This window comes from Papaver somniferum, chromosome 11, assembly GCF_003573695.1.
Source record: "Papaver somniferum cultivar HN1 chromosome 11, ASM357369v1, whole genome shotgun sequence".
Lineage (NCBI taxonomy): Eukaryota > Viridiplantae > Streptophyta > Magnoliopsida > Ranunculales > Papaveraceae > Papaver > Papaver somniferum.
The window spans coordinates 14,799,580-14,871,668 of NC_039368.1; the positions used below are offsets into that span (position 1 = coordinate 14,799,580).

The 72,089-nt window shown below is 37.2% G+C and overlaps 5 protein-coding genes, 1 long non-coding RNA gene and 1 pseudogene across 6 annotated transcripts; 4 read left to right on the forward strand and 3 right to left on the reverse strand.

Annotated features, from left to right (window-relative positions):
* The first annotated feature begins 5,664 nt into the window (after nt 1-5,664).
* Nucleotides 5,665-36,677, forward strand: LOC113322427 (annotated as a pseudogene).
* LOC113322428 lies at nt 7,070-8,537 on the forward strand. The gene is made up of 4 exons (XM_026570506.1): nt 7,070-7,336; nt 7,657-7,743; nt 7,953-8,165; nt 8,258-8,537. The coding sequence occupies exons 2-4, from the start codon at nt 7,728-7,730 to the stop codon at nt 8,443-8,445; spliced, it is 417 nt and encodes a 138-aa protein (XP_026426291.1). The 5' UTR covers nt 7,070-7,336; nt 7,657-7,727; the 3' UTR covers nt 8,446-8,537.
* LOC113322429 lies at nt 29,108-30,480 on the reverse strand. Its single transcript, XM_026570507.1, has 4 exons — nt 30,407-30,480; nt 30,159-30,261; nt 29,971-30,060; nt 29,108-29,457 (listed from the first exon to the last, which is right to left on the reverse strand). Exons 2-4 carry the CDS (start codon nt 30,248-30,250, stop codon nt 29,295-29,297), a joined length of 345 nt encoding a protein of 114 aa, XP_026426292.1. The 5' UTR covers nt 30,251-30,261; nt 30,407-30,480; the 3' UTR covers nt 29,108-29,294.
* A 4,379-nt stretch (nt 36,678-41,056) lies between the features above and the next one.
* LOC113322430 lies at nt 41,057-41,752 on the forward strand. Its single transcript, XR_003347137.1, has 2 exons — nt 41,057-41,281; nt 41,480-41,752. It is a non-coding gene; the product is annotated as an uncharacterized LOC113322430 (long non-coding RNA).
* Nucleotides 41,753-53,184: 11,432 nt separating this feature from the next.
* LOC113322424 (cationic peroxidase 1-like) lies at nt 53,185-54,734 on the forward strand. The gene is made up of 4 exons (XM_026570504.1): nt 53,185-53,475; nt 53,587-53,778; nt 53,901-54,066; nt 54,225-54,734. Exons 1-4 carry the CDS (start codon nt 53,236-53,238, stop codon nt 54,605-54,607), a joined length of 981 nt encoding a protein of 326 aa, XP_026426289.1. The 5' UTR covers nt 53,185-53,235; the 3' UTR covers nt 54,608-54,734.
* A 267-nt stretch (nt 54,735-55,001) lies between these two features.
* Nucleotides 55,002-57,822, reverse strand: LOC113324163. Its single transcript, XM_026572490.1, has 4 exons — nt 56,850-57,822; nt 56,639-56,708; nt 55,965-56,519; nt 55,002-55,269 (listed from the first exon to the last, which is right to left on the reverse strand). The coding sequence occupies exons 1-4, from the start codon at nt 57,820-57,822 to the stop codon at nt 55,002-55,004; spliced, it is 1,866 nt and encodes a 621-aa protein (XP_026428275.1).
* Nucleotides 57,823-57,843: 21 nt separating this feature from the next.
* On the reverse strand, nt 57,844-58,464 carry LOC113324164. Its single transcript, XM_026572492.1, has one exon. It carries the CDS (start codon nt 58,462-58,464, stop codon nt 57,844-57,846), a length of 621 nt encoding a protein of 206 aa, XP_026428277.1.
* Between the last annotated feature and the right edge of the window lie 13,625 nt (nt 58,465-72,089).

Here is a 72,089-nt window from a genome sequence, read left to right on the forward strand (position 1 = left end):
AGCGCGACTCAAACCCGACGAGATGCTAGAAGTGGATAAAATGACACGAGCACGTTTTCCACCTTCTAGGATTCTTAGCAAATTGAAGGCGGACAACAAGAATAACAAGTCGACTATGCAAACTATCTACAATGCAAGACAAAAGATTAGAATACTCAATTTGCAAGGTAGGATGGTGATGCAACAAGTAATGTGGTTAGGGGTGAAGAATAACTACGCTTGCCAAAAGAAGTTGGATGACTTCGGTCAAGTCACACACCTTTTCCTTGCCCACCAGGAATGCGCCCAATTGGCTCTAACTTCCCACAAGTTATTATATTGGATTGCACGTACAAGACTAATAAATATGAGATGTCGTTGATGAACATTGTGGGGAATACTTCGACAAAGGCACCGTTCACCGTGGCTTTTTGTTTCATGAAAAACGAGAAGAAAGAGAGTTATGTTTGGGGGTTAGAACAATTGAAGTTAATCTTCCGGGAGGGTTTTCTTTCTAAAGTGTTCGTTTCCGATCAAGATTCATCGTTGATGTATGCTATTAAGAAGGTATTTCTGGATGCATTCAATTTTCTTTGTACGTTTCACATATGGTGCAATGTGAGGAAAAAATGTCAACCGATAATTCAACCACTTAAGTTGAAAGAATTAGAGAATATTGCTAAGCTACCGTTGGAGACACGAGTAAAGAAAAAGAAGGAATTCTTGAAAGCATATGAACATAATGAGATGTTGTGGGCTTCTTTCCAAGGTGAATGGGAAGCTTTGATATGGTCAATCACCGAGGATGTCTATGAAGAAAAATTTAAAATGCTTATTAAGGATTGGAAGACCGCCTACCCCGATGTCATTACTTACTTGGTCAAAGATGTGTTGGAACCTAATAAAGAAAGGTTCGTGAGTTGTTTCACAAATCGGCACAAACACTTCGACAACCAAGCCACAAGTATGATAGAGTCGGCTCATTATCAGTTGAAGAAGAACCTTTTTGGTTGTGTTGACACTTTTGTCACGGTTTTTGATGCAATTGATGAATATTTCAAAAGTGATGTTGTGAGAATTAAAACCGCGTTCGAGCATGACCTTATGTTTAGACACAAGAATTATGGTGCTAATTGGCTATGGGAATTAACTTATAGAGTCTCCCATCTATGCATCGACTTGTTGATGAAAGAAGTGGATTTGATTAAAACATTAGGCGCCACCTTGGAGGAAGAGTGTGTTTGTACAATGAAGAAATCTATGGGACTTCCATGCCGCCATGACCTACTTCGGTACAAGGATGGTATCATACCATTTGAGGATATTGATCATTTTTGGAAACAATTAAGCTTCGATCCTCTCCCAACTGAAGACGATGAGGATGATTTAGAGATATGGGACACGACAAATGGGAAAAAATTGGCGGAGATGTATAGGAATATGTCCCGACCTCAAAAGATATTCCTATGGGACAACATGATGCCGGTCATGTATCCTTTCACCCAAGAAAATATTTTGGAACCGGAGAAGAGTGACCCGAAAGGTAGGAAGAGTAAGAAAATGAATAATTTTCAAACTATACAAGACAACAAGGAACTATTGGCTAATAAAAGGAGTCCATCACTGCAAGCCGAACCTTGAAACTTTAAAAAACCAGAATTACTTTGCTAGGTTCGGCTTGTAGTATATTTCTGAAGAAAGCCGAACCTTTCATGATTCATGAACACAAGAATTATTATATCATTCCAAATAGACTTTTCAAATTCATCGAAATTGTGGATTACATCCCTGCTACATAGTAGGCTTGCAATTAATTTCTAATATCCTAAACGGGTAATGAGAAACCTTCTAAGAATGTGGTAGTGATCTTTGTATTTGAAATTCTTTCCCTTCCATCGTCGCCATTCCTATAGAGCTCGAACTTCAATCTCAGAGTTTGTTTCACCTTTGAGTCGATATCGACTCACAATCCGAACTAAATCTATGAAGTCTGTGACTTTTTTCTTAATACTTATAATTCGGCAAAACAAGGACGCACTATCCCGGTTGTGAGGACTACCTGTTTCCGTGTTGAAGTCTTCATGAATTCTAACCAAGTAGTACATACTCATAAGACCATTTACTCGTCGTTCTTCACCCTTCTTTGGATAGTATGTTACATAATTAGTGCAAAGAGATAAATCTTCTTCTAGAGTAAACTTAGGAGTTGGGGGTGCCATTTGTTGAGCATATGTGGTTAAGAATATGAAAAAACATGTAGGTATATATAGAATATAGTTTTACAACGGCTATATCTTTCAAAAAAAGAGACGTTCCTAGATTTTCGTGAAAAAAAGTACAGGTTCGGCTTATAGAAATTTTAGAACATAAGCCGAACCTATATAAGTAACGGCTATTTTCTTAAAAAAATTGAAAATTTTTACAGATTCGGCTCACCATATTGGTGAGATTTAAGCCGAACTATATACTGGATTACACCAATAATGATTTTTAAGGCTCGGCTTATAACTCAAATTATAGAAAAAGCCAAACCTGAAGGACAAATGATTCGGCGCGTAACTAACATTAGAGGATAAGCCGAACTCTATACATTCGGCGCATAACTGTTAAGCTATTCATTAAAACATGAAATTGAAGGTGTCCATAACCCAATCCAAGCACCATTAAAAACAAAGTTGAGCACCTAAAAGCAAAGGTGTTTGCAACACCATAAAAGTGTACTTAAAACTTAAGAAAAACATTAAAAGGAAGTTGGAAACATAAAAGGGAATTTAACCACGACCCCTCTTCTTAGTGGTAGGCCTTTGTTCGGGTTCCTAGGGTCCTTGTCCTTTATTGATGATTGCATCCCACTTGTTGATGAGGTATTTTTGTTCTTCCACGGTCATTGGTGTTTTGCAACCAAGTTTGGCCTTCATTTTTTTCAACATCTCCCTACCCGCGGCATTGGTCCTGACACAAGTATGAAAGTTATAAGACTAATTCGGTGCAAGTATGAATCATGTCTTGAAATTTTTATTAGCTTACACAGAGAGTGGATCGGCTCATACCACAAAACAATTATAAGCCGATCCTATATATTCGGCTCACAACCGATACCGTCGAATAAGCTGAATCCATGATTATGAACTCAAACATGTATTCGGCGCAACATGATATCATATAAATAAGCCGATCCTATACACTTGTAAAATTTATGAAATTTTAACAATGATATTCGGCGCAACCCTAATACTATAGAATAAGCCGAATCTAGACTTATGAATTGAAACATTTATTCGGCGCAAAACTAATACAAGCATACAAGCCGATCCTAAGCACATGCAAAAATTCTGAAATTCAAACAACATTTATTCGGCACAAAACTAATACAACCATACAAGTCGATCCTAAGCACATGCAAAAATTCTGAAATTCAAACAACATTTATTCGGCACAAAACTAATACTACCATACAAGCCGATCCTACGCACATGCAAAATTTATGAAATTCACAAAACATATTCGGCACAAAACTAACACCATCGAATAAACCGATTCTAAATATAAGTCTCTGTGTCACTAAGTTCGGCTCAAAATGGATTTCAGATCTGCGCCGAGCCGTTCATATGCACTTTCAGGGTTCAGTTCCAAGAACAGCTCAGCGCACATCTAACATTTGTTTTACACCGAACCATACCCTGTAACCGCCGCAGAACACATGATTTTGACGAATTAAATCGACCAAAACAATCAAAAACATCAAATATGAGATGGGTTTATAGAACTAACCTTCTTATTCTCATTTCCGGAATTGGTTCTTCTTCAATCTCTTCTTTCGGTTGATTTTGTGGTTGATTTTGAGTTTGTTTTTCACTCTCTAAATCTTCTTCTTCATCAATAGGTTGTTCAATCGATCGATTTGAACGAGATACTGCCTTACGACGACCCATTATATAGATGAGTTTAATCGTCGATTAAAGTTTCACGAATCGACAATTAAATTTCCGCGATGAAAAAAAAAAGGAAGGGTGAATGAGTTCGGCTGTGGAGAGGAAGAAGAAGAAGGTGAATGAAACTGATTTTAGGTGTAGTTGATTATAGATTTTGTATTAGGGTTAGCGACAGATTAGTAGTAATTTAAAGGATTTAAGTACATATAGGTAATTGAACCACCCCATAGGATACCCCTTATAAGGTCACCCAAGTTAGGACTAGTGCTTTGTATGCCTAAGAAGATTTTGGGATGCCCAAAATCAGGGTTCTAAATTCTATACCAAAGCCCACCTTTAGCACAGTCGCACTGATATGCATTAGAGACTTGGAGCGTTTCCAATATACTTTGGCTTGAAATAAAATAATATCCTGACCCAACAAATCTGCTATCACTTGGACTTTTTTTTTCTTTTGCAGCTAATCAAAGAGTAAGACAGGGTGAAATTGGAGTTTAGTTTGACCGGAACGCTACCTGCAACAATTTGCGGACGACAACTAACCAGAGCAAAGATCTTCCAAATCATAAACATGGCCTCCATTTTCTTCACGGCCGACAAATCCCAAGTGGAAACTTAGTTAAGTAAATAAATACGGCTGATTTGTATGACTAATAGCTATAATTTTTTAACTACGTTGGAAAGCATCTATTGTGGATCAGGTGCATGTATCAGAATATTGCTATATACGTCCCCTGTAGGCCGGCTGTCTGTCCTATCCTGTTTTTTATATACAGTTTATTTCAGCGTTTCAACGAAAAACATTTGGTGTTCATAATTTTTGTCATGTACTGTGACTGTTTATGAAAAGACATCTACAGAGGTTGGGAATTGTTACAAGTCAAAGGGCCAAGCAATACATTTGTTTAACTAACGAGGGCTATAAGCACTATCTGAAATTACTTCATCATAAGTTTGAAAAACTTCACCAGACAATTAGACGAAAACGTATGCATCACCAAAAGGTTGTGAATGTCATTAAAGAACATTTCAGTGTAACATAGCAGGCATAGATAGCGCGTAGGATCGCAATATATATACTTAGCTAGCTGCTCAATCATATGCATGACTAGGAAAATGTACGCGATATAATTGCCGCCTATAGCCACTTTAAAGAGACGAACAAGCCAAATATTCTAATATAAGTGGTTATCATTTTGATCAATACGTTACCTCGGTTATAAAGTACAATGTTAATGTTTTTCACCAACCAACCAACAAACGGCTTCTTTAGATTGAACTTTAAGAAACACATTTGACATACAACTTTTTAGCTTTTTGGTAACTTTCCCTGACATATTAGGACTTAACCAGTTAGACTTAGTTCCTTTACGATTGATGTTGAAGAAGATCAAAAGGTAAGTTTCAGATCAGGTAAAGAGAGATATCATTGCGTAAGTGAGAAAGAGCTGGAGATGGAGGCGAGATGAGACATAAAACACCGATATTATTGACTTCAACAAATACCATGCATATATGCCCATGATGTACATGATTATCAGACATATATAGGCTTACCTGCCCTCATATGAAATGCGATTTGCTAACTAAACAAATTAAACTACATAATTTGACTTTGAATATATATATTTATATATTCATACACAATTTTTGAGAAGTACCTGTGAAGATACACGTACACATGCGGCATTGCTGAAGTTCTATAAATAGGAATCAATTAGGCATAAGCTAACACATCGAGTTACTAGTTCTTCTATACTCAATCAGAATCTAGCTAGTTCATAATCTCTCAATTGTTATTAACCATGGCTTCCTATTCTTCATCTTCTTCTTGGCCATTCTTTTTTTTTGTTCTAGTATCATCATTGTGCATGTTTGGCATGCACATCAGTACAACATCAGCTCAGTTGTCTTCCACTTTTTATGCAACTAGTTGCCCTAACCTCCTCCCTACCATCCAAGCTGCAGTAGTAAATGCAGTGTCAAACGAACCTAGAATGGGAGCTTCTCTATTACGTCTTCATTTTCATGACTGTTTCGTTAATGCAAGTGAACTACAACAAACACTCCGTACTAATTTCAAATAGCTAGTAAGCATATGCTTCCATATATATGGTACTAATTGTTGCTTGAAATTGATTACAGGGTTGTGATGCTTCCATTCTGCTGGATGATACATCAAGCTTTACTGGAGAAAAGACAGCAGGGCCAAATGCAAATTCAGTAAGAGGTTTTGATGTCATTGACACCATAAAAACTCAAGTTGAGGCACTCTGAGCCAAAAGTGTTTCTTGTGCTGACATTCTTGCCGTTGCGGCTCGAGATTCTGTTGCTGCCATAAGTCAATTTATATTTATTAACCATTTTGTTCCTGTTCTTTTGACTTTTACCTAAATATTTTAAATATTTTTTTTAGTAATTACGCAAACATGTATATGAAAAAAGATGGCTCAATTCTTAAAAATGTCACTCTTGGAAATGTGTTTCCAAAAGTGCCGCTCTAAACCCAAATTTACCAAAAGTGTCACTATATGATATTTCTGTCCCTGATATTAGAGGACCCTTAATTGTTTAATATTATTTTCAACTTTCAAAACTTAAAGTAAGTGTTTTTTCGTGTGGTTTTCAGTGCAAAGGTCCTGATGAAAAGGTCAGGACACTTTACTAGACTCTAACATATTTTTAAAAAATCTTATGTTTTGAAATGAAAATTTGGAAATCACATTTTTTTAATGGTATTTAAGTGTTTAGGGTCCCTAGGAGGGTCTGGATTCCGGACAGGACCTTTTTGGACCCACTCTAGTTTTCTAATAGAAAAAAATATTAAAATAAGATAATTTTTGTTAATATTTTGTTGTCAAGTTCCAGGACCCTTTAATTGGACCCTATACTGGATTCTTGGATTATTAATAAAATAATCTTGTTAATGGAATTAAATAAGATTTGAAAGTTCTGGACCCTTGGAAGTAGGTCAGGACCTTAGTTTAAGGACCTTTTAACTTGACCACTTAGGCGTCATGTAGGCGCCATGTAGATGACAAGTAGAACGAACGAGGTGAGGACCTTTTCTACCAGGGTCAAGACCTTATAATTATAAGTCGCGACCCTACGCTGAAGACCTTTCTCAACTCGACCACGTAGGTGCCATGTAGGTGACAACGGGAATGAACGAAGTGATAACATTTTTACTAAGGTCAAGACCATCTAAGCCGGGACCCTACCGTTTGACGGGACCCTAACGCTTCACCTTCCTTACACCCCCGTTACACCCCTCTTTTCCTTACATAACCCACCCAAGTTCATTCTTTTTTTTTAGCGGTTCATCTTCTTCTTCTTCCTTTTTTCATCTTTTTTTCTTTTTCATGGAAGCTACTACGCGATGAAAGCAAATCATCCAACTGAGATAGAGAAGGAATGATCTATAGGTGAGCTTAACTTTAAGCTCTTTCAAATTCGATATTAAATTTGGGTTAATTTCAATTTCAAACTCAAAGTTAGGGTTCTTAAATATGTGTTGGGGATTCGAATCCATGTTTATTTATATAGTTTACAGTGAAATGAGGTATGGGTTATCTTTAATTTTGTGTTTTGGTTACTTAATTTATGTAGGGTTCATGATACAGGATGATCTTATAACTGATAGTATGTTATGTTTTGTGAAATGCAGTTGCTAATTTGTCGTCGCCATAATGATAAGCAAAGTTGTTCTCATCCACTAACTGATAGTATGTTTTGTGAAATGCAGTTGCTTTTAGAACCCTAAATTGTCGTCGCCATAATGATAAGCAAAGTTCTTCTCATCCACTGCAATGGTGAATGCATGCACAAAAAGGTAATGATGACTACAAAGGTATGACACATCTTGCGGGGGTACCTGATAAGTACACTTTTGAGGATGTGAAGAAGAGAGCAATGGATATTTTAGGTTTCGTGCGCAAACCTTGTTTTGTTGTGTATGGCCTCATAGATGTCCCGGGAACCTCATTTAAGCAAAGGATTAAGATTTTTGGTGAATAAATGTTGATTTTTTATGTTGGCCAGACATGTGGAGTCCCAAGCTTTTACACAATCAAATATGGAGAAGAAGTAAAAGTAGATATTCCTCCCTGACTCCCAAAACAACTACTGGAGATTACAGCGGATCCAAGATGCTTCCCCACACTCCCTTGACCCCTCTTAACAATCTCACGTCGTGTTCCAGTGAGGATTATCAGTCCAAGAATGAAACCATCAAGGGATATGGTGGTTTTAAAGGTACGTTTATTTGTCCCTCTTGTTATTGTACTTTTGTATTATGTTTTTCCTGACCAAATAATCACACTAATGTTGAATGTTTTATTTTTCAGCGAGTACTAGTGGTCCAAAGGCTAGGAGATGTCTTCAACCAGTAATAACTCCATCATCCAAGAAACTCCGATGTCTTCATGATGCGACAACAACTCCAGCGCCGGTTCTGGATATTCCTAAACCCCCGAAGGATATGAAGTACAATGATCTATGTGTGGGTAACACTTTCAAAAGAAAGGGGAGCTGAAACTTATACTTACAATAGCCAAAGTAGAAATAAATTTTGAGTACAAAGCTTTTAAATCCGACAGCCAGAGGTTTATTGCCAAATGCAAAGACAAGACATGCGAGTGGCGTCTGCGAGCAGTTCCCTTAGATTCTTGTGGGTGGTGGAAACTCACAGTTGCAAACGATGTGCATACTTGTGAAAGCAACAAAAGGACTGACCGTGAATTAAGAACCAAAGCGGCCGCTACTGGAATTGCAGAGCTTTTCAAGCACAAATTCAAAGAACTAGATGCGGCATTTACGCCCAAACAACTGTTTAAGGACATAAAAAGGGATTATGGAGTGGTTATAAATTACCGGCAGGGATACAACGCTTGCAAGCGTGGTATTGAGCTGATCAAAGGTAGCCCTGATGAATCGTACCAACACCTCGTTGGTTATAGTCACATGCTTGGTGCTCGTAACAAGGGTACTGTTACCGAGATTGTAACTAATTCGGATGATTCTTTTCTATATTATTTTTTTGCTTTTGGAGTATGTATTGAAGGATTCAAAAACTGTTTCAGAACCGCATTTGTGGTTGATGGTACACATCTTACAGGGCCACGCCAAGGAGTTCTACTGTCAGCCGTTGGAATGGATCCCGGTGAGTCGATCTATCCTATTGATTTTGTTGTTGTTGATTCATAGAATAATGAATCTTGGGAATGGTTTATGAGAAAGTTAGTCGGAGTACTTGGCGATAAGTATGCTATGAATGAAGATGTTGTTGTGGCAACAGACAGGCACCCATCGATCGGTAAAGCCATAAGGTTGGCGTTTCCTTGTGCTAATCAAGTATACTGCATCCACCATCTTTTTGGTATTTAACAAGACTTTATATACTATAAACACACGAGTTTTGTGTTTAAATAGATTTGATGTTAGTTATCTGAATGGATACAACGTTAACCTTGATTTGTGTTTAGTATAACTTATCAGACTGTATGTATTTATGTGTGCGTATCTAGATAGAGTTATGAAGTCAATGAAAATAGCATCATATTGCATATAATGTCCCAGCGGAGGTGGCAGAACAAGTTTTGTAGCATCAATAGCATCATATTGCATATATGTACAGTCCAAACAAGTTTTGTTGTCCACCCTGTTGTATGATACATTTAAGACATATATATATATATATATATATATATATATATATATATGCATGCTTCATGTTGTACTTATAGGTCAATCCTGTAATGTTTGACCTTGCAGAAAATATCAAACAGACCTACCACAACGCCACGGCTTCGGTGGCATTTACAAGAGCTGGAAAAGCGTTTAGAAATGATGAGTATGAACTTGCTATGAGAGACCTAGGTTTAGTGAGCCCTGCTGCTTTAAAATCTGTAGTGAATCTTGGACCGGAAATGTGGGCCAAGGTGAAGGCTAGAACAGGTCGTTTTACTCTCATGACTACAAACGCCTGTGAAACTTTCAATTCAAGAATAGCTGATGTTAAAGGTCTTCCAATCTGTCATTTAGTCGATTACATTCGCAGGTTCCTTATGGAATGGTTCTGCGAACGTAGACAACTAGCTCGTGATCGGCAAGATCCTTTGAGTCAACATGCACGGTATATAATCAAAGAACGGTGGGTTGTGGCAAAAAGGTTTGTGGCTTGCCATGTCGATGGGGACGAATATGAAGTGGACGAGGGTGACTATGAAGAGCAGCACACCGTCTATCTTGACCGAAGGTCTTGCACGTGCAAAGTGTTTGACTATCAGCATCTTCCGTGTCCCCACGTACTTGCAGTGTGTGAGACATATAAGATAAAAGAAGAAGGCCTTTGTGGGGAATATTATAAAACATCGGTTTGGAGATCTATGTATGAACCTAAAATATATGGTGTGTTGAGCCCAGAAACTTGGGATGTCCCAGCGGAGGTGTCAGAGCGGGTGGTGCTTCCTCCAAAAACTACATCGGAAGTTGGTTGTCGGAGCATCAAGAGGAAAAGGTCTGCCATTGAAAAACCTAGAAAGAAAAGAGCTTGTTCAAGGTGTCACCAGACAAGGCATTATGCTAACAGCAAACGTTGTCCCAAGGCTTAGAACTGGAGTGATTTGGTTGCTGACATTGCTTACCTTGTTATGTTTGTTTGAAATAGTTTAGGCGGCATCATTAGTAGAGTGGATTTAGTCATATTTTCATCCTCAGGGTAAATTAGTTTTTCTCAGACTTAATATTAAACCTTAAATTTCAGAAATTAGGTCTTTTGTAATTGAATTTTGGAATTACCCTTTGAAAAGGAATTCCTTAGTTATCTTATGTTTATTAATTGTAAGTTCTACTGGCATGTTTCATGTGAACTGATTACAAGAATCAAAAATAATTTACTACCATGTTGTTTTAGTGATTGGTAGCTAGGTGATGCACTCTTTTAAACGTGCTAATGTTCATTTACTTTTCTTATTGAAACAACGAAAATTATATAGCCATAACTAGGAAAACTTAGAAGTAAAAACAGTTCCATCGTACCTAATAAAAAGGACTTCAAATATAAAATAAACTAATCAGACATTATCTTAGACCATTCTTCATCACTTTTCTTTTCAAGTTCTGCGTTCTTGTGCCTTCGGATATCGCTCTTCATTGCACCATTCATCAGCTCAAAAAGCGCAAGATCTTGAAACAAACTTTGTCCAAAATTCTCTTCCTTGATCCATACGCCGCTGCCATGATAAGGAATGATACATGACTCCGGTACTGAGATCCTTAACCTGTTGCATTCTTCACGTAACTGGCGATCCTCCTTTACTAACTCAAACCACTCCTTACAGAATTGGCTACCGTTTTTTGTTGTGTAGAAATTAGTTACTACACGCTTAGCAATAGGTTTTTTAGAGTCAACAAACTCATCACCATTCGACGCAACACCATTCCTCCCATATATGGTAGTATATTGATTTCTTGTTCGGGCAGTTGAATTAAGTGAGGTTACGTCAGACTGTTGAGAAGATCCTGCCATTGTTTTCAGATGATTTGAGATAAATACTTGTAAACAAATGTACCTAATAACAGTGATTTTCTTTACCCTAGAGATTATTAAGCACAAACGAATCTGAATGATGTCCATTTATACTTATGTTGGCAAACATGTAGAATTTAATGCCAACTAAATATAGCTGGCGCCTCTCATGTTCACCTCTCATGTGTAACTGAAAAGAAAAAAGCAAGCTGTTTTTGACTAATTACAATTAGTCAAAAAGTTTTTTTTTTGTTTCTTTTTTTCACGTTTCCCAATTAGTCTTTTGTTGGCAGCTTACGGGTTGTGTTACCTTTCAAAAACAAAAGAGATAAGGAAGAAAAAAAAGCAAATTTAAAGCTTGTCCCATTATTGGGTAATGTTTACACACATTGAAAACATTCCCTTCGAATCCTCTCATATGTACCTGAAAAGTGAAAACCAATTTCTTTTCATCACATTAGCCACATCACCTCCATGCCATAAGGGGACAAACCGTTACCTCTATCACTATTAAAAATTGTGCATAAAAATGGTCCAATAAGGGACAAATTATTGTGGCGGCCTGTAGTTTACTTTAAGACAAAGCAGGTGGGGGTGTGGGAGTTGGGAAGTAAATGCTTATTCAAATTTCAAAGCAAATGGGTGATTCATTTAACATAACAAAGAAAAAAAATTATAAACAAAAGGAAAATCAAACAACTTAGATATGAGTGAGGTAGGAAGATGCTTTCTCAGTCTACAATTATATACATACATATATATATATATGACATCCAACCCTTAGGAGTGATTCCTTACAATTTAAACTACCCACTTCGATCACATGGGTTCAAGATCAGAGAGCAAATCATGTTTGGAAAAATGTTTTTCTAAAATTCCTTCAAAAAGAAGACGTCAAAGCAACCAAAAAACCAACAACCTACCAAAACCAGCGGATGAGGGTTCTTCAAGTATGTCTTTAACAAATCTGGATACTTCTGCCAATGGAGTTATGTCCTATGAGGAATGTATGACGCGATTGAAGAAGGTCGTAGATTAAGAAAGGAAACAGTTGAGTTGGGTCTTCCAGTTACGCCGTTGCCACCTCTTGGAGATCTATTACACCATACATACAATGATCTGGTCAAATGTGTTAATTCTATAAGAGCTGAGAATAACGCAATTAATAGGAGATTGATTAATCGGAAGAAGTATTCTGCTCTACATGGGACTAATATGTAACTGGAGTGGTAGTAAAATCAATCATTTTCTCTTTCAGTATTATGGTAAAAAAAATTTATTTAGAGCAATATGTATGAGTGGTAATTTAGTATACCTTTTATCTTCTGTTCAGTTACCTGGTAGTAACTGAAGTTGTTGTGCAAGTGCAATGCAGCAGGATAGTACTTCAGAGTATAAATTTACGAACAATATCGCAGTTCTCCATTGCTACTTTGTTGCTCTCCCTTTGTATTCAGCGAGCTTCATACTGCACAGCTGACGACAAACAAAACCATCATCTTAGGTTTGATCCAGAACAAAACTATCAAAATACATCCCGAATCAGACGAACATACATTTTCATAAAATATAGAAAGGTATTTATCTACCATAATTCAACTTCTTCAACATAGTTTTCTAAGAAAACTAATGCATACATAATGTTCAAAATGTTACCATCTCAAAGGGGGTCAAACACCCATCAAAATTATATTTAGATATCCCTTTGTTAGCAGAAAAACCATAGTATCTTTTCTATAATTCATATATTGGTCAACGCGTAACTATATGCTGGGCACTCAACAATCATCACACAATAAGTATATATAGCAATAAGGTATATATACTTCCAATAAGGAAGTATATACATATGCAGGTCTAACAGGAAACTGGCCACTAGTTAGTAGTTACAAAGTTTATTCCAACAAGGTAACAACTTCCATATCAATTTATCAAAAACAACAAACAAACAAAAAATATATATCATCAACACCAATCCACAACTTCCATATCAATTTCTCAGCTTCAGTTGAAGTCCTTACATTTACTAGCTTCAAATTGGAGTCCTTCAATTTCTTCTCAGCTTCAGTTGGGCGTGTTTCCATGTTCCTAACTTAGTTCTCTATTCATCTTCACATTCATTTTCTTTTTCATTTCTTTCTTTAGGTTCTCAACCTGCAAAATCAACAACAATAAAAAAAAATCACACCAATACATAACTTTCATATCAAATTAAAGTTCAAGTCATTCAATTTAAGTAACTAACCTAAAAACAAACCGATAAATCCCATATTAAAACCTAACTCCATGCATCTGCATAAAAATACCAAAAACAAAAAAAATTGGTTAAAATCAACAAGCCAAACCTAACATCAGTATTATACAAAAGGTAGAAATCACCTAAATCGAATAAAATCAAGTATACCCGATACGAACTGCGACTAAAGATGTTGAGATCTACCTGTAGAAGATCTGAACTGCAACTTAAGTTGTTCAATCTACCGGAAACCAACCAGAAAAAAATAATTGTTATACCCCCGTTAAGAAATCGACCAGTAAAAAATCAAGAAGATAAAAAAAAATTGATAAAAACCCTAATTGTACCTGCTGATTTTGTAAAATCAAACATAACTGCTGCACAATTGAAAGATGTTGAAGGTTAATAATCATAATGAATTTTAATGAGGTTTTGTCATATAGGGCTTAAATGGTTGGTAATGGTGGAGTTCAAAGAGAGGAGGAGATATTTTGGCTGGTTTGGTTCTCGTTTGCAAATGAACTGATGAAGAGAGAGGGGATACATCAGGTAAAAGTGATAATTAGGGTTATGGTTTGCTTATATTGGTGGCAACGGTTGTAATTACTGTGAATCTTTAGGGAAAATTCGCGACATTTAGGGTTTCTCCCTAAATCGATGGCCAATAACCATCTATTGTGTCTCATATGGATTAAGAATCCAATGGTTCACATAAACCTATTTTGTTCATACAGATCATGAAGTTTGTGTTTCTTTGCTAAATTGTGTTTCTTTGCTAAACTCAATTCGTGTTTTCGGGGTATTAACAACCTTCATTATGACCAAGTATATTAATAAATGTCGTGTATATTTTAGTCCACGTCTAGATATGGATCATATTTCATATTGTCAGATTTCGAATTAATAGAGATGAAATATATCATATTTCAACATCTCGGGTTCAAAGTTTACTAGAGTTAAAACAGAGGTTCTCATTTCGGTGAACTGAATATGAAATCTATCGGATTTCGACATCTCGGGTTCAAAGATTACTAGAGTTAGACACGAGGTTCTCGTTCGGATGAACCGAGGATGGATTATATCAGTTCTTATCATCCCGGTTTCGTATATTACACGAGTGAGACTGGAGTATATCACTCGGATGAACTGAGGATGGATCATATGAGTTCTTATCATCCCGGTTTCGTATATTACATGAGTTACACCCGAGTCTCTCACTCGGATGAACTGAGGATGGATTATACGTATCTACGGACCTTATCATTTGTGCTTGAGTGTTAGCAATCTACCCTAACGTCGCAGCACTCTCCCGAACATCTCCAGTCGAGCGGTTGCCACCATCTCCATCATTGTTAGAAGCCATGAAACAAGGATCAAACCTTTCTATGAATCCAATTGACGCAGCGGTAACGATAAGAAATAACCTTGAATCCACAAGGTGTGTTTTGAATCCACAAAACACTGTTCTGAATCCTGCACACAAGGTATAATCTCAAGAGATTTGTGTTTTGAATCCACAAGAACAACAAATAGAACACTTGAAAATACACAAACAGAAAACTAGTTCCTTTTAAAATAATAATCATCAATAACGTTTTACAAATCAGTATCCTAAGATTAAATACTAGTAGGTAGTTATAGGAAGTTAACACACACATTAGACACACAAGATAAGAAACTGAAACTAGAAACTGAAAATAACTATTAGATATTTTCTGAAAGTTGTAACTGTCAGGTGTGACTATCCTTGTTCTGCATCAGTCTCTCACTCGGATGAACTGAGGATGGATTATACGAGTTCTTATCGTCCGGGGTTCTTATATTCTTGAAAATACACAAACAAAAATCCATTTATCCTCCCATATATTGACTTTCATTCCATCACCCATTTCCTAAATATTGTTTTGTTCAACTAAAATTATTCCTTTGTAGATACATTTCCACATCCAAGAGCTAGAGGAAGGGATTTTATCTCTAAAAGCAGAGTTTCTATGTGTTCCATTTTTTTTTACTATGCTTTCAAACAGTTTTATTTTGGTTTTATCTATAAATAGAGGTGTTCCTAGATAAGAATATTTCAGGGCTCACTAGAACAGAAGGTGAAATTAGGGATTCAAGAGAATCCCCCCAAAAAGGCGAAGAGAAAAATAGTCTTCTTGCAATAGAGATATTATTATCAGATAAAGATGGGGAATCAGTATTTGGTACCGGGTCTGGAGAGTCCGACCCGGATCCGACTTCAAGAGTAGTCATGGGACCCGCATAAGCTTGGTTTTGTGTTTTTTTTTTTTTTGAAAAGACCACCAGGGAAGGGATAGAAAGCCACAATTAATTTTGGCAAATCAAGACAGAACTAGGTTGCATGCAAAACATATCATTCTGCCGCACGTCCTAGGTTAATTAAGACTGAGAGACTAGGAAGAGGTAGAGGAAACTCAGACAGCAAAAGAAGGAGACAAATCAGCAAAAAAAGATTATAGGATCCTGAGATGATCTCTCTCGGGATAGAGATAGAGACGAACTAAGCATGTTGAAAAGAAAAAGAGATTATAGGATATGCATGATGAAAATATGATTTACTATTCGGAAATGATTCGCAGAATTACTAACTAGGTTCTGTTGTATATTTTTACTACCTATGTATTATATATTGTTTTTAAACTTTAGTGGATTTTTATACACATTTTTGCTACATGTGTATTCTTAGTTTTTAAATTTCAAGTCACCCAAACCAGTGATCTTTAGCTGACACTGATTTAAAATTTTTCGTGTGGTTGTAGTAATAGTGGTAAGGGGTATCGTTCAAACTCGAACTTGTGAAGGTAACTTTTTTTTGTAGATTTAAATAAATAAAATTATATGCACAATATTAACAAAATATGGGAGAGAATTTTTACTGGGGATCAGGATTCCACCATCCACCAAAATTTATGTGATTCAATAACAATTCTTTTCATGCAATTCTAGACAATATAACTCCAATCAAAGGAAATTGTGATTCTAATCATTGCCTAAATTAGATTTTGAAAACATCCATTGTTAATCGCGAGCATGAAGTATCAAAAGCAATTTACTAAGCATACTCCATCAAGAGAAAACACAATTGATTAATAAAAATCATTTACTCTATATTTATTCGGTGCAATTAATCATAAAAGAGTTGCATAAATAAATTTTACCACATAACTTTTGAAAGAACGGCTTCCTCCGTCACCCCTGGGATTGGATTTAGCTACTCATGATGAAAAACCTCTCAAAATGATTCATTGATGCTCAAAAGTTGTTTACAATCAAGAGAAAATGTAAATATAATCGGGTTTGCAACGCATATAAACGTTACACACTGCTGTTACAAGAGCGACAGAAATGAAAAGCTGTTCCCTGGTTGAATCGACCCACAGCTGAGTGTCGCAGACGCTTGCAAAGAACGACTGCTGATGCAAGTCTGTTCTTCCCGTTCTTCCTCTCTCGCACCAGCAGAAACTTTCTCTCTGTATGTTTTTGTTCTTTGATTCTCTCGACTCCAAACTCTCCCCCAAAACTCTCCAACCCTTCTATGAGTCTCGTAACCTCTTTATATAGCCAACAAGGGATGAAAATATCCCGTCATAACTCTGAATCCTCTCGGTTGAATGCAAGAATATTTTATCTTTACTCTCACAGGAATCACCGAGATTTCCTTGTATATATTCTAAACATAGAATCCAACGTCGCAGTGAATATATTCTCAAATAACTTCCATATATCCGAACCAATCACCAGAGATATTCCCGGTCCCTGTTGTGAACAAATTCTCGAGAATATCTCCCAGAATATTCACGTATACCCTGTTTAGCTCTCCCGGATTTTCCAGCCACTTCTGGCCCTTCAACTCACCCCTGTTAGCTTCCTATAAGTCCATAGAATAATCCCAAACATTTCCAGCCCTTTAATCTCCTTAAAACTACCCAAACAATTATATCGAAAATCTTCCAGGCGTAAGAACTAGTTTCCCGCCAAATTTTACGTTTCAAATGTTGAAGATGGGTTACCCCCTAACCAGTCCTGGTGTCCCTTTAGCAGATGCCTGGAAATGGGTCACCCCTTAGTAATTAGGTTACCCCTTATCCAAAATCAAGGGTCCGTATAGCAAGTGTCCTCTGGGGCATTTTCCGCACTTTTTTCGGGGTTCCTCCGGGGCATTTCTGGGGTACTTCCGGTACACTTCTGGGGCGCTTCCGGCACTCTATCAACGGAGGTCCAAACGCCGCATTTTCAGCCAATTTCGCTGCAAATCCTTATTCTTCTAAAAACACCTACAGGGACATAAAAAACCATAATAAATATAAATTCGAGCACTAATAATATATACAATTGAGATTATATAAGACACATAAATGTGCCTATCAAATACCCCCAAACTTATTATTTGCTAGTCCTCGAGCAAAATTTATTCTTGAAAAGTGACCGAGTTAATCTCGGGTGGGTTTCTCAGAGGTGTACCCACAAAAACCAATACTCCATACCCTAGCTATCTACGCAGAACCTTGGAAAGCACTAAGGAACCTCCTTGGTTGGCATACAATTATTGATTCTAAGAGGAAGAACCCTGATGCGAAATTCCAATTGATGTACACGAGTTTGCACTCAAGCATACTAAAATTCATATAAGTGACAGAGCTCTACTAAGATAGTTTCACGATGGACATCATACTCGGAGTCAGACTAATCACATGAAAAGATTAAGAAGATGGAAAGAAAAATGTAGATGGTTGAAAAGCGAACGGTGTTTCCCATATCTGTCTGAAGGCCTCTGCCAAGATGAACCTAACCTAAATAACTGAGATACCGGTCTGACTAATATTAACACACTGGCATATACAAGGGAACCAGTGGTCAATAACTTAAATCTAGATCAACAAACTGGCAAATACAAGGGAACCAGCAGTTGACTACACATAACAATAACCATATTTTTTTTTTAACTTAACGGCATGAATAAATCTTTTTGATCCAAGCGCATGCTTATTGTCAGCAGATTACACGATAGTTCCCACGGGTCCTGCATTCCACGCTTGCTTAGGCGACGGAAACAGGGAGAACACACGCATATTGCTATCCAAGTGTTAATACTTATTCCGATTGGTCTAACTGGTCCGGTCTTTTTTTTTTTTTTTTTTTTGGAAAAGGTAACTCAGTCACTCTATTTCACCCTAGCAAAGGTAACAACTTGAATCGTGTGCCCCACCAAATCACTTGAAACAAAAGAAAACTAAAAATAGAAAGTGAAAAGGACTCGACAAGATATGGCGAAACTATCATGTTATTTCTAACACCTGAGCTCTGTGCTTTTATGAATAGACTCTATAGATGTTTCCATCTAGTCAGATTGGTTCCTCAACTCCTAAAACAAAAATGTTTCCATCCACTTAGATTGGTTAGTGCTATCCTAAATACGCATAAATTTCTAGGCTCTGGAGTTTATTTATTACGCAACTAAAAAGTTTCTCCCAATACCACCAAACTTAAATCTAACATTGTCCTCAATGTTCTAAAGATAAAATTAAAAACATGAACAAGGAGAAACGGTTACTATTTGAAGTAAAAGAGTTAAGGAAGGATATTACCGTGTTGCGTGAGATTGGGTTACCTCCCAAGAAGTGCTAAGTTTAAAGTCTTCAGCCAGACTTAGGAAAGGATTAGTCAACTCGAACCATAAAGTAACAGTCGAAATAACTGTGGGTCTTCAAAACGAAAAAGAGTTGACCAAAGGAAACTACCATAACCCAAGAAAGTGAACAAGAATAACATGCCCTTATCTAGTTTCCTGATTAAGATACCTATGTCCCATTGTGGTTCAGGTTCAGGTTCTATGAAAGGATCTTGATAGAAAATTTTCATTGGATGCACTTCCTCATAGCTAAGATCCAACAGTTCAGGTTTAAAAGTCTGGAAAAACTCAATTAAAAATAATAACAACCTGAATAAATGGGGATCCTTAAAGTCAATCAGATTTGACTTACACAGCTGACCACAAAGAGAGTGGTGGTCTTCCTTAAACAGATGTGTCGACCCTAATCTCCTAAAGTAATTAGGTTTAGTCTCAAAACTTAATAATTGACACATCTGAAATTTATATGTTCCCACAATTGGAAGAAAACTATTTGGTGGGAAAACAAAGTCAATCTGGTGATCATAGCCTGGGCAAACCACATCAACCAGAGAATGGGTTTCTAACGACTGAACTCCTTCATGGACAACATTAGGCTCGGGAAAACGAGTATGAAGGTAATCTTGTAAAATGGTCGAGGCACAAATATCAAGTCCTAAGTGTAGGGACTTTCTGAGAGTTAAAGGTAAGGCACTAGGGAAGTGATAATCACCCCCAAACTTAGAGTTTTCAGTGTCTTTAGATAGATCTCTAATTATTTCTTGAATTTCCGTATCTTCAGAGTCCTTAAAATATTCAAGAGATTCTTCTAAGTTATTATCAGGTAGTGCATCTTTACTCATCTCTACGGGTCTATCTTCTTCTTCCAAGACTATTGTTTCTAAGTCGCTAGACTCTAAAACATTATTTTCGAAATGAACCCGTTCCTCTAAACCACTATCGGCTTCGTAATCAAAAGGAAAAACTACATCGTCTAAAACGGTGGTATCCCTAATCAAATCCTCGTCCTTTTGAATAGGTGAATAATCATAAAAATTATTTGGATTTAAACTAGAAATAATATAATCACTATACAACTCAATTGGATTACTAGACTCCTGATCACTATGCCTACATATTTCGGATTCTTCATTACTGCTATCCTCATCATCATAGTACGAAAATGATTGAACCTTATCTAAATAAGTAGTGTCTTTTATTCTAACCTCGTCCTCTAAATTAGGCAAATATTCACTATTGATATCAAGGGTAGAATTGGAAACACTATTTTGGAAATTTAGATTATTTCGAGCAGCATTAGCTAACTGTTCATTTTCTTCCTCTAAACGTGCTTGAATTTCACTGAGCGTAACACTTATACGTTCACAAGTCTCATTGAATATCTTAGACCGTTGTGTACTCTCTTCTCTTGAACTAACTGCACGTTCATACTCCCTTCGAATTTGTTGGTAGGTTTCTTCTAGAGATTGAACAGGTTTAGAAATGTCATAATCAAGACTAGTTTTTAAGTAATTTTCCAAAAACGCATGACTAGTACTATAATATTCCTGATTTTCTTGCTCGTAAGACCAATTCGTGTGTGGATAGTAATTGGGCTCACTATGGTATGAACCATAACCTTGAAAAGGTTGGCGTTCCCAACTACTATTCCCACCATGGTCATAAAACTGATGATGCCCATATTCAAATTCAGGTCGATACTCATTGTATTGGCTTCTATCATACCAGTTCGACATTCTTAATTGCAAGGGAATTCTACACAACCACAAACAAGGCTGACTCGACCAAATCAAACCTATAAAATCTAGCAAACAACAAGCATGATGGCTCCACTTAGATTGTTTCTAGACTTGCTTCTATCTCTCGAAGGGGAATTCGTTAAAATTTAAGCAAACCCCTATGGAATCAATCCGAGTCAAAGTAAGTTGAATCGAGGTGAGGGAAGCTTAGTGGAGCTTTGATACCCAAGGCCTCACCGCAGTACAAGGCGGCGCAGTCACGCATTCAACTCACAGAAACCGTCATGAACTTCGAGGTGTGCTTAAGAAAGTAACCAATATCCTTCGAAATTTTTTCCTAATAAGCGCGATACCCTATCGGTCTCTTTATAATCAGATTTTAAAGCTTGGGTTCGCGTTAGGTTTTGTTCTCCTAAAGCGGGCAAGAAGGGAGCGGTGATGAAATCCGAACCCTTATCTTGTTTAGGCCATCCCTTGCCCTTTACTAGGAAAATAAAGACAGTCCAGTTCGTCCTCAAACAATTAGCACCTTAAGGAGTACAGTAACTCGCTTGCAGGGGATTCGCGAGTGTTTCGATTGGACTTACCTCCCGTACCAGACGGAGGATGAACCGTTGTCGTCGACTCGGGCCAAGAATCCTATGCCGTGTGCGAACCCGAGGGGCCGAGGTGATATTGTAATCACCGTCCTTCCCTGCACACAGTTTGTATTTAAGGGTACCCTTCCGTAGGGTTTAAAGATTAAAGTCCAAATGTCCAATCCAATTTAAAGTTCAAAAATAAAAATAAAATAAAATAAAATTACAGTTTTCCTCACACACTCAAAAAGAATTAAAAATTAAATCCTAAAATTGTCCTATTTTCTTCTCTTTTCGCTTTAAGCTCTTTCCTCTCCAAGTCCTTAGTTTTCACTTTGAACCTGCAAAATGAAGACAAAAAGAATTAACACTTAGATAGCAATATGCGTGTGTTCTCCCTGTTTCCGTTGCCTAAGCAAGCGTGGAATTCTAAAAAAAAATAATAAACCTAAAAAAAATTCTACCTAAACACAATTCCCCGGCAGCGGCGCCAAAATGATTATGATTTTTCTGGGGTTGTAGTAATGAAGGTTCAAACTCTCGGATTTGTGAAGGATAATTTTTTAGACTTAATAAAAAAAGATAAATATATACAATAAAATATTAACAATGGTGAGAGGTACTGGGACTAATGATTCGGCCAATCTTCATAAAATAGGGCTCAATGAATTATTCTCGACAATAATCGCTCAAAACATAAGTTATATGGACTCTTATTTTGACAAAGTAGATTCTCAAAAAATTGATTGTAAATGTTAAGCATGGAACATCAAATCACCTAAGCTAAGCATGACCCATCTAATCAAATAACACCCAATTTAATCAAATCATATTTCAATTAATTTTTAATGCAAAAGTCTTAAAAAGAATTAATAAAATTACCCATGTATGAAGCTCGGCCTCCTCCGTCGTCCCAGTGTTGGGGTTTAACTCATCATAGTAAAAATGCTCTTAAAATAATTATTTATGGCTCAAAAATGGTTCACAGTGATGAAATAAAGAGAAAATGATGAAAATCGGGTGTTTGCAATGTTTATAATTGTTGCAAACACCGTTATAAAGAACGATAAAAGACTACTGCTGTTGTATGCGTAGCTGACTACGAACCACAGGGACTGGTCGTTGTCACTGTTGAAGAACGACGGTTTTTGGCTGTCTGTTCTTCGTGTTCTTCATCTTCATCAATGGCAGCAGCAGAAACAGAGAAAAATGTTGGATCTTCCTCTGCAGCGCTCTCCTCTCTACTCCCAACTCTCAACACCCTATACTGTGATACCCAAGCACCTTATATACAACATGACACTTAAATCCCGAGAATATCTTTGTAATAACTCCCTTTTCTTCTCTGCAAGTCACCGGAGATTTTATTCTCCATGTTTCCTTTTGCACGCCTCTGTTTCCTTTCAAACTCTGATTATGCGTTAATAGAAGATATTTGGTATTTCTATCTTCTAGGATTCGATATATATCCTTCTAGGTACAATATCTTCCCTCTTTACTCGAGTATCTTCCACATATATTCTTTCCAGGATGCTTCGGTCCCTGTTTAGCTTTGATCTTCTCTAACGGATTGTTCAGCCCAAGTTTTTCGATCCAATTCATTGTACCAAGCCTGTTAGGCTATATTAGGTCCATCCCAATCATTTCCAGCGATTGAATCTCGCTCAAAGCCCACACAAGATCGAACCCTAAACTGCCAGTGAAGTGTGCATGGCATAAGATTTTCCCGCCATTTTTTGAATCGTGAAGAAAGGGTGTCCTCCCCCTAACCAGAACTGGGGTGCGAATAGCAGCTGCCTTGGGGGTGACCTGGGGGTGCCCCTTAGTAATTAGGTTACCCCTTATCCAAAAGAGAGAGTCCGAATAACACTTGTCCTCCGGGTGCCAAAATCAACTTTTCGAGCCGAATTTTCCAAAAATATTTATTTCCAAAAAATACCTACAAATACATAAAATAACAAAATTAGTACAAAATCGAGTGCCAACAATATATAGTATTGAGATCAAATTAGACACAAAAATGTGTCTATCAAATACCCCCAAACTTATTATTTGCTAGTCCTCGAGCAAAATTTATTCTTGAAAAGTGACCGAGTTAATCTCGGGTGGGTTTATCAGAGGTGTACCCACAAAAACCAATACTCCAGACCCTAGCTATCTACGCAAAACCTTGGAAAGCACTAAAGAACCTCCTTGGTTGGCATACAATTATTGACTCTAAGAGGAAGAACCCTGATGCGAAATTCCAATTGCTGTACACGAGTTTGCACTCAAGCATACTAAAATTCATATAAGTGACAGAGCTCTACTAAGATAGTTTCACGATGGACATCATACTCGGAGTCAGACTAATCACATGAAAAGATTAAGAAGATGGAAAGAAAAATGTAGATGGTTGAAAAGCGAACGGTGTTTCCCATATCTGTCTGAAGGCCTCTGCCAAGATGAACCTAACCTAAATGACTGAGATACCAGTCTGACTAATATTAACACACTGGCATATACAAGGGAACCAGTGGTCAATAACTTAAATCTAGATCAACAAACTGGCAAATACAAGGGAACCAGCAGTTGACTACACATAACAATAACCATTTTTTTTTTTTTAACTTAACGGCATGAATAGATCTTTTGGATCCAAGTGCATGCTTCTTGTCAGCAGATTACACGATAGTTCCCACGGGTCCTGCATTCCACGCTTGCTTAGGCGACGGAAACAGGGAGAACACACGCATATTGCTATCCAAGTGTTAATACTTATTCCGATTGGTCTAACTGGTCCGGTCTATTTTTTTTTTTTTTTTTTTTTTGAAAAGGTAACTCAGTCACTCTATTTCACCCTAGCAAAGGTAACAACTTGAATCGTGTGCCCCACCAAATCACTTGAAATAAAAGAAAACTAAAAATAGAAAGTGAAAAGGACTCGACAAGATATGGCGAAACTATCATGTTATTTCTAACACCTGAGCTCTGTGCTTTTATGAATAGACTCTATACATGTTTCCATCTAGTCAGATTGGTTCCTCAACTCCTAAAACAAAAATGTTTCCATCCACTTAGATTGGTTAGTGCTATCCTAAATACGCATAAATTTCTAGGCTCTGGAGTTTATTTATTACGCAACTAAAAAGTTTCTCCCAATACCCCCAAACTTAAATCTAACATTGTCCTCAATGTTCTAAAGATAAAATTAAAAACATGAACAAGGAGAAACGGTTACTATTTGAAGTAAAAGAGTTAAGGAAGGATATTACCGTGTTGCGTGAGATTGGGTTACCTCCCAAGAAGTGCTAAGTTTAAAGTCTTCAGCCAGACTTAGGAAAGGATTAGTCAACTCGAACCATAAAGTAACAGTCGAAATAACTGTGGGTCTTCAAAACTAAATAGAGCTGACCAAAGGAAACTACAATAACCCAAGAAAGTGAACATGTACTGCATACCCTTATCTAGTTTCCTGATGAAGATACCTATGTCCCATTGTGGTTCAGGTTCAGGTTCTATGAAAGGATCTTGATAGAATATTTTCATTGGCTGCGTTTCTTCATAGATGGGATCCGAATCACTAGGTCTTAGAGTCTGTAAAAACTCAAATACGATCTTAGAATCACGAAGTAATAACCTAAATAATTGCGGATCCTCTAAGTCAATCAGATATGACTTCCATAGTTGACCACAGTGAGAGTAGTGGTCATTCTTAGGAAAATGTGTCGATTCCATTAACCTAAAGTACTTAGGCTTAGTCTCAAAACTTAATAAGTGACACATTTGAAATCTATACGTTCCCACAATTGGAAGAAAACTATTTGGTGGGAAAACAAAATCAATCTTGGTATTATTGCATGGGTTAACCACATCAACCAGAGGATGGGTTTCTAACATTTGAGACTCTTGTTGGATATCATTAGGTTCTGGAAAACGATTATGAAGATAATCTTGTAAGATGGTTGAGGCATTGATTTCAAGTCCCAAGTGAGGGACCTTACTAAGAGTTAAAGCACATGGAGAATGATACTCACCCCCAAACTTAGAGTTTTCGGCGTCTCTAGATAGACTGGTCATAACCTCCCTAATTTCTAGGTCGGCAATTGATTTTTCTAAGTCAGGTTCATCCTCGCTAATCTCTACAAGTTCATCTAAGACTATTGTTTCTAAATTGTTTGACTCGATCTCAAGATAAACTGGTTCCTCTAAACCATCATCGGTTTCGTAAACAGGATATACTACATCGTCTGAAACGTGGGTATCTCTAGTCAAATCCTCGTCCTTTTGAATAGGTGAATAATTTTTAAAATTATTAGGATCTGAACCAGAAATATTATAATCATTATAAGGCTCAACTGGGGTAACAAATTCCTGATCACTATTCCCACATATTTCAGATTCTTCATCATCACTATCCTCATCATCATGATACAATTTTTGAAATTCAAGAATTCTCAATCTTTGTTCCAAACTACATGGTCTATGTTTATAATATTTCTCATAGATCGTTAGAGGTGATTCCTCAATAAAAGTTGGAGTATCCATATAACGCTGCCCACGCATATATTCACCAAGAGTCATTTCCGAAGACGTCTCTTGATAACGAGAATTTCTAGACATATATTCTCGCAACGTCATCGCAGGTGGCGTCTCCTCAAAAGGATTCATCACCGAAGAAATATAAACTACAGAGGGATTCTATACAATCACAAACAAGGCCTACTCGACTCCACCAAAGCAAACCTAAAGATTTCTAGCAAACAAAAAGCATGATGGCTCCACTTAGATTGTTTCTAGACCATCTTTTTATCTTTCGAAAGGGAATTCGTTGCAATTTGAGGAAACCCCTCTGGAATCAATCCGAGTCAAAGTAAGTTGAATTGAGGCGATGGAAGCTCAGTGGAGCTTTGATACCCAAGGCCTCACCGCTATCACAAGGCGGCGCAGTCACGCATTCAACTCACAGAAACCATCATGAACTTTGGAGTTTGCTTAAAGAGCAACCAATATTTTTCGAACGAGTTTCCTATTAAGCTCGTTACCCTATCGGTCTCGTTCTATTCCAAATTTTAAAGCTTAGGTTCGCGTTCGGTTTCGTTTTCCTAAGGCGGGCAAGAAGAGAACGGTGATGAAATCCGAACCCTTATCTTGTTTAGGCCAGGCCTTGCCCTTTACTAGGAAAATAAAGACAGTTCGGTTCGTCCTCAAACAATTATCACCTTAAGGCAGACAGTAACCCGCTTGCAGGAGATTCGCGGGTGTTTCGATTGGACTTACCTCCCGTACCAGACGGGCGATGAACCGTTGTCGTCGACTCGGGCCACGACTCCTATGTCGTGTGCGAACCCGAGGGGCCGAGACGATATAGTAATCGTCGTCCTTCCCTGCACACAGTTTATATAATTTTTTTTTTTATTTTTTTTAATAATAATACCCTTCCGTAGGGTTAAAAAAAAATAATAATAAAGTCCAAGAGTCCAGTCCAAAGTCCAAATAAAGTAAAGTGCAAAAGAAAAAGAAAAATAACCTAAAAAAAATATAAAAAAATCTCTCTTTTTTTTTTCTCTCTTTTCTATATATAAAACAAAAAAAAATTCCTCTTTCGCTCCTTTCGCTTTAAGCTTTTCCTTCTAAGGTCCTTAGTACTCCACTTCGAACCTGCAAATCAAAGACAAAAAGAAACGTAAAAAGGAAAAAAAAATAATAAACCTAAAAAAAATTCTACCTAAGCACAGGTCCGCGTCGGCGGCGCCAAAATGATTTAAAAATTTTCGTGTGGTTGTAGTAATAGTGGTAAGGGGTATCGTTCAAACTCGAACTTGTGAAGGTAACTTTTTTTTGTAGATTTAAATAAATAAAATTATATGCACAATATTAACAAAATATGGGAGAGAATTTTTACTGGGGATCAGGATTCCACCATCCACCAAAATTTATGTGATTCAATAACAATTCTTTTCATGCAATTCTAGACAATATAACTCCAATCAAAGGAAATTGTGATTCTAATCATTGCCTAAATTAGATTTTGAAAACATCCATTGTTAATCGCGAGCATGAAGTATCAAAAGCAATTTACTAAGCATACTCCATCAAGAGAAAACACAATTGATTAATAAAAATCATTTACTCTATATTTATTCGGTGCAATTAATCATAAAAGAGTTGCATAAATAAATTTTACCACATAACTTTTGAAAGAACGGCTTCCTCCGTCACCCCTGGGATTGGATTTAGCTACTCATGATGAAAAACCTCTCAAAATGATTCATTGATGCTCAAAAGTTGTTTACAATCAAGAGAAAATGTAAATATAATCGGGTTTGCAACGCATATAAACGTTACACACTGCTGTTACAAGAGCGACAGAAATGAAAAGCTGTTCCCTGGTTGAATCGACCCACAGCTGAGTGTCGCAGACGCTTGCAAAGAACGACTGCTGATGCAAGTCTGTTCTTCCCGTTCTTCCTCTCTCGCACCAGCAGAAACTTTCTCTCTGTATGTTTTTGTTCTTTGATTCTCTCGACTCCAAACTCTCCCCCAAAACTCTCCAACCCTTCTATGAGTCTCGTAACCTCTTTATATAGCCAACAAGGGATGAAAATATCCCGTCATAACTCTGAATCCTCTCGGTTGAATGCAAGAATATTTTATCTTTACTCTCACAGGAATCACCGAGATTTCCTTGTATATATTCTAAACATAGAATCCAACGTCGCAGTGAATATATTCTCAAATAACTTCCATATATCCGAACCAATCACCAGAGATATTCCCGGTCCCTGTTGTGAACAAATTCTCGAGAATATCTCCCAGAATATTCACGTATACCCTGTTTAGCTCTCCCGGATTTTCCAGCCACTTCTGGCCCTTCAACTCACCCCTGTTAGCTTCCTATAAGTCCATAGAATAATCCCAAACATTTCCAGCCCTTTAATCTCCTTAAAACTACCCAAACAATTATATCGAAAATCTTCCAGGCGTGAGAACTAGTTTCCCGCCAAATTTTACGTTTCAAATGTTGAAGATGGGTTACCCCCTAACCAGTCCTGGTGTCCCTTTAGCAGATGCCTGGAAATGGGTCACCCCTTAGTAATTAGGTTACCCCTTATCCAAAATCAAGGGTCCGTATAGCAAGTGTCCTCTGGGGCATTTTCCGCACTTTTTTCGGGGTTCCTCCGGGGCATTTCTGGGGTACTTCCGGTACACTTCTGGGGCGCTTCCGGCACTCTATCAACGGAGGTCCAAACGCCGCATTTTCAGCCAATTTCGCTGCAAATCCTTATTCTTCTAAAAACACCTACAGGGACATAAAAAACCATAATAAATATAAATTCGAGCACTAATAATATATACAATTGAGATTATATAAGACACATAAATGTGCCTATCAGACACTAAGCTGCTAACTCCCTTCAAAGAACATGGAGTAGATAAAATATCTAAGCATCAATTTTTAGAAGCAGAGACAAGCCGCTATACATACATAATTGAAGGATCATAACATGATCAACAAAATATAAACAGATATATCCAGGGTATAAGAGTCCATCGCCACTAACTTAGATTTAGAACTACAGCTGACATCTTTTTCAACTATACACATCCAAAAAACAGGGACCAACATGCTGGCCAGGAATTATACTACAAGATCATATGATTACAGGTTACTATTCACCACTTGTGCCATTCACCTCTATAAATTGTTTCTTGAATAGCTGCACCGCAAGTTCGCATCGATAACGAGTAGCGAAAGCAGGTTCGACTTCACAAACAGGAATCTTCCTGACCATATGCTCGATAAACTTGAAAGCAAACACCCCACAAGAGTTACTGCATAAATAGTATATGGATCAATTCTCCAAATATAAGGTTAAAAATTCAAGGTTAAAAATAGATTTCAAGTAAGACTCACGTATCATTTTGCTTAGGGGTTTTTAAGTCATATCTACACCACCATGGACCGCGGTTGTATGCTTTCTCCAAATAATCACGAATTTGACCGACTTCCGGGTGAATTTTGCTTGAGCGATTATTACGATTCTGTCTAAGAGAATCATAAATTATAATTGTCTTCTCCTTTACTTGAATGGAGACTGCGACCCAGTGAATATTTTCAATACAAACTACACCATATACGACATCAACCTTATCCCAAAAGGGTAAATGCTCACTAGGTGGTGAACCACGGCGTCCTGCTAACCCTAGTCTGAATCTGTCAACTTGGGCAAAATCACCATTCGCAAAATGTTGTTGTTTCACGAGCAAGGAAGCTCAGTCACAATGTATTCATGCAATAATATAAATAAGTAGAAAATATCCAATCTATTTTGCACAAAAACTTACCGGTAAGTGACTTTCAAAGTATGACCAGGTACCAGTGGATTTGTTAGAAGGATAAGACTTGTGCAAAAGCACCAATGCACTGTCAATAATCTGCAGGAAGACCAATAAACATAAAAATTCTCACAACCCAAATGATGTTCTCATTATTAGATTTAATCGTAAATATCAAATGATGCAATATGACTCACATTACCGCATAACCAACCAGTTGAACGTAGTAGTAGTTTATACTCAGAGCAAGACAATAATGATGTACCATCACCATTATAGTTATCGCCATGTTCCTTGATACTGTGGTAAATTAAGATCCATTATAAGGCAACATCATGATTGTTAGTTTTCACATATACAACATCACAGAGAAACAAAAAGGTATACTAGGGAGGAGAAACAACAAGACACAGAAACAAAAGGGTATACTAGGGATGAGGCTAACCCGAGGTTTATGAATCTGTTCACATCATCTATATCCTGCTTCGTTATTTGCTGATCCAATGTGTCTTCTTCAAAATAATTCATGATAACAGGCTCTTCGCTTGTCGGAACCTTTTTTGCGTTCTTTTTCGCCACTTTCCCTGTAGGAGTATACGGGGGCAACAGGGAGGGTGCAGGGTTTATTTTCCTCCTATCCCTTCCCTGACCTTTTGTAACATCATCAGAAAGAACGATAATGGGTGCAGAAGGGCCAGTGCAGGGTTTATTTTTCTGGCGCTTTCTTTTTTTCCCCGTTGATCTGTTACAAATGTTTTTTACCTACATATCCGACACAGTCAAAAAGTCATACCACGATAGTTTTGTGAAAAAAAGTACAAAATATATACGTGCTAATGTAGCAACAAAACTAGAGATGCAACAAATACTTACAACAGCTCGACTCACATCAACTTCCTTATTTGGAGGATTGTACGGATATGGTGGATTTAATTCAATACTGTTGGATCCATTGCCAGGAGTCACATCTGGCTTCTGCATTGCCGCACCATCAAAATCTCCTTCTTCGTTATGTCCTCCAGGTGGAGTCCCCTGTTCAAACAACATAAATATCAGTTCAATAAAACTTCAATATCAGAATAGATGTGACATTCTATCTATCTTAATACAATGAATTTCCAATTAACTTACCGTTTTTGTCTTTGACAATGCATTGTACGTCTTGGTTCCACCAATCTTATCCTTTATTGATTTGATCTCGGCAGTTAAACACTCCACATGATTCAACATTGTTTTATGGATATTACTTACCTGGACACTTAACTCCTCCAACTGACCCTTCACTGCACTTTTAAATACCTTCATTTCACCACTCACCGTCATTTTCAAATCCTCCGTATGACCAATCATTGCATTTTTCACAAAAGACTCGAAAGAAGCAATGACTGAAGTTGATGTCCTAGAACAAAGAACATCAAGTTGGGAGCGAGGATGTGCCACACGTGCTTCTTCCTCATCCTTCTCAAACAGATCTTTTTCCTCCACCACATTTTCATTCCCTGACAGATATTTTTCGTCCTCTTCATCATCCATGTTGCTCTCCTCTGGAACCTGTTCATCCACAAAAACATTTCAGACTCTAACATATTTTCTTCCTCACCCTTCTCAAACAGATCTTCGTTCTCCACCACATTTTCATTCTTTAACGAAACTTCTTCTTCGTCATCTACCAAGGGACCTTCACATAACCCCAACATTACCAAACGCTTTGCATCTTCTTTATGCCACATAATATCATCACACACTTCACCCTGTAATTTTATAAAGTCACTCGACCAAATTAACAATGTAGCAAACAAAAAAATAAAGTAACTAAGGTAGTTATTACTTCATACCTTTGACTCCTCCAAAATCGTAAGTAGAGGCTCATGGTGTATTACTAAATCGCATGTAACACTATGCATATGGGGGCGCCAATTTTCAAAAATAGTCTTGCTTCCAAACTTATCAAGCACTTTCGGCAACACTTCCAGACCCCAAACCTTGGTGAAAAAAGGAAAACCTTTAAAACAAAAATCACAAAAAATTAGACAACTAGAAAATATCAACCCAACTGATTCTTACCACCAGGACATGGGCCATTCCTTGACTCTTGTAAGTCAACTCACTTCCAACAGGCTTGTTAGCGTTAATATGATAATCTAAGGCACAATTGCTATTATCAATAGTTCTGCTGAACGCTATTTCAGCCCAAGGATAAGAGTTGAAGTCGACGAGGTTATCCACCAGGTACCAGTGATCATGCTCAACTACTTTGTCATCTCCCTTTCCCAGGACATACCTGTGGACAACATATAGTAACGACAATTTCACCTTGTCATCAGATTCCAGTGGGACTTTGACAATTTCACATTCAGCATTAGAGTTGCTTGATTGGTGACATTCACGCGATATTTTTTCCTCCTCCTCCTTTTTGCTTGATCGGTGACATTTCCTTGATTTTTTTTTGTCCTCCTTTTTGCTACATTTCTTCGATTTTTTTTCGTCGTCGTCCTCCTCCTCCTCCACTTTGCCAAAAAGTAATAATTTCAAACGTTTTACAGTTACTGGTTTTCCTTCATCGGGGAAATGCTTCATCTTAAGGCAGGGCTTCGTGGCGGGACGAGAAAAACTATGGTCCGACTTCCTAAAACTAAGCCCCGAAATCAATGCGAACTCTTTCTTTCCGAAGGAGAGTTCCTTTCCACAAACCATTACACGCATTTCTTCACGGTTATCCTTATCACCTTCATCACCCGTGGAGATCTGACTAGCCAATAAAAAATGAAACAAGGCACTAGACCACGTTTGCATTGGCAGGTTCAGTAAGGGGCCAATTGTAGTTGACATAAATTTCTCTTTCTCGGCAGGAGACAGCAGGTTACGCACCCACTTCAAAACCTTCGGGCTCGAGTATGTTGTTACCTTGCACGTATAAGCCCGGTACCTGGCAGGGTGAACAAACATCCTACAACATAGAAATAAATAGTTACACCAATTACAACATACAAGTTCTTAGAATTAAGTATTTGAGAGCGGAAAGCAGCAACATTGAAAAAAGATAAATAGTCGTACATTCCAACTAATCCAATAACCACCTGTATTCAAGTTGTAAAAGTGACTCAACGAATGACCGGTCTAGTTTCCGTTTACAAGTGGCTTATACCAAATACACCTAGAAAGAACAATGCAGGAACATGGAAAAAATAGGATTCGCATAGAGGCATCTAACTTTCTTTTATATATAAATAACTAAACTATTGTTATTGTTCAAATTTAACTTCTTAAAATAGTGAGCAGATAGGCAGTAGCTTGGGTTTTAGGCTATTAATGCATACATTTCAGCATTTGACATGGAATGCTCAACGGTGGCACGATTACACTATACCATACAATCATCTATTAGAAGAAGTAGATTCAAAACTATATCTAAAAGTAAGTATTCATCTCTTCGATCTTTACTGATTATTATACTCGGGAAATATCTTATGTGAATCTCCAGCAATAAAAAGGAAGTGACCAGACACAGCACATAAAATGAATGGTTAGCCTTAACAGGCTAAATGTCACCTATCTACCTTTCAACACCATCTGTAGATACCACTCTTTTGTCCTCAACAGTGGCATCCAACACTGTTTCATCCACATGAATCGCAGATTTCACTTTTCGAGAACACTTCTTCTTCTTCTTCCCTCCTACACCCATAACTTGGAACCTACAAAAATAATATAGTCAGGATTAGTAATAACATAGTAGTAATTCATATTCTTTAGTTACTCAAAGTACACTCCGCACACAAAGTTATAGTGATTAAGATAAACTAAGTTTCATCTACCTAAAACTACATGCTCATCATGACATTATTATGACATTATAAACAATTCGCAAGTGAGGTTATTAGATTAGTTTGAAACTACAACTTGTGCAAAAAATAAGCTTCCAAAACTGACATCATACATTGAATGAATATCATCCATTGGCAGTGTACAATAATACGTATGAGAGTTTTTTTGAAACAATATATCAAGTACCATATGATAGAAAAACCTAAAATGGTACACCCATGAATGAAGTTGTATCAAACAAACACTATCATACCATCCGTGTAAATTTTACCACTATCATGTAACCGGGGAAAGCCTTACTGGAAGTTCCCTTACTGATTGATACCACAGATTGCAGGAAAAGCAATTACAGCACCAATGAAAATTTACAGTGGATTACTTATCTGAGCTGGTATACATTTAATTTTAACTATATATGATTCTTATTGTCTGATAAATTCTTGAATCAATAAGAATTTTCAGAAAAGTATATGATATATATATCTCCAATGTTTTTAGGTTGACGTAGATGATAAATTTATCAAAGAAAAAGGTAATAACAAGGGAAAGAAAAAGGCCACCAATTATACTAAGAAAACCAATCGATTCGATGAAGTTGGAATCATACATCAAATCTAATTTACAAAACAATGGGAACAAAGTCGATCTCTTGTTAGCAGGTTGGGATGAGAATATGCAGGTAAAAGGAATACACTACTCAGTAGTCTAGTGTAACTTAATTGGGATTTTGGTTCTATCTTAATTATATGTTGATTGGGTTAATATATTTTGTAATTTAAGCCGAGAAATGTCCATATTTAGAGCTAGCAGTGGTTAAATAGTTACTCATACAACATGTTACAACTATCCACAAATTTATGATTTAGAGCTATTGTTGAATCTAAAACAATGAAGCTTTTGGTGGCCATGACAAATCATAGGAAAACAAGGAAGAGTACTAATTATGTAATGAATGACGAGTTTTACCTGCACTTAAACTTAGGTGGACCACGTCAATGCTCTGAACTAGGATTCAACTAACAACTCCAACTATCTCTGAGCACAGGATCCACAAGTATTACAAAATCTTTAGTATCCGATAAACAAGAATTAGAGAGAAACCCAACATAATACACCCAATTTTAAAACAAATAAATAAAAATTTCTCATTCACAACAAGCTACAGTGATGAAAGTATGAACTCTAATTTAACAACAAAAAAAAATTTATTCTGAAAAAACCTAAGAAATCAAAACTGAAGCTAAATACTATTTTCCATGGAATAAATCGCAAAATTTTTCATTTGTCTTAGTTCTAAATACTCTAACGACGATGAACAGAAAAAATGAGATTTTAAAACCTAAATCATACTTTTTTTGTGCTCAGTTACCCTAAATCCTAAGTGAAGTTGATGAAAATACCTGTTTCATAATCTAGTAAACATCAAAATTTCTCAATCCATTGCTTTGCTCTTCTTTTCTCTTCTACAAACCGCACTAAGTTCTTATCTACCTAAAATAACGAAATCGATTAAACTTTCATTTCATACATGCCCAAAATTGAATCCTCAATTCAAATTGATAACAAATAATTCTAAACCTTAAATCATACCTCTTTTTTTTCTTCTTTTTTTCTGCTGCTCGTTCGCGTTTTGAAGTTGGGTTGATATGTTTGTATCCTGGACTCTCTAGGATCTCCCTTTATCAAAATCTTATTCCCTGATCTCTTCTTCCCTAATATTTTCTTCAACTAATTTGTATTTTAGACGGAGATACTGCTGAGAAAGAAGAAAATTTTTTGACGAAGAAGAAAATGAAAAGAGGAACTACGAGAATAAGCGGTCGGAGATAACAAAGTCAATTTTTTTTTTGACGGAATTAACAAGAGGACGGAGATAACGAAAATCTGCTCAGTTGGTAGCTGACTCTGTCGGCTTTTTTTTGCTGAGGTGGAAGTTGACTCAGTCCAGAGGGTCTGGACCTCTTCTAAATAAGGGTATAAATGTCTATAAAACCCCAAAAGAGTGTTATTTGTGTATTTCAACTAAAGGTGGCAGTTTTGGAAGCTTGTTTCCAGGGGGGCTATTTTTACACATTAAAGTGAAAAAAGATAACTAAGTAATTCAGAATATGTATACTTGTTTTCAGTTGGGTGGGCGTCCATGGGTTGTACAGTTAGGAAGAAGAGATGCTAAAATTGCGAGTATGAGCGATGCTAATAGCAACCTCCCTGCTGCCACACTTGGTCTTAGTGGCTTGATTACTTCCTTCTCCAACGAAGGTTTTACTACCAAAGAAATGGTGATTCTCTCTGGTAAGAGTGTAAAACTACAACAACAAAATATTTAGTTTTATGTATGGGCAGTTTTGATGAGGCTGATTTAAACAATCCGCATGATTATACTCTACTTTTCTATCAAAACGAATGTCAACATCTTTATTAATTTTAACTGAATTTAGTTTCTTTTATGTTATTTTGTCAGGATCTCGTTCTATTGGCCAAGCTAGATTCATAACTTTTTGAAGTCGAATCCACAATGAAACCAACATAGATGCACCTTTGGCTACATCTTTGAAGACTAGTTGTCCTACATCAGGGAATGACAATAATATTTTCTCACTCGACGCAACCCCAATAATTTTTGATAACACTTATTATAAGAATCTGGTTAGCAAGAAAGGACTTCTTCATTCAGATCAAGAACTCTTCAATCGTGGATCGACAGATGTTCAAGTGACAACTTACAGCAATGACAACCCGATATTTTTGACTGATTTTGTTGTTGCCATGGTAAATATGGGAAATCTTAGCCCTCTGACGGGTACTAACGGCGAAATTAGAACTAATTGCAGGAAACTCAATTAAATATGATTTTAATTATGATAATTATGTATCCGTTTATCATCAAGATAAAGAGCAACTATATTCTCTTTGTCTCATTGTATGTTCGATGAGACATAAATAATATAAGATGAATTCAATTTTAAGTTTTGTGTTTAATTTTAGTCATATTCATATCATATGTCTTTCAAATCTTTTATTGTTATTCGGGATTTAATGAACTTTAACAGCTTTTGGAGGACTGAAAAAGAAAAAGAAAAATATATTGAATATTTAGTTACAAGAAACTAAAATTAAATCAAAATATAGGAAAATCTACAAAACGGTCCTACTATTAAGACCCGACTTACAAAAGAGTCGTAATGTTACAGATTATTAACAAAATGGTCATATTTGTGTTAAGTGGTGATTCACCGTTAAATATGTTAATGAAATCACTGATGTATCTTTCCTATTTACCCCTCCATACATAATTTCAAATTTTTCCTTCAGTATTGTTTTTTTTTTACGGTGGTGTTATTTGTAGGTGGTGGTGCCACCACTTACATATCGTTACATCGCATCCAGGATCGTTATAACGCATTTAGGATCGTTATACCGCATTCATCCAAAAGGTTCATCGCTTCTCCTAGGATATTTAGCGAAGATTCTTAAGATTCCACCACCACCACCACTGCTTCATCACCACATCCACCAATTAGAAGAAAGAAGAAATTTGACCTGGGACACGAAATTTGACCTCTCATACCACTTTATCAGAACGTTTTTTTAATTACAGAAGGATACATTTTAATCGTCCATTTTTTTATACGAAAACTTAGACAAGTCCATTTTCTTATACGAAAACTTAGACAAGCTTACGAGAGATACAAGCAAGCGCATGGTATGCTTGGGGAAACAATTATAGGGCTAATAGAGATTTCATGAATCAAAAATTAAGGAATGATGTTGTTGTTATAGTTTTTACATGCCATTGCTAAATTAAAAGCTTAAATTGTTTACTTGTGAGCTGTTTTAATATTAAGAAGCACAAAAAATAAACACAAAATTGGTTAAAAAGACCAAAATCAATAATTTCTGGGTGAAAAAGACATCTAGATTTTGATACTGTTTAAATGGACAAAAATGTAAAAATAGTCAGGATGTGAACAGTTTCATCCTGCCCATTTTCAAATACTTTTTCTTATTTTTAATTTACAGAGGATGCATCCAGTTTCATCCTTACTATTTTTTAAGTTTAATCCAGGATGAATCCAGTTTCATCTTTGCTATTTTTTATTTTGTCCATTTCACCCATACAAATTTTTACTCGTCCATTAAAATCGTGTTTTAAAAATATTTGGACAAATGACCCATTTTCCGAAAAATAAATTAGTTGAGTATTATCTTCAAAATTCCTTTAATTCCTGTCGTGGTAGCTTACTAGAGTTTGATCTTTTTAGCTTGGATTTAGACGTTGGTTAGCTGAATCTCTTAGGCCCGGGCGAAGGCTAAGTCAGCACCTCTTGTATTTCTGCATTCTCCATTGTGTAATGGATTCCCTCCATGCCCAAACCGATTTTTTGGAAATCAGAAGTTGTTAGAGAAATATAGAAAGGTTGTGATTCGGGGTCTTGGAGAGTGCAGATACTTATGACAGTCCCAAACACACCATTTTTTGTTTAAAAGAGTTTGTTATGGATTGTCAGTAGCAGTGTAGAGCACATTTTTTAGAATGTGGTTCTGGAAATAATGAACCCTTCAATAAGAACATAAGTAGCGCCTTAAAATGTGATTTCCAGATAAACCAGTAGGTAGTAGTATACGAAACTTTCTCATGGATAATACTCGTACTTCTGTCAAACCAAGAGTTGAAATTGCGCATGAAGGTGGTACGATTTCCGAAAACGCTATGAGTACGCCCGTAAATTTTTGCCACACAAGATAAAAATTGTGAAAAGGCCTCTACTTCTATAACTGGCCTGAAAAACAAATATGTTTAACAAAAACCCTATACAAAAGTATAAAAATATTATGTCCTTTTAAGGAAGAGGTGAAGTGAAAGCTCAAAATCTGTCGCGCGACTTATATTTAGGCATGTCAATGGAAATCCGTTAACCGTTAGCCGAATCCGATTACCCGGTTGCCGTTACGTTTAGTTCCATTATATCCGTTATCCTTTACCGATAATGTAGCGGTTAATTTTATCCGACGGTGACGGCAACGAAAGACCTATTTCCGTTAGCCTTAGTTCCGTTAACCGCTAACGTGTGCCTAGCACGTGTAACATTCATCTATACCTAGGTTACTATACTCGAATGAACATCATTTTCATCTTCTTCTGTTCTTCAACTCACAAACGAGAGAAGAAAAACTCACCCCTCAGTCGATTAGAAAACTAGGGTCATCTCCTTCCTTTCAAATCGAGCAAAATCATCATCTTCATTCGATTAGAAAACTAGGGTTATCTTGTACTTTTTATTTCGAGTTTAATTTCAATCCTAAAAACTAAATTTTCAATTTAGGGTTTCTGAAAATTGAAATTAGGGTTTTCAATTCGTGAAATTAATTTTGACCCAAAGCGAAAGAGGAGCATCCAATTGCGTTGGTTCATTAAAAAGAAGTCATCACTCTCAATCACTTTCAGCTGCATCTGAATTACCTTCTGCATCTCAAGTTCAACAATCAGGAATTCAATCAACACCTGCTGCTGTTGCAACAGAAGAAGCAGTAGAAGAAATAGAAGTAGATGAAGATCCAATTATAGCTGAAGCAAAGAAGAAACTGCGTGCAGTAAGGTCTGATGTTTGGGATGATTTTGAAAGGTTAACTGAAAAGAAGATGGTAAAAGGTAAGGAGATTGGGATACTTGTAGCTAAATGCAAACATTGTAATAAGAGAATGACTGCACCCAGTAGCCAAGGAACCAGCAAATTGCATTACCATGCCAAAACTTGCCAAAAAAAGCCTGCAAACAAGAAAGGACAAACAAAGATTACTACAGTCAGAACAGGTAATGCACAAACTAATCTTGCTAATTGGAAGTATGATGCTGATGCTACTAGGATACTAGTTGCCAAAATGATTGCTAAACATGGTTATCCAATCACTATAGTTGAGCATCCATATTTTGTTGAGTTTGTGAAGTCTTTAAATCCTGCTGCTAAACTTTACACTAGGAATACAGTTAGGGAAGATATCATGAAACTAAGAACTGAGTTCAAAAAAGAATTACAAGACCAATTTGAGACAATTACATCTAAGTGTAGTTTAACAACAGATATGTGGTCATGTAAGCATACAAAGGATGGTTATTGTTGTGTGACAATGCATTACATAGATGATGATTGGAAACTGATTAAGAAAACACTTGCATATACTTTAGTTCCATCACCACATTCTGGAGAAGTTCTAGCATCTGTAGTGAAATCACTATGTCTAGATTGGAACATAGATACTAAGCTTTTTGCTGTTGCTGCTGACAATGCTAGCTCCAACAATGTTATGATGGACCATCTGAAGAAATGTCTTGATAGCAAAGACTGTTTAGTTCTTAATGGGGATATGTTCCAAATGAGGTGTAGTAATCATGTATTACACTTGATTGTAGGGTGTGGAATGAGAGTGGCTGCTCCATTTATAGATGCAGTTAGAGAGTGTGTAAAATATGTCAAAGAAAGTCAGGCTAGAAAAGAGAGATTTGAATTTTCTATTTCTCAAGTTAAGCTTCCTTCTTCAAGGTCTGTGGGTTTAGATGTGGATACCAGGTGGAACTCCACCTATAAGATGCTAAAGGATGCAATCTTTCTGAGACAAGCTTTTGTTAGGCTAGCTGATTTAGATAATGACTTCAAGATACTACCAACCTCTAAGGAGTGGGAACAAGGAGTACACATATGTGAATGTTTGGAATTGTTTGATGTCATTTCAACCAAATTTGCTGGGATTAAGTATCCCACAGCAAATTTATATTATAATGGGGTGCAAGAAGTTAATAGATGCATTAAGATATGGGAATCAAGTCAGCATGAGTACATCAGAGACATGGCCAATAATATGAGGATGAAATTTGATAGCTACTGGAAAGAAAGTAACACTTTGATGGGCATTGGGGTTGTTTTAGATCCTAGGTACAAAGCTAAATGGGTGGAGTTTGTTATGAAGAGAGTATATGGTGTGGATCACTATAAAAGTCACTATAACAAATTTGAGCTTGCACTCAATGCTCTTTTCTGTGCTTATGAAACAAACACTACAGCTCCAGATTATTTTGATACTGCAATGCATTCAACTACATTTGAGAGCTGTGCAGGTACAAGTACAACAACATCATATGGATTTGGTTATGATGATTTCATTATGGAAAACAATATGTTTGAGGTTGAGAAGTCAGAATTGGAGACATACTTAGCAGAACCAGTTCTTCCTAAAGGCACAGCTGCTGAAGAAATGAGGTTTGATATCTTAAGTTGGTGGAAGAATCATTCTGCTAAGTACCCAATTCTCTCAAGGATTGCAAGAGATGTATTGGTTGTTCCAGTGACAAGTGTAGCATCAGAATCCATGTTTAGTATTGGTGGCAAAGTTCTCACATCTCACAGGAGTTCATTAGCTCCAGATCTTGTTGAAGCTTTGCTTTGTTTGGGTGATTGGCTGCCAGATCTCACTCTCAGTGAGAGCAATAGTTGTGTTACTGGTAAGTTTCCTTATATCTTAATATTTTACTAGCTTTTACTGATAGTTGTGACTGCACTGACATTGCCACTTTTATTGGCTTATTGCACTGACATTGCTACTTTTATTGGCTTATTGCACTGACATTGCCACTTTGCCAACTTAAGTTGCTTCACTGACATCACTGTCTAACACTTTTCATTTTCCTTTCAAAATGCAGAAGTTGAGGATTAAGGAGGAATGCAGTTGGCATTGGCAGTGGAGAATTTGGAGATGGAGGAATGCATTTGCAGTTGCAGATGCAGTTGGCATCCCTTTGTCTTTTCTTTTGCAAAAACTTGGTTTTTTTATTTTGATAGAACATGTGATGATCTGAACATGTAATTTGGTTTAGAACATGAACATCTGTATGTTTTTTTTTCTGTGTGTCATGGATTTAGAACTTGTTTACTTGGATTTAGAACTATTCTATGTAATTGGTTTGTGTTTTAAACCTGCTTTTGTGTTGTCCTGTGACATACCGGTTAATACCGGAAAATTAACCGTTAGCCGATAAGTCCGACGTAACGGCAATGGTTTTGGATTTTACAATTCCGTCGGCATTTAACGGATAACGGTTAACCTCTAATTTAAACGGCAAAGGTAGCGGCAGAGCCATTATTTGTTACGTTAAATGCCATTGACAGGCATACTTATATTTCCCAACTCAAAGTGTTCTTAATGATCTTGAAAATGTCTTACGATCCCAAAATTGACATATGACCCAAACTATTCCGTATGACTAAAATGTCTAGTGCAAGAAACAAGTACACAAAATTGGTTAAAAAGACAAAAATAAACATTTCCTGGGTGAAAAAGACATGTAAAATTTGATACTGTTTAAATGGACAAAAATTTAAAAATAGACAGGATGTAAACAGTTTCATCCTGCTCATTTTCAATTATTTTTTCTTGTTTTAAATTTACATCAGGATGCAACCAGTTTCATCCTCGCTCTCTTCTAAGTTTAAGACAGGATGAAACCAGTTTCATTTTTGCTATTCTTTTTGTGTCCATTTCACCCATACTAATTTCTACTCGTCCATTTGAACCGTGTTTTAAAAATATTTGGACAAATAACCCATTTTCCGAAACAAGTACTAGTGCATAATCTGCCTCTAATCCCAAAATATTGTTTCTTAACCCATAATCTTTCCCGCAAAATATGCACATGGTGACTTCAAATCAAAACTGAAACACGATATTTCTTTTCTTAATAAGTATGACTTACAACATCTCTAATAGTACATTGATAGCCGAGATCTCCCCAAAAAAAGCACTTGGGTTTTACATTTGACCTCGCAAAAAACAAAAAAACACTTGAGTTTTACAATTGCATTTCATGGTAATTGGAGCAAAATTGCGGTGAAATTGGAATAGAATTTGACCCAAAAATATGACTTACAACAATTCGATAGCACTGTGTTAATAGTGGAAAAGAATTTGACCCAAAAACATCTCTAACAATTTGGTCAATTTTACATTTGTGTTCATGGTAATTGGAGCTAAATTGCGGTGAAATTGGAATTAAGTTTCTTTTTTTCTTGGAAAAATTGGAATAGACTTTGACCCAAAAAGAAAATAAATAAAATCAGAAAGGGTGCTTAATACAATAGGAGGGAGGATTCATGGACACTATTAGATGGACAAGGTCGGATAAGATTTGCGTTATTTTCTCCGGCAAATTCAAATAACAATGAATTGAAGTCTAATATTTTAATGATATGTTCATATTATAAAACTTTACATTCCTACAAAAAATAAATGTAATTCGAGATAGAAACCTGACCATCTACCGATCTTAATTTTAACCGTTAATTTTGAACGACTGATATTCAAAGAGTTAGATGGTGGTTTTATACATCTCGAATTGTGCTCATCTTTTGTATTAATGTAGGGTCTTGCAAGAAGAATATACCATCAAAATATTAGACTTAAATTCATTATCGTTTAGGTTTTGTGGAGAAGATGACGCAAATCTTGTCCGACCTTGTCCATCTAAGAGTGTCTAATCCTCCCACGATACAAAAAGATCTGTTCTAAGTCCTGACTAGCTACGTTGTCAACCCAGCTAGTCATGCATAAAATAAATTAAAATGACATCAGAGGTTGTTTTCCCGAAAGGTTACCTGCCACAATTTGCGCACGATAAGTAACCAGATAAACATGGAAGGCAAAGATCTTCCAAATCTTAAATATGGCCTCCATTTTCACGGCCGACTAATCCCAAGGAGAAACTTAAATAAATTAAATAGATCACGATTTAGTTTCATAGATTGGCCGTATAGTCGACTATGAACATGGATATTAAAATCAAAACTAGTGACAAAACACATAGGTGAACAAACTAGTGATAAGAAAAAACCGGTCATATTATTTCTACCAAATAAAAATCGTTTCAAATAAAACTGGGACAAAAATCCCAAGTCAAATAATAATGTGTAAATTTAGTTTTTGTTACTTTATAAAAAAAAAAAACATGCCCTTAACCTTTTCTTCTTCTTCTCTGATTTCTTCTTTCTTCTTTCTTCCGTCTCCTTCTCCCACCACCATCATCACCAGCAGTAACAATGGATCTCCACGAAGACCAACAATAATTTTATTCTCCCCCGACACACCACTTCACGTCCGTATCTCACCACTACCACCACCCTCCTCCGCCTCCTTCAATTCCTTCACCACCAACACCATTTCCACCACCGTAAACATCACCACCCCCAACTCCTCTTCACGTCACATCAACCATAATCAAAACCCTAACCACAGTTTCATTTTAAAAATCAGAAGGAAACACAGGTGGATCTGGTGATGTTTTGATGATTCTGTAAGATCGGATGAAGAAATTGGTGAAATTAGGGTTGCAACTGTAATTACAATTGAAGAACAAGAAGAACATATATGGGTTGGTGACGAATTGATTCTGCTGATGATGAGTACAATTGAAGCAGGAGAAAATTGAAGATGAAATTGAGTCCGATCTTGAGAGAGGATGGAAGGAACTATTGAGTTCTGAACCGAGAAATTCAAGGGATTGAGAAGATGTTTCTGTTGCTGTGGATATCAGAGAAGAAATCAGAAAATGAAAAGGAGAAAATGGGTTTGTTAAAGATGGGTATTCGATTCGAAGAGTTTGTGAAGATTTAGAAGATAGGTTTAACTTGGATTTGATTTCCAGTTGAACAAGGGAAGTTTTGGTTCGATTCAGAGAAGATGGGGTCGTATTAAGGTTTCCTTGAACTGAGATTTGAAACTGGAAATGCTGCAATTGAGAAGAATTGTAGATGGGTTTGATTTGTTTATGTTGTTGCTTTTGAGAACAATACATGGAAATAGCAGTGGCGACAGTAAGCTGAAGATAATGTTGCTAATGATGGCGGAGACTGAAGCTAGAAACTGAGATGAAGTGATGGTTATGAGCTACAGGGAATAGAAGGTTTTCAAATTGTGTAACTGATGCTGAACTGAAGTAGCAGAATGAATGAAGTCACAGATGAAATGGAGTTACTGATGGAACTGCAAGAAGGAGGAGTTGTGCTTTGAAAGGCCTGAACCTAGATGTATGTTAGGATAGGTAAAAATTACAGGATCTAATGGGTTTTGAACTGCAAAGAGAACTGCAGCTGAAATGAACCAGTGATGTTACAGAGATGATGGCTGGGCATATAACAAGAATTGGCAGATGATGGTGGTGTTGAATCTGTGACTGAGGTGGGGCAGTTGTGAAGTTGCAGGTACAGCTCAAGGAGGAGATGTTATGCTTGCATTTAGCTGGATATGTTCGATGCTCAAGTGCAGGCAGTTGGAGTTGCTGCTACAGGTGGTTGAATTGAAACTGAAGTTGTTTCTGATGGAGTTTGAAATGGAGGTAGTGCTACATTAGACGAGCAGTCGAACTGAATTAAAGAAGTGTGGTTGCAGAATGGATGTAATGGAAGTTAGTATGTGCAGAATTTGGAGGCCGGGATAGTCTGTCATGTTGCTGTTGTTTAGAAGGGATTGCGAGATAGAAAGAAGTGCAGGCCTGAAGTTCAATTGCAGTTTCTGGTGGAGAGTTTAATGGAAGCATCGCAGGTGGTTTTGTTTGTGGCAGGAGATGTAAAGTTGCAAGAATTGAACTACAGGACCTGGCTGCAGTTGCAATGGAACTGGAGTTGGTGACTGTTGCAGAAGCTACAACTATGGAGTAATGGTTTCAGTCAGTTGAGTTAACTGAAGCTGTAATGAGTGGAACTTTTGTGTTTGCAGTGAAGCCAAGGATGAGATTGAAGTGAATCTATAGTTGCAGGTGCAATGAAGTGCTGCAATACAATGAGGAATTGCCTGTAAACCTAGATGGAAAGATATACCAGGTGAAGCTGAGTAATGGGTCTTGATACATAACTGGTGGTATTGTTGTTGAAGCGCATAAACCAATTATGGTTTCATCTTATTTATGATGAAACCAAAATCGGTTTCATCGTATTTCAACAATGTATTTCTATCCATGAAGATGTATAATACCTCTTAAAAAAATTCTTGCAGGTGATTTCTCACGAAACCAAGATGAAACCAAAATCGGTTTCATCGTATTTATGATGAAACCAAAATCGTGGTGCTGGTCCTGGTCGGCGGTGGTCGACAGTGGTGGTGCTGGATGGTAGGGTGGCTGGTATTGGTGGTGCAATTACGTAGTATCGGTGGTGGTGGTGGTGGTGGGAGGTGGTGCTGGTGGGAGGTGGTGGTGGTGGTGGTCGACAATGGTGGTGCTGGATGGTAGAGTGGCTGGCAGTGGTGGTGCAATTGCGCAGTATCGGTGGCGGCGGCGGGCGGCGGCGGCGAGCGGGAGCGGTGGTGGTGGTCGGTGGGGAGCGGTGGTGGTCGGTGGTGGAGGTGGTGGTCGGTGGTGGCGGTGGTGGTGGTCGGCGGTGGCGGCGACGGTGGTCGGTGGTGGCGGCGGCGGTGGCGGAGCGGTGGTGGTCGGTGGTGGCGGCGGCGGCGGTGGTGGTCAGTGGCGGAGGTGGTGGTCGGAGGTGGCGGCGGTGCTTATTGGTGGTTGTTTATTTCTTGTTGGGGGTGACAATATAATAAGAATTAAAGTGTGGTTGATTTTTGTTTTTATTTGGGTGATTTAAACTAGAAGGGTAATATAGATGGTTTATATTAAATGGAGTTTTTGTGAACAATTTATTTTGTTGGAGTTTTTATATATGAATAGTGACACCTTTGGGATTATAACTCGCGGACCGAAATCAAATACCAATATTGAACCTTAACTTGTTTTAATACGGCTGATTTATATGACTGGACTGCCTCGATTTCATATATTAGTAATGAATGTTTCGGTTTATTCAATTTAAATGTGTAGAGCACATGTACGCTTGGAAAACATTAGAGTATGGATCATGTGCATGTATTAGAATATTGCCATACCGTCCCAAGTAGGCCGCATATAGCGTTTTGCTTACAAAAACATTCCTTTTGTGTTTATGCCTTGTATAATTTTTATCTTGCGATGTGACAGGCTGAAGAAAAATTCCGTGTGAAAATAACATCTACCAAGGGTAGGAATTGGGATAAGTCAAAGGGACAAGTAATAATATACTGTATATGATTAACTGAAAATAAAATAAAATAAATAGTATAGTATATGATTAACCAAAACTATTAGCAGATGCTGAAATTACTTCTCATGTTTGAAGAAACTGTCAGGGGAGACTTGTAAATCGGAGTCGCTATGCGCAATACGAAAATCATACAAGAAATGAAACATAAATACGGAAATAACATAACTACGACTGTGACGGACCGGAAAATTACGTCTTTGGCGCGTTGTCCTGCACGTCGTAACTCTCTCGGTGCATCATGATGAAGCTACGATCCGGGCCTTAAGACTAGGAAAATGTACGTCCATCTACCCGTGCAAGCATGCTCGTGGAGCATGATGTAGCTAACTTAGCTTCTACACCGTTCCAACTCACCCTTGATCCGCAAAGGGTTTATTAAGAAAACAAGAACTTTCCTAAAACGACAAAAAATGGTCTTTCGAGGCCCTAAACGATGGAATTTGGCTATATTCTGGTGACCATGTGGATCTATAGATCAACATGTTTTGATCTTTGGGCCGTTTAGCAACTGTGACGCACCTGGGGAGTTACGGCATACGGGGCAACGCGCCAAAGGCGTAATTTTCCGGTCTGTCAAAACGACGATATGAGAAGCAAACACACAACACCGAGAATTACGTGGAAAACCCCCTCCAAGGTGAAAGGTAAAAAACCACGGGCAAATCTTCCACTATACTCAAACAATGGGTTACACACAAATCTCGCAATTTGGGGGTACACTCTTCTTTAAGGTGCATATAACACTTGGATAACAATTTTGCCTAAATTACACTCACCCCTAAGGATGGATCAACAATTCATTCACCAATAAGATGAGATTAGCTATCAATTTGAGAATAGAAAGCATAAGAGATACTTACTACTAAGGTTGGAACAAACCCTAAATTTTTCCCCTTTTGAAGAGATGTGAAAATTGATAAATCAATCTTCACCACAATAACCCAATAGATCTTTAGCTAAGAACCCTTCTTCTTCCTCTTCAAAATTAACTTCAAATCTCACCAAAGAATCAAGTCTAATGGTGGCTGCACACTATCTCTCTTACTCCCTCTCACTGCCGCCTCCCTTTCTTTCTTCACGACATGTAAAGAAGATGACCCGTGAGACAAAACATCTCCTGATATTTCACTTGTTATAACCTAACATGACAAGTGTTAGGCTCATCCCTCAAATGGTTAAGGGAATACCACCATTGCTGGGCCACCATAAGGCGTGACCTTAGCCCAACAATCTCCTCCTCATGACTTATTGCGAGCTACCCATCACTACCAAACCTTCCCTGCTGCAGAAATGCACATGTTTGTACTTTGTTAGCGACTTTGTCATCATATCAGAACTATTTTCAGTCTTGATTCTGTAAACCCACTTGTTCTTCAGAAACTTCTGGTTCTTTGGCTTGTCAACCAACTTAAAAGCGTCATTCTCATCTAAAGAGCTTACCTCTTCTTTAATGGATTTTAACCACTTTTGGCTTTCAGGAACACTAAGAGCTTCATCATAAGAATATGGTTCACCTGCATCTATGAGCATCACATACTCATGTGGTGTATACTTCTTTCAAGGTAATCTGGTCCTGCTGGATCTTCTCAACTCATCTTCGGGTTGTTGTTGTTTCACTTCTTGCTCAACATCATCCACTGGACCAACTTCATGAGCTTCATCTTCATGATTGTATTCTTCTTCTTCGTTACCATTACCATCAACATCATCATCACGTTGTTCAAGAGAAGGAACAACTGGATTTGAATACAAGAACATGTCTTCTTGAAGCTTTGGCTTTTCGATCTTCTCAAAGTCTTCAATAGTTTGGTCTTCAAGGAATACTGCATCCCTGCTTATGATAACCTTCTTGTCAACTGGATCCCAAAATATGTAACCAAACTTCTATGTTCCATAGCCTAGGAACACACACTGCTTCGCTTTGTCATCAAGCTTTGACCTCTGATCTTTTGGGATATGAACAAATGCCCTGCAACCAAACACTCTCAAGTGATCATAAGTAGGCTCTTTGTCTCTCCATACCTTATCTGCTACTTCTTCATCTAGTGGTCTTGAAGGTGATCGATTGATCAAGTACACAGCAGTATTCATTGCTTCACCCCAGAAATGCTTTTGCAACTTGGAATGAGATAACATGCACCTAATTCTCTCAAGAATAATGTGGTTCATCTGCTCTGCAACACCATTATGTTGTGGAATCTTCGGTACTGATTGTTCATGACGTACACCCATACTCTTGCAATACTCTTCAAGCGGCCCAATGTACTATCCCCCGTTGTCAGAACGAAGGCACTTCAAGGTTCTACCTGTTTCTCTTTCCAACATGTTGGGAAGCATCTTGAACAGAGGAACAACATCATCTTTGATCTTGATTGCATATGACCAAAACTTTCTTGAAGCATCATCTATGAAAGTAACAAAGTAAAAAGCACCACCAAGTGTTTTGACCCTTAAAGGTCCGCATACGTCAGAATGAACAAGATCAATAATACCAGAATTACGCTTGGGTAAATATTTATGAAAAGAAACTCTAGTTTGTTTACCAAATAAACAATGAGTGCACGTACCCAAATGCGTACCTTTCTCCTTTGGCAACACTTTCCTTTTGGTGAGGATTTGGATTCCCTTCTCACTAAGATGACCAAGTCTTCTATACCATAACTCGGAGGTTGAATCTTTGTCAGCAACATTCAACTCACCTTTCAACACCTTCACTTGTGTTTTATACAATGAGCCACATTTTTTGCCTCTTGCAATAACCATGGAGCCCTTGGTTATCTTCCATTTTCCATCACCTAAGTGATTTTTGTACCCTTCATCATCTAACACTCCCCGTGACATTAGATTCAAACGAAGATCCGGTACATGTCTCACATTTCTGAGAACCAATATGCAGTCAACACTGGTCTCGACCTTCACATCACCCATTCCTACAATCTTCGAAACACCATTGTTTCCCATTCTAACTGTACCAAAATGACCAGCCTTGTAGGAGATAAACACATCTTCCCGAGGAGTAGCATGATAGGATGCACCTAAATCCACTATCCACTCTGAATCAGAAACTGCAGAACTCACACATACATCATTACAAGAGGAAAAAATGATATCATCTTCTGATGAGACAACTTCAACATCCTTGTCTTCTTTATCATTTCTTTTCCCTTTCTCTTGTTCTTGCTTCGGCTTCCTGCATTCATTTGAATAATGACCTCTCATACGACAGTTCCAACATTCAACGTCTTTTTAGACTTTGATTTACCCCTAGACTTGTTATGACCAACTTGTCTTCTATCTTTTTCTCTACCCCGATTCTCTGTAACAAGAGCTTCTGAATGAGATAATTCTGATGACCTTCTTCTAACTTATTCATTCAGCAAACTGTTTGTTGCAACAGTCATGTTCAACTTCCTGTCTGGAGCAGAGTAACTTAGAGACATCCTCAATGGCTTCCAATTGTCTGGTAAAGTATTTAACAACAAATAAGCTTGAATCTCTTCCAGAATTGTCAGATCCATAGATGTAAGCTGATTCATGATACCTTTCATTTCATTTAAGTGTTGCGCCATGGAACTTCCTTCCTTGTATACCAACTTTCCAAGACTTTTGAAAAGAAGAGATTTTGCACAAGGAGATTGTTGATCATATATCTGCTCTAACTTTGTCCATAAAGAATATGCTAGTGTCTCACTAGCCACATGATGAAAAATAGAATCATCGATCCACTAACGAATAAAATCAACTGCTTTACGGTTAGTAACACGCCAATCTTCTTCACTTGTCTTCTCAGGCCTTACTCCCTTGATCTCTATTGGATAAAAGAGATCTTTACAATATAACCAATTTTCCATCTTCGCCTTCCATATCACATAGTTCTCACCGGTCAAAACGACCATTCTATTACTAGTGCTAGCTTCCGTCATTGCACAGGATTAGCTTAACCCAAAAGCTCTGATACCACTTGTTGGGGGAGACTTGTAAATCCGAGCCGTTATGCGCAATACGAAAACTACACAAGCAATGAAACACAAATGCGGAAATAACACAACTACGGCGATATGAGAAGCAAACACGCAACATCGAGAATTACGTGGAAAAAACCCTCCAAGGTGAAGGGTAAAAAAACCACGGGCAAATCTTCCACTATAATAACACAATGAGTTACACACAAATCTCGCAATTTGGGAATACACTCTTTTCAAGGTGCATATAGCACTTGGATAACAATTTTTCCTAAATTACACTCACCCCTAAGGATGGATCAACAATTCATTCACCAATAAGATGAGATTCGCTATCAATTTGAGAATAACAAGAGTAAGAGATACTTACTACTCCCTCCGTTCTTTTTTAATAGGCCAGTTTCCTAATTGGGAAAATCAAATGTTACTTTAATTTTTTGGGACCACTTTTCTCTTAACTTCTTTTCATGACAAGTGTCATATGGACCACTTCACTTTACTTCTTTTGCTAACAAGTGTCACGAGAACTATTTCACTTCACTTCTTTTATTGACAAGTGTCATGAGGACCATTTTCAATGATTAGTTCTCTAATTTCCTTAAATTTCGCTAAAAACAAAACCAGCCTATTAAAAAAGAACGGAAAGAGTACTAAGGTTTGAACAAACCGTAAATTTTTCCCGTTTTGAAGAGATGTGGAAATTGATAAATCAATCTTCACCACAATAACCCAATAGATCTTTAGCTAAGAACCCTTCTTCTTCCTCTTCAAAATTAACTTCAAATCTCACCAAAGAATCAACTCTAATGGTGGCTGCACACTATCTCTCTTACTCCCTCTCACTGCCGCCTCCCTTTCTTTCTTCACGACATGTAAAGAAGATGACCCGTGAGACAAAACATCTCCTGATCTTTCACTTGTTATAACCTAACATGACAAGTGTTAGGCTCATCCCTCAAATGGTTAAGGGGATACCTCCATTGCTGGGCCACCATAAGGCGTGACCTTAGCCCAACAGAAACTTCACCGGACAGATGTGATGCGACATGTCGATCACCAAAAGTTGTGAACGTCATATAAATGAGCTTAGATTGAAACGTACCGGACATATGGACATAGATTAGGATGTTGTAGTTGCGCGCACAATGAAGCCTAATACGTATCGGACATATGAACAAAGTCAAAATGTTCTAATCATTGTTGTTATGATTAATACGTTACTTCGGTTATAAAGTAAAATGTTGATGCTTTTCACAAACCAACCAACAAACGGCTCCGAAGCTAGGAGTGCACTTTAAGAAACCCATTTTGACATACACATTTTAACAATATAAGTAGTTAGACAGACTTAGACACTTAGTTCCTTTACAACATGTTAGACAAATACCAGGATGTAAATTTCAGAACAAAACATACAAATCATTCCCGGAGAGCATCTCCAATATAAGGTTCAAAAAATCCTACGTAGATTTTTTTATTTAGTTGTTTAATTTATGGGGTCTACACATAGAGACATAGAGTAAATATGGGATTTCATATTTAAAAAACCATTTCCAACAATGAGAGTTTCAACCCTTAAAATTAAAAGAAAATTAGTTAAAACATGACGTGGAGGTGCAACCGGAGATGTAGATAACACTTTCTTGAACACCTTCACAGGAACGGAGCTATGTAGAGCTCAGGGGTGGCCCCCGTCCCCCCTATTTCTGATTAATTTATTGGTGATCCCTTATAATTCTTACTAATTAAAAAAAAATCTCTTAATAAGCCCCCCCTAAATAAATTTTATTTCAAATTCGCTCCCCTTATATTGAATTTCTGGCTCCGTCCCTGCACCTTCATATTTAGTAATTGATCCCTCCTAACTTGTAGGACCTTACTATTAGAGATGGATTTATGTCAAACGGGGGTCTAAAATTATGTGTGTCACTTAAAATAAATAAATCCACCCTCCGTTGGAGGTGCTCTAAGTGAGAAAGAGCTAGAGATGGTGGCGAGATAAGACATACAACACCGATATTATGGACTTCTCCATATATGCCCAAAATGTTCACGATCATTAGATGCACATAGGCTAACCTGCCCTCGTATGAAATGCGGCGATTTGCTTATTTAACAAATTAAACTACATAATTTTACTTTGATTTCATTTATGGAGAAAACTATTCTTTTTTTTTTCTCTTTTTTTTTTGTTCAATTAGAGAATCATTCTCATAATACAATATATTTAGCTATGAAGATACGCGCACACATGTGACATTTCTGAAGTTCTATAAATAGGAATCAACTAGACATAAGCCAACACACCGAGTTACAAAAGAACTAAAATCAGATAGATTCACTAGTTCATCATCTCCCAAGTCTTATCAATCATGGCTTCCTGTTCTTCATCTTCTTCTTGGCCATTCTTTTTCTTTGTTCTAGTATCATCATTGTGCATGTTTGGCATGAACATTAGTACAACATCTGCTCAGTTATCTTCCGATTTTTATGCGACTAGTTGCCCTAACCTCCTCCCTACCATCCAAGCTGCAGTAGTAAATGCAGTTTCAAATGAAGCCAGAATGGGAGCTTCTCTATTACGCCTTCATTTTCATGATTGTTTCGTTAATGCAAGTGCACGACAATAAACACTACTAATTTCAATTGATAATAAGTATCTGCCTACATATATATGCTACTAATTTCACTAGCTCATAACTATTGCTTAAAACTGATTACAGGGTTGTGATGCTTCCATTCTGTTGGACGACACATCAAGCTTCACTGGAGAGAAGACAGCAGGGCCAAATGCAAATTCAGTGAGAGGGTTTGATGTCATTGACACCATAAAGACTCAAGTCGAAAATCTCTGCCCCAAAACTGTTTCTTGTGCTGATATTCTTGCCGTTGCGGCTCGAGATTCTGTTGCTGCCGTAAGCCAACTTTGTATTAATGAAACCAATATATATCTTGTCCATTTGACTTTTTCTTACAATTAACAAAAAACATAATAAATAATCACGTACGATGACAATCAGAATATGTGTCTTTTTAGTTGGGTGGGCGTTCATGGGTTGTACAACTAGGAAGAAGAGATGCCAAGACTGCCAGTATGAGCGATGCTAACAGCAATCTCCCTGCTGCTACACTTGGTCTTAGTGGCTTGATTACCTCTTTCTCCAACAAAGGCTTTACTACCAAGGAAATGGTGATTCTCTCTGGTAAGTACATATGAGATTGTTTTTGTGAGATGAAGTTCTAGCTAGCTGTACATAATTCTGATGGCTCAGATCAAGTCACCTCAACTTAAGCAAATGTATTTTTCTTTTAAAGTGTGAGTCAATATGCTTACACTTTTTTCTCTAATTTGTTCTATCAGGATCTCATTCTATTGGTCAAGCTAGATGCACAACTTTTCGATCACGAATCCATAATGAAACCAACATAGACACATCATTTGCGACATCATTGAAGTCTAGTTGTCCAACATCCGGAAATGACAATAACCTATCTCCTCTTGACTCTACTGCGGTAGTATTCGATAACACATATTTCAAGGACTTGGTAAGCAAGAAAGGACTTCTTCATTCTGATCAAGAACTCTTCAACGGAGGCTCAACAGATGCTCAGGTCACAACTTACAGCAACGACAACCCTACATTTTTGACGGATTTTGCTGTTGCCATGGTGAAGATGGGAAACCTTAGCCCTCTAACCGGTAGTAATGGAGAAATTAGAACCAATTGCAGGAAACTCAATTAAGCATTGCCTTAACTAGTCCTACATTATTATCATTTATTGATCAACAATGTTTCCGATAGGGGAATTATTATATTTTCCTCGTTATATATATATATTGTAATAATAAGTGAAACATTAATAAATTGAGTTGATTGTCATTACTATGTTTTTGCTTTCTTTGCGAAAAGGCTTGGAAAATTCTTAGGAGAATCAACCTCTCATATATACGGCTTTGCGACTTTAGGAAAGATAAGTTGGTCACTGATATACAAAGCAACCGTAAACGCATCTTAAGCCGGCTCAAAGTTCTTAGAGCTTGACTAGGTGCATACGGCCAGAGAGATATTCTTTGGACCAAGCTCTGGATACGTGCAGAGAAATGTTTTTTTTTTGATCGGCAAAGGAAAATAATAGATTAAAGACCTATAAGGAGTAGGAAAACAAGCTCAAGAGCTACAAATTGACAACCCAACAAAGGCAAAAGGAACAAGCTCTCGACAAAACCCAAAAAGACAGGCACAATAATTACATTAAGAACTAAAGTACTCCAATTGGTGATGATTGAATCAAGATTAATACCCTTCATTACTTCATCATTGCGAACCCAGCAGTAAGCTTGAATCTTCACCTGCTTAATGACCTCAGTCACATTAAAGTTAATGTTTTCGAAAACTAAAGTATTCCTGAACTTCCAAATGGTCCAGCAAATGGTAGCAGGTAAAAGAGGTCAGAGCTTCTTTCCAATGGGATGGATTATTCTACATCTCCAACTTTTAATTATCGAGTCTATGCAGTCCGGTAAAACCCAAAGAAGGCCAACTCCTGCCAGAAAATGATTCCAAACTTGGCTAGAAATCTCACAGTGAAAGAGAAGATGCGAAACCGATTCTCCCGCGGAACAACACAAGAGACAGCCGTTAACGAGAATCTTACGTCTCTTGTACAGAAAATCCATACTGACTAGCCTTTTGTGAAACACCAACCAAAGAAAAAAACCAACTTTGTGTGGCCATAGCCTAGACCATACACTTAAGTTTAAAGTTGCACCATGGTTTTGTTTCTCTAGCTCAACGTAACAAGTTTTGACAGTGAACTTACCAGACCTGTCGATATCCCATCTTAAAACATCATCTCCCGTACCATTGTAACAGTTATGAAGTAGAGAGATCAGAGCGCAAACTTCTTCAATTTGGATCGAAGAAAGTCTTCTATCTAAGCCTAAGTTCCAAGACCCACCATTGTTGACAGTTGCAGCACATTTGTTAACCGTCCAATTTTTTGTAGAAGCAATGGCATATAGATGGGGGAACTTGGTAGCCAAAGGATGATCACCCACCCAACGATCTTCCCAAAACAGAACCGACGTTCCTTCTCCTACCTTGATAGAGGAACTTGATTTGAAGACCTGAAGATGCTTGTAAATGTTTTTCCATACTCCACACCCTTGCGCCTGTTTTGGAGCTTTAGTTTCCCTATCAAAACCCGCGGAACCGTACTTGGAGACCATTCCTCTTCTCCAAAGAGCTTTTTTTCAGAATTGAAACGCCACCACCATTTACAAATCAAAGCTTTATTCATACTTCTCAAAGATTTGATGCCCAAACCCCCTTTAGAAAGCGGGGTGCGAACCTTTTTCCATTTCACTGGGTGATAACACTTTACAGTATCGCTCTTATCCCAAAGGAAGTCGCTCATTACTTTTTCGAGCTTATTTATAACTCTTACCGGAGCGGTAAATAACGAGAACATGTACACAGGAATACTTGATAATACACTTTTCACCAAAGTGAGTTTACCTGACTTGTTGAGGACCGATCTTATCCACGAAGGTAACCTGCCCTTGACTTTCTCTAATAAGGCGTCCCACTTTCTCAAACCCAAAGCACTATCGCCCAGAGAAAGCCCCAGATAATTAGCCGGAAGGTAGTCATGCCTACAACCTAACATACTAGCAAGTGAATCTAAATTAGTAGCTCCAGCCACTCCATACACACTTGTTTGGCAAAGTTGATGCGAAGACCGGATACTAGTTCAAAGAGAACAAGCAAATACCTTAAAAAATCCACCTGCTCTCTGGATTCATCAAGGAACACTAGAGTATCATCTGCGAATTGCAAATGACCTATTTTCAAACCATTAGAACCAAGTTGAAAACTTCCCAACCTTCCCAAATTCATGCTGGATTGAAACATAAGATGAAGAGCTTCCGAAACAATCAAGAAAAGAAAGGGGGAGATGGGATCTCCCTGACGAAGACCCTTACCTGTAGTGAATTGTTGGTGCGGCGAGCCATTGATAAGAACTGAAATAGGAATGTTGGAGATACACCCTTGAATCCAAGTTCTCCATTTCCGGCCGAAACCCATCTTAGATAAAACCTCATCGAGAAAACCCCAAGATACATGATCGAATGCCTTCTCGAAATCTACTTTGACGATGATTCCTGGAGTTCCACTTTTAATTCTTGAATTCATGCATTCATTTGCTAATAAGGCACAATCCAGAATCTGACGACCTTTGATGAAGGCAGATTGGTGACAGGAAATAATCTTGGGATGTACCAGCTTTAACTTCCCCGCTAGAACTTTCGAGATCATCTTGTAAATACTTCCCATAAGACTTATTGGTCTGAAATCCTTAATTTCTTCGACCACATTCTTCTTTGGGAGTAAAGAAAGAAGAGTAGTTTTGAGTCTCCAATTCATGGTGCCCCATTTGTTGAAATCCCTAACAACACCCATGATGTCCTGACGCATAAAAGACCAACATTTTCCTATAATCATAACTTGAAATCCGTCAGGACCTGGAGCTCGGTCCTGACCAAGAGCCTTCAAAGCTGCAATGCACTCTTCTTCAGTAAGAGGAGCTTCCAACGTATGAGCTTCAAGATCAGAGATAGAATTAAACTCCATGTTAGCGATGCTAGGTCTTTGTCTGACGTCTTGTTTCAACAAATTTTTGAAGAAAGAAGTGATGCCCTCCTTAATCTCAGATTTGTCTTCAGTGAAATTTCCATTGATTTTCAAACTAGAAATGTTATTTTTCCTTCTCCTCACTTTAGTGATTCTATGGAAAAACTTTGTATTTCTATCCCCGTCTTTATCCCATTGAGTCCTAGATTTTTGACCACAAAAAATGTCCATCTTATCTGAAAGAAGTTCAAAATCAGATTTTAAATTAACTCTAGCTGCCCTTTGCGGCGTCGAAAGATTCTGATTCGCAGCAATAATGTCCATTGCTTCGATAGCACTCAAATTTTATTCAAGTTGCCTATCAATTCTTCCAAAAACAAGTCTATTCCACTCATTTATTTTCAGTTTCAAAGCCTGCAACTTTTTAGCTACAACGAAACCAGCTGAACCTGGAAAAGAAAAGGAATTCCACCATTGCTCCATAAGAACAAGAATATTAGGATCTTCAAGAAACATGAATTCAAACCGAAATGGAGAAGGCCCCCAATCAGATAGATCACAAACAAATTTGATGGGATCATGATCTGACAAAGGTTTTCCCAACACAGATGAAGGAATGGATGGGAAATGGAGATCAAAGTCCAAAGAGATTAGGAATCTATCTATCTTGCTGAATCTATCACTGTTTTCTCCATGCTGCCAACTGAACCTAGCCCCTGACATTGGTAAGTCAACTAGCTCATGTTTATCAACAAATTCAGTAAATTGTCGCATACCTGATGTCATTCTTTGAGTTCCTGACCTTTCGTGCATACGAAGAACTTCATTGAAGTCACCTCCTATGCACCAAGGAAGCTGCCAAGTTTCTCTAACAACCCCCAATTCTTCCCAGAGAGAAACTCTAAGTCTTTCGTCGCAAGGAGCGTAAACTCCACTGAGAACCCAAGAGAAGCTATCAGACACCATCTTGCATTTGATACTGATGGAGTGCCTGCCTTTCATAACACTTTCCACAACTACTGAGTTCAAATCCCATATAATTAAAAGACCCCCCCAAGAAACCAACTGAATCAATTGCTTCCCAACCACATAGCTTATTACCCCAAATTTGCCTAACTATGAAATCATTGCAAGATTCTAGCCTAGTTTCCTGTAAAATCACAATACTAGGTTTCCAAATAGAAAGACACTGTCTGACCCGCAACCTTCTCTTACGTTTTCTCAAACTATTAACATTCCATGAAATACAATTAAACATAGAGATAATTTTACCCAAAAACCAAACCAAACAAAATCAACTAGTGACTTCATCCTCCCCTGCACCAATTTGATCCTTAAAGGCCTCCAAGTGCGACTTTATTCCACGGTTTATCATTTCCATATACTCAGATTTATTATCCGGTAATAGCATTCCAAATGGACCACCATAATGCTTAGCCCTATCATACACCACCCCGAATTGTTTTACCAAGTAAGCTTGAGCTAAAGCAATTTTTGCAGGATGCGATTGCGTACCTTTAAAGCATGAAGAATTTGGAGTAGCTGTGGAAGCTTGAGATGGAGAATCAGGAACCCTAGAGTGAGAAGAGGGAGCTGCTATCACTCTATTATCATCCAAGGTCGAAGAAGAAACATTACCCAAAGACAAATTCAATAAGGAATTATTAGAATTCATCGGTAGTACGTTCGATGCTGAATCCCCTGAGTGAGAAACTGAATTTGAGATGCTCATCTCCCTTATTTCTCCTTCTTCCAGCTCGTCTGTCGAGTTTGGAGACGGATGGGAAATAAAATTGGACGAAATACCAATCTGATTAGAAGTGATATTTGGTGGGCTTTCTAACAACTCGTATTCCTCTCCATTAGGCAGTTCCAACGATTTTTTCTCAAGAGAAATAAAGCCCTTAGGAAAAAAGCCCAACTTGGAATTAATCTTGGGAACTCCCTCTAGAGATGGACCCACCTCGAAATTTGAATTTGTCCGTTGAAACCCGCGAGTACTATTTACATTAATGACAGTCTGAGGCTTCTGCAACTTCTGTTGTACTCGAGCATTCATTGCATTGCCTTGACTTGAAATTTGAATCGAAGCAGCATTTAATGAAGGGCTACAGTTGGGCAGAGAGACCGATTTTTTTCCACGATTTACCGAGCTGATGTTCAATCGCCGGGAAGAAGGAATCGGATCGCTTGAACTCATTCTTTCCGCCGTAGCATGGATCCAAACACTCCTGCTTTGAACAGAAATCGACCAAGAATTTTGTGGGACAAAACCCTCTACCTTAAGAATGATCTCAGAGAGAGAGTCACCTGATAGGGTATCTCGATGAATTTCTAAACAAAACTAATGACAAAATCCCTAGGTGAACAAACTAGTGATAAGAAAAAAACAGGTCATATTATTTTTAACAAATAAAAACCGTTTCAAACAAAACTGAGACAAAAACCCCAATTCAAATAAAAATTTTAAAATTTAGTTTTTATTTGATTTCTAAATTCCAAAACTGACCTTCCGTATATAAAAACATTTTTCAAAGGAAAGTTTGGCGAAAGAAAACAGTAAAAACAATATTTGTTCTCTCTGAATCCAAACAAATCAGATACTAGTCTAATTACGATTCTTCTTTCCTAGTTTTCTTCGTTTTTTTCAGTTCCATATCTCGTTTAAATTCAAAGATTCGTCATCGTCTTCTCCCAATTTCAATTCAAAGATTCAGAGAGCAATTTTAGGTTTGATTGAAGAACCGAAGAAGAGAAGCTACAAGTTTTGAGATCTGTTTATTCGAGATACGTAGAAGAATCAATTCATTGTTGTTTATTCGAAAAGAGAAGATAAACATAGTTGTTTTATTCGAGATCTGGTTGCAATTCAGTTTAGCTGAAATCATATTTCCGCTTTTCAAGTTGAAATTGAATCTCGAATTGAAGAATCCAGCTGAACAATCAATCAACTTCGTGTTGATCATCTTCGTCTTCGTATTAATCTTCGTCTTCAAGGAATCAATCAACTTTTCAGGTATTCAATTCTCTTTTTTGTGTTGATTTTTGATTTTGTTTGTGTGAATTTGCTAGTCACTCTTGTCGAATAAACTGAATTGATGTTAGCATATGATTTTTTATGTTTGTGTTGATGTTCTTATGAAGGATTCCATCTCTTTGGAACTGTTTTTCAAAAAAAAAAATTGTTGTTGATATTCACATCTGGTGAAACTGTTTTTGGTTTCATCATTTTGTTCTGTAGATTATGGATTCTGTTCTCGCACTTGTATGTCACAAAGAAGATTGTTTAACTCTTCGTATTGGCCTCCAAGAGTCTTTTGCTAATTTGAAGACTAGTATATGCTCAAGTTGGTGTGAATTCTCTCCTCCTTCTATGGAAATTTTTCACATGGTTGATGATCAGCAAAAGGTCATTCATTCTGATTTTGATCTTCAATGTTTGGCTCTATTTAGTATGTATAATAAAGAAGGGATTATGGAGTTACTCGTAAGTCACAAAGCTGAGAGTTCTGGTTCAATAAGTTCAGGAATTATAGCTTTTGATGACCAGCCACAAAGTTCTGGAATTATACCTTTTGAGAAGCCACGGATTGATTATGATGTTCCAGATAAAATTAAGGAACCGTTGAAGTCTGCTCACTGGTTACATTTTTCAAGGAGTTGAACAGTTGTTTCCGGGAGGTGTTGAACAAGTTCGTTGTGATTTACAGAAGTATCACGCAGCAGCTGGTTATGAATACACGGTATATAGGAATGAGAAGTTGAGGATTGGTGCACGTTGTGCTAATAAGAACAAAGAGGAGAAATGTGACTGGCATTTATATGCTGTGTCTGTTGATGGTGTTGTAGGAAGTCCTTTTATTATCAAGGAACTAAATAATCAGCATACTTGTGTTGGTGGATTTGTTAACATGCCACGGATATCGAAGAAACTAGTTAGTAGCTTGATTATTGATGAAATTAAACAGGATCCTAATAAGAAAACTAAGCATATTATGGAATCTTTTACGAGAGACTTCGGCTTTGACATTAGTCGTTATTATGCATACGCAGGTAAGAAGCATGCACTGAATACTTCATGGGGAGAGAACGAGAAATCTTTTATGTTCTTGAACTGGTATAAAAACAAGTTGATTGAAACCAATCCTGGTTCTCACGTGGTTTTGGAAGTTGAAGAAGGGACCCATAAATTTCAGAGGATGTTTATCTGTTTTGAAGCTTGTAGTCGTGGATTCAATTTCTGTCGTCCTGTATTATTCGTTGATGCGGCTCACTTGAAAAGCAAGTACCTTGGTCATATGATGGCAGCAACAGGTCTAACCGGAAATGATGGTAAGGTTTTTATCATTTTTTTATGTTGGTTTCATCATTTTTTTATGTTGGTTTCATCATTTTTTATGTTTGGTTTTCATCGCATCTTATGCTTGTGTTATGCTTTCTGTTCATGTTACAGAAATCTTCCCTCTTGCTTATGGTGTGGTTTCATCGGAGAATGAAGCGAACTGGAAATGGTTTTTGGATAATTTGAAGAAAGTCCTTTCTCCTTTGCGACCAAAGCTTACTTTTGTGAGTGATCGAGGTATTGGATTGGTAACACAAATTCCTATTGTTTTTCCTGAGGCTTTTCATGGTTGGTGCTACTGGCATATGGAATGCAATATCAATACATGCTTACCAAAGAGTTGCAAAGTTTATAACAAATATGTATTGGGACTGTTTAAGAAATGTGCGTATGCTTCTACTCATAAAGAATTTTCAGAGAATTGGGATAAGTTGAGGAAGGTTCAAAATCAGAAGTTACAAGACTATCTAAGTAGAGCTCCTCTTGATAAATGGGCAAGTTTTTTCTTCAAGGGTCGACGATATGGTAGGTTGTGTTCAAATATTGCTGAGAGTTTCAATGGTTCGGTCGTTGAAGAGAGAGAGAAGCCTATAGCCATCATGGTTGATGAGATCAGGGTGAAGCTAATGGACCAAATGTGTAAACGTCGCGAGGACTCTGCTAACTTAATGAAATGGCGTCAAACTCTATGTCCAGAATATGAAGCTCTACTCCACGACAACAAGATGCATGGATGTAACTACCAAGTCACCAAGTCGTCGGAATATGTGTTTGAAGTTCATGCTTCATTAACACAGACTGTCGATTTGAAAAGAAGAACATGTTCTTGCAACCGTTGGCGTATTGACGGTTTCCCGTGTGCCCATGCTGTCCGTTGCATCATGGTGAATGGAGAAGATCCTTACAATTATGTTGAGCACTACTTTACAGTAAAGTTCTACCGAGAATCGTATAAACATGCAATCAATCCTGTTCCCACAGTCGAAAAGCCCGTGACAGTGTCGCCGAAATCGATGGTTTTTGGTCCGAATAATGGACCACAACCAGGACGTCCATCGAAGAAGAAGAGGATTCCTAATACAGGTTCAGTTGCCAATAAGAAGATGAGAACCTGTGGTTCCTGCAAGGTTTTGACCACCCATAATAAACGGACATGCCCTTCTCGTCAGATTTCATGAGAACTTGTAGTCATTTCGACTAGACTACAATATGTGGTTCCTGCAAGTCATCGAATTTTACTCTTAGTTTCGTTTGCTAGACTACAATATGTGTTTCATTTACTATTTCATATTTTTGTTTTAGAAGTTAATATGCTGCAGGTGTTTTCATTTTATATTTTGTCTAAGAATAATAAGTTTGATTAAGTTTAAGTTTTTCAGAATTTTTACAGGCCTTTATAGTTTGGTGTAACCGAATCAGGTTTCATCATTTTTGATGAAACCGAAAGGGTTTCATCATTTTTTTGATGAAACCAGAAAGGGTTTCATCTTATTTTTGGTGGAACCATTGTTTTACTGTCACTTTTTCTTCTATATTTTTTGACAACACAGTAGATGATGTTTTGTCTACTGTTTATTGGTGCCGCAAATATATGACACATCATTTATGGATAGTTTTTATAAAAATGAGACATCATATTTTGTAGACATAAGCTTTTAAGGAAATACAACTGAAATAGCACGAAATCGTTTTTTATATAAACTGTAACCATTTCACAAGTACTTTAAACTTCAACTAAAACTTGAATCTGCAAGGAGAACTGTATGTCAAGGAGTATCATCATTACAATAACCATTTCAAAAGTAATTTAAAATTCAACTAAAACTGAATGTTCAATAGGACGGGCACGACATGCGAGTATTATTCTATATTGTCAAGGAGTATCTTCAACGCCAACTTTGGTCTCATATTATGCACCTTTTCTCGTATATCATCTGTAGACATGTTTCCTTTCAAGAGGCTCTTCATGTAATAGCAAACATGCAGGCCACAATCGTTCCTGAAAAACCAAAACAATGTCTCAATTGTTACAAAGTGACTAGCTGAGAGTGTTCTGATATTAGTATCTATATGTAAAGCATTCGGTTACAAGTGATGTAATGATTTCAAGCATATGCATATGTGAACTATAAACTTCCAAACATAACTTACCCTATTTGTTCACAACATGTAGGGTTGTGCAAAGAGTATGTTGTTGGCTGACTTGCCTGCTGATCACAGGGGAGCTTTGCGTCGTGCTGTGCAAATGCTGATACTATACGTTGTTTCATGCTTTCAGCACTTTTTCTGCATTCCTCTCCCGTGGAAGCCAAGGAGTTGTAGTGATAAAATTCCCCGGTTTCAAAATCAAAAGAAAGCAATGTCCAATGGTTTACATCTCCAAGTGATGTCAGCAACGGAACGAACAAAAACCGCACGCTATAATCCATTTTGTCGATGAAGCCTTCTATTACAGCACCACATTTCTTTCCTAATGAGTGACATGTCTGAAACAAAATACCAGATAAAAGCTCCTTAATTAGTTACAGACATGCAAGTTTGATGAAACCAAACTTTGTTCCATCAAAATTAACCATATAAACAACATCATTTTTTGTTTTCCACAACTATTTTTTATGCCAAAAAATTTACATTAAAGAATTTCGGAGTAAACTTACATAGGCAAATGTGCTTAGAAACACAGCTCTCTGGTACTTTGGAGAACCATCTTGTTTCAACTCATTTTTTTTGATGTTGTTTTGCAGCTTCAAAATGTAGAACTCTATAATGTCTCCTGCGACGTCACCCTCTCTCATCAAATTATCCATCATCTTCCCCGATATATGTAATTGAAGATTTAAATGCTCCCACGCCGTTGACCTGTTAATTTTATTTTTTAAAAAGCTAGTCAATGATGGATAAAAAAAGGAGAAACAATGCATAACTTGGAACAAAATTTTGATGAAACCAGTCTTGGTTACATCAGTTATTTCCCATTACCTTTCATTGTTCTTTCTGAAAAAAGTGGTCACGAGGGGTTTCTCATTTCTGTTGAGTACTTTCAAGATCTTCAAGTTATCAACTGGTTTCAACTTCACCCCCTGTACTTCCTGCACCTTCTTGTTCTCCTTGCACTTACGAGCTGTAACCTTTCTTCTTTTTTTCACACTGGTGTTGTAATCCTGCATTCTGATAGGTGGAACCAAATTCCTTCTGTCTTCCCTCATTCTTGTAACCATGTTACTCATCCTTTGCGCAGCACTGAGTTCTCCCTGTCCTTTCTCTTGACTGTCACACTGCGACAGTCCTAAATCAAATCCAGGTTGTTCATTCTCTAACTCAAGTAAATCATTCGCCATCTTTACAGGGTAGTAGTATACGCTTCCAACATTTGGCTTTGACGACGAACAACCTTTCTTATTGTATTCGTATTCCATTTTCCTGATAACATCTTCATCAATTACAAATTGAGTTTCGTTTTCTTCTTGTTCAATAATTTGCTTCGACGAAGAAGCTTTGCTCATTTCAGATTCCACCCGCTCTGCCACCTTGATATCCTCAACGGTATTTGGAGTCAACTCAGTACCCTCTCCTTCTTGTTCATCATTGGTGACTGGCATCGACGAAGAAGCTTTGCTCATTTCAGATTCCACCCGCTCTGCCACCTTGATATCCTCAACGGTATTTGGAGTCAACTCAGTACCCTCTCCTTCTTGTTCATCATTGGTGACTGGCATCGACGAAGAAGCTTTGCTCATTTCAGATTCAACCCGCTCTGCCACCTTGATATCCTCAACGGTATTTGGAGTCAACTCAGTACCCTCTCCTTCTTGTTCATCATTGGTGACTGGCATCGATGAAGTAGCTTTCTCCATTTCAGATTCAACCCGCTCTGCCACCTTGATATCCTCGATATTATTTGGAGTCAACTCAGTACCATCTCCTTCTTGTTCATCATCGGTGACTGTCTTCGACGAAGAAGATATGACCTGCTCTTGTTCAGATTCTTGTTCATTTATCATGTTAACATCCCTTGTTATCACCTGCAATATTAAGATACCTAAGTTATTTTATTTTTCATCTTCCTGTGTCAAAACCTAATGCTGTAAAAATCAAAAACTTCTGAAAGAATAAAAAAAACTGGCCAATTCATCAAACAAACATTAACTTGAAATGATGAAACCAAATCTGGTTCCATCAAAAGAATGATGGAACCAAATCTGGTTTCATCAAAAGAATGATGGAACCAAATCTGGTTTCATCAAAAAAATGATGAAATGTATAAGAAAATTGTAATATATGCGAGTAATTCAATTGTTACTAAGAAAAATCAAATCTATCTTTGTACCAGTTGTTGTTCCCTGTCCTCGGCATCATATTTTTCCAGCAGTGATTCTTCTTCTTTAGAAAGAACATATGTAGTGTTGGTCCTAAGCTTTTCAATCAATGCTCGCGCAAATTGGTATTTGGCTTTGAAGGAGTTAGCTTCACTGCTAGCACCAACATTTTCTTCATCTTGCACTTTAACTGGCACTTCATTTTCTTCATCTGGCACAACAATTTCCACTTCATCTACGGGATCAGCCAAGCGCATTTCTGATTCGTCATACTGAAGCAAGAATGATCCCTTTAGGTGACCAATATTCTCCTGCAGTACACAAGAAAAATTGGTTTCAGCTAAAAAATTTGATAAATCCAAAACTGGTTTCATCAAAAAAGTAAATCTGAACAAGAAAATATTTACCGAAATTCGTTTAAAATAAACAGACGACATACCAAGCAAAGCATTTTTAATGGTAACAAGTAATGGTAAGAACTCATAGCAATAATCTAATAAAACCTCGAAGATTTCGAATATTGTCTAACAAAAATATCAAATAAAACCCTCGAAGTTATCTAAGAAACAAAAATTCAGCTGGAATTTTTGATGAAACCAAAATTGGTTCCATCAGAAAAGTAAATCTTCTAAGTAAATATTTACCTTAGACCAAAGTTCTGTTTTTTCTTCAAGATTATCGAAGTTAGACAATACTTGTTGACAGATGTTGCTAAGGTTCCATCTAGCAAACCTCGGATACTTGTCTAGCCCATGCTTTCTTTGTGCGATCTTTGTCATCTCTGCCAACCAATACTGCAAAAAAAAACAACAACCAATATTCAAATTAATCATCAAAAACAAGTCGCTTATTATTCAACAACCAATATTGAACAAAAATACTTAACTTATGAAAAAAAAGAACAAATCTTAACTTACCAGAGGGTATATTACACAACCAACAACATTTTCTACGTCTGTTCTGTTTGTCATTATCGAATCAAGTACATAGTCATGGAAGACTTCCGGCCAGCACACCTTGTTCATATCAAACACCATATACAAGTACTTTGCTGCGAGAGTCTGCCCACATTTGTTAGGGACAAATACTGAAACCAACAGAAACATTACGAAAAACTTGACAAAGTCATCCGCTCTGGTTTCATCATTTGCGGCTTCCAGCATACGCTTTTCAATATCGGTTTTTTTCGTCTTTTTATTTCTAGCAAAATAATTAGCCAGAAAGACGTTAACCTTTTTAACCAGATCTTCATCAATGTCGTCTGCTTCTACATAATTCACCATTTGGAAACCAAAAGTCACAGCAAAATGTTCTGGAATTGTCCGCAAAGTGATTTTCCTTGATCTTGCTAATTTGAAACAATACGGGAGCTTACCATCAAGTTTGTTTTCAATTGTACTTAAAAACATTATTACTGCTTTTGTCTTTTTGATGAGCTTATCTTTGTTCATTACGCCATCATAGAACAGCTCAAAGAAATGCTAGAAAAGACATGATTTAAGAGCTTTCAAATGCAGTTGCTTGTTTTTTATCAACGCCTTAATTTTCACTACTAGCTCGCACAAATGATGCAATGAGCACCTGTATGGTTCCTTATCTCTTTTTTTACCTATTGTGAAACCAAAATTAAACCATAAGAGAATAATAAATAATAATGATGAAACCATAAGATATACACTTGTAATGATGAAACCATAAGCACGAACAAAGTGATGAAACCATAAGCATAATTGAAACTTGTATGAAACCATAAGATTACGTAACATAGCGCCAATCTCCACAGTTTGAATTCAAATCAACAGCCAATAACAACTCTAGAAGTAAACCAATAACTAAAAATGATGAAACCAATTTTGGGTTTCATTAAGAAACAGAAAATGATATCTGGTTTCATCACAAATCTGTTACATCATTCTTCAGACCTAAACCTAACAAATGAAAAGTGATGAAACCAAAAATGGTTTCATCAAAAAGACCATATTATTATGATGTAACAGATTAACAATTGGTGGAACCAATTTACCAATTGGTTGTAAAATGATGAAACCCAGAATGGTTTCATAAAAAAAAACAGATTATACTTTGGTTTCATCAAATAAACAACAAATGAAATATGGTTTCATCAAATAGAAAAAAAAATCTGGTTGCATCAAATATACAAACAATTGAAATTTGTTTCATTTGGTTACATCAAACAAAATGAAACCTAAACCTAAACCAAAGAAACGATGTAACCAAATGAAAATAGAACCTAACCTAAGAAATGAAACCTAAAAGCAAACAGAAAACCAACCCAAAAATCAAATGAAACCTAATAATCTTTTGAATTCAAACTCGAAATCAACTTGAAAGCAAATTCGATTTCTTACCTTTAGGAGATGGTTTCACTATTTTCTTTAGCTTTCATCTTTCTTTTTCGCCTGTTGATTTTGTTTCTTCGCCATTTGTGGTTGAAAAATTAGGTCAGATTTTGTAGCAGTGGTTGAAGTACGCAACCATAGAATAAGAGAAGAAGATAAAATCGAGAATATGATGACGAATACAGATTGATTTTGAACGATTTTGGCTAAGGGATGAGCAGATTGATTTTGAACGAATAGAGGAGCAGATTGATTTTTGAACGAATACAGATTGATTTTGAACGAATACATGAGCGGAGGTTTTAAGAAATTTTGTCCGTTACGCAGGTTGTAAAGTAATAAATTAGTGGGTCGTTTTCTTTCTCAGTTTCTTTTGGGTTGAATTAGGGGAGGGTAGTTTAGACAGTTTATGATATTTGGGATTTTTGTATCACTTTTGTTTGGATGGGTGTTTTGTAGATGGGTTATAACCCCTTTGGGATTATAACCGGCGGACCGATTTCTAAAAGAGATCCACAAGATTCACCAATAGTCATGAAAAGATCTTGATTCCACAATTTAGGATTAATACCTTTAATGGAAATCCAACCTGCAAATTTGTGTTCGCTGGACTGTTCAAGAAGAGTAGACCATGGAGATAGATGAAGAGTAACATCTTCAAAAACAAGCGAGGATTTCTCATTAAAAGAAGATTTTTCTTCCGAAGATGCAGCAAAAATTACCGCAGATGATAAACTTAATGGTCAAAGTTTCAAAACGTCATTAATGCCCAACTCCAACTGAACTTGATTCCCCACTTTCCGCCAATCATTAATGTTCGAATCTGCTTGAATCTTAAAGGCTAGATCCCAATTTCCTACATAATTAATGTTAGGGGTAATAAATGTAGGTGAAGAATTCAATGGAAGCCAACCTTGGACATTAGATATTCCTTGGGTGCAGATAGGATTAACAATGGATTTATTTGGAACAGAAGCAACGACGGAGGTCCAAAGCTTTACAAAGGTCCCCCCACCCATTATTGTTTCTTCCTTTTAGAGAAAAAACAATGATGTAAAAACCCTCTAGAATCTGGAACAGAAAGTTTAAGGTATTCTCCACCGTAATTTTTGCCCCATGAGAGAGAAAACCATTCATTCTTCTCACAGTAAGACCAAGATTCCTGACTGAAGTTAGATGGAATAATATCTTGTTGAATCGCTTTTGAGATCCAGATTGCACCATCCTTACTAACAGAATTAATCCATTTCCCATTTTTACTAGTCTCTCTAATTGAAATTAAGCTTGGAGAAGAGTTAGAGTTTCCCCAAACTTCTATCAACTTAGAATCAACTGAGAAAGAAAGGGTTTTGGTGTTAGGATAAATCACCGTTCCCCTTCCTCCTCCCACCGACACTCGTTTCTTTTTTCCGGTGACCAAAGACCATGACTCCCCTAAATCGTAATCATCTTGCCCAGACATTCTCTCTCCTCACCTTTTTTCTTTTTTTTTTTGGCTTTTACGTGCAGAGAAATGTACGTGAACATTATTGCGTTGATGGAATCATAGCTAGTTAAGAAGCTTAATGAAAGGAGCAGGAAGCTTTGTCCATTAACTCCTTTTGCTATTGTTGGGGAAGTCCGGAAAAAAGAAAAGAAATTTAGAGCTCGTGGAGGCAGAGATTCATCAAGTCTGTAGATGAGGTTATATCGAAGTTTAAGCAGGGGCTTACTCTTTGGTGCTATTTTCAGGATGTGCATAAGCAATACTCGACAACTGTTTTTTCTTTTTAACAAAAAGGATCTTTATTAATTACTAAAAAGAGTACAAAAGATACAGTAGAGCCAGGTATGGACAACAAGTCCCAGACCCAATAAAAAAAAAACAAAGAACCGTTTTCAAAAATGGTGGGGGACTACTCTCCGTTTATTGGGTGGATATTAGAAGTAATAATGAGTCACCCTTTATCTAAGTTTTTTTCTTAATATCAAATTTGTCCTTGATAATTAAATTAGTATAGTGATTAGTAAGTTAATTAATGATTGGTGAGATTAAATTAATAAGTTAATTTTTTTCAAAAGAAGAATTATTGAGAGGGAGAAGAAGAAGATGAAGATGATAATGAAGATGAGGGTTTTGGAAGAAAAAAAATTAAGATTTTTTTCTTTAAGAGCCACAACAAGAGTATGATGTTTTGAGTACTCACGGATACTTCAAATTTAGTTAATGGTGCTTGAATTAGCCAAAACATTCCTAAAAATGAACAATTTACAAATTGATTTCGGTTTGGTTAATTAAGTTCGGCCACGACATCCGAAGAACAGGTAGTCGAACTCATCTGTAAGTGTAGTTCGGCTAATATTTCTGAAAACACAGGTAGCCGAACTCAACTTTAATGGAGTTTTTTCTTTCAGAGAAAACTTCGGTTAGGAGAAGAAGATTGCGACGTAACCGAACTAGAAGTTCGTCTAGGAAAAAAAATTGTGACTTAACCGAACTCAATATGCAGGTTTTTCAGATAAAAGTTCGGTTTGGAGAAAAAAATTGCAATGTAACCGAACTTTTTGCGACGTAACTGAATTATAAGTTCGGCTTGGACATTTTTTTTTCGACGTAACCGAATTTTCTCTGAAAACAAAAACTTCCATTAAAGTTGAGTTCGACTAGTTCGACAAAAAATTTCACATAATTCCTAGCCGAACTTCTCTCTGTACCTTCCATTTTCAACTCATTTTGATGATTACTTCTCATTTTTTCAACGGAAAACGAATGAAAAGTAATGGGTTTGTTATAATTTTGATTTTGATTTTGTTTTGTTAATGATTTAAATTAAGCTATATATATAGAGGTGGCGGTGATGGTGATTTGAGGTGGTGGTGGTGGTCGGTGGTGGTTGGTGGTGGTGAGCGGCGGTGGTGATGGGAGGAGGTGGTTATATATATAGGTGGTGGTGATGGGAGGAGATGATTATATATATATATATATATATATATATATATATAGGTGAAGGGTATGTTAGTCCTTTCCACATTTCAAGACATCCCTTATAAGTATAGGGTAGACATTCCTATCACAAAATAGTTCCCCACTATTTTTGAGTAGTCCCAAAAAAACGGTTCAAAACAAAGAGCCAGTTATGGACAACAAGTCCCAGGCCCAACAAAAGAAAAAAGAAAAAAGAAAGAAAGAAAGTAGACTACGCTTTCAAGCAGAAGTAAGAAAAAATTAGGTGTGCCTTCATTCAAATCTGCAGTAGATAGTATCTGGCCATTCCATTTTATGCATGTTAAGTGGTCTTTCTGTGAAATTCATCATCTGTTCTTTTCATAGACGAACACCTTTTTTAGCAAAGAAATATGCAAGGCTGTTAATAGGGTACCAAATTGCTTGGAGGTGTACCAATTCCTTAACAAATTATATTTTGTCCTATATGTAATTTGGTACACCCTCAAACAATTTGGTACCCCTATCAGCAATGTTGGAAATATACAAAGAAGCAATACTCGACTACTCAAGTTCCACTTCATTGGAGAACCATATATTATAAGATTGCAATAGCTTTGCATTTTTTTCGTTTGGGGAGAATAACATCT

Coding starts and splice junctions, on each gene's coding strand:
- LOC113322428 (XM_026570506.1), top strand. Junction 8,166..8,257: donor GGGATATGGTGGTTTTAAAG/GTACGTTTATTT, acceptor TTTATTTTTCAG/CGAGTACTAGTGGTCCAAAG.
- LOC113322429 (XM_026570507.1), bottom strand. CDS start 30,250: ATGGCGATAACTATAATGGTGATGGTACATCATTATTGTCTTGCTCTG. Junction 30,061..30,158: donor CTGGTTGGTTATGCGGTAAT/GTGAGTCATATT, acceptor GTCTTCCTGCAG/ATTATTGACAGTGCATTGGT. Junction 29,458..29,970: donor ACTTTGAAAGTCACTTACCG/GTAAGTTTTTGT, acceptor CTATTTATGCAG/TAACTCTTGTGGGGTGTTTG.
- LOC113322424 (XM_026570504.1), top strand. CDS start 53,236: ATGGCTTCCTGTTCTTCATCTTCTTCTTGGCCATTCTTTTTCTTTGTT. Junction 53,476..53,586: donor TTCATGATTGTTTCGTTAAT/GCAAGTGCACGA, acceptor AACTGATTACAG/GGTTGTGATGCTTCCATTCT. Junction 53,779..53,900: donor CTCGAGATTCTGTTGCTGCC/GTAAGCCAACTT, acceptor GTGTCTTTTTAG/TTGGGTGGGCGTTCATGGGT.
- LOC113324163 (XM_026572490.1), bottom strand. CDS start 57,822: ATGGACATTATTGCTGCGAATCAGAATCTTTCGACGCCGCAAAGGGCA. Junction 56,709..56,849: donor GCACCAACAATTCACTACAG/GTAAGGGTCTTC, acceptor GTTTGAAAATAG/GTCATTTGCAATTCGCAGAT. Junction 56,520..56,638: donor GAGCAGGTGGATTTTTTAAG/GTATTTGCTTGT, acceptor GTTAGGTTGTAG/GCATGACTACCTTCCGGCTA.
- LOC113324164 (XM_026572492.1), bottom strand. CDS start 58,464: ATGGTGTCTGATAGCTTCTCTTGGGTTCTCAGTGGAGTTTACGCTCCT.